General features: G+C 34.3%; 4 protein-coding genes across 5 annotated transcripts; 3 read left to right on the forward strand and 1 right to left on the reverse strand.

Annotated features, from left to right (window-relative positions):
- Positions 1-32,290: 32,290 nt before the first annotated feature.
- LOC141659169 (lipase) lies at positions 32,291-36,764 on the forward strand. 2 transcript variants are annotated; one of them, XM_074465929.1, is made up of 11 exons: positions 32,302-32,465; positions 32,569-32,669; positions 32,868-32,947; positions 33,038-33,103; positions 33,223-33,270; positions 33,406-33,473; positions 33,611-33,683; positions 33,774-33,935; positions 34,997-35,191; positions 35,986-36,074; positions 36,285-36,764. In XM_074465929.1, the coding sequence occupies exons 2-11, from the start codon at positions 32,603-32,605 to the stop codon at positions 36,505-36,507; spliced, it is 1,071 nt and encodes a 356-aa protein (XP_074322030.1). In that variant the 5' UTR covers positions 32,302-32,465; positions 32,569-32,602; the 3' UTR covers positions 36,508-36,764. The 2 variants fall into 2 exon arrangements, with proteins under 2 accessions (XP_074322031.1, XP_074322030.1); XM_074465930.1 differs by lacking the exon at positions 36,285-36,764 and having other exon boundaries at positions 32,291-32,465; positions 35,986-36,078.
- Positions 36,765-38,145: 1,381 nt separating this feature from the next.
- LOC141659170 (uncharacterized) lies at positions 38,146-45,535 on the forward strand. The gene is made up of 11 exons (XM_074465931.1): positions 38,146-38,350; positions 38,470-38,562; positions 38,650-38,804; positions 38,897-38,990; positions 39,446-39,516; positions 39,595-39,701; positions 42,430-42,551; positions 42,688-42,776; positions 43,640-43,699; positions 44,071-44,175; positions 44,842-45,535. The coding sequence occupies exons 1-11, from the start codon at positions 38,191-38,193 to the stop codon at positions 44,956-44,958; spliced, it is 1,173 nt and encodes a 390-aa protein (XP_074322032.1). The 5' UTR covers positions 38,146-38,190; the 3' UTR covers positions 44,959-45,535.
- Positions 45,536-45,852: 317 nt separating this feature from the next.
- On the forward strand, positions 45,853-46,856 carry LOC141724998 (uncharacterized). The gene is made up of 3 exons (XM_074527342.1): positions 45,853-46,068; positions 46,216-46,331; positions 46,578-46,856. Exons 1-3 carry the CDS (start codon positions 45,937-45,939, stop codon positions 46,642-46,644), a joined length of 315 nt encoding a protein of 104 aa, XP_074383443.1. The 5' UTR covers positions 45,853-45,936; the 3' UTR covers positions 46,645-46,856.
- A 332-nt stretch (positions 46,857-47,188) lies between these two features.
- On the reverse strand, positions 47,189-48,442 carry LOC141659172 (CASP-like protein 1E2). Its single transcript, XM_074465932.1, has 2 exons — positions 48,084-48,442; positions 47,189-47,646 (listed from the first exon to the last, which is right to left on the reverse strand). The coding sequence occupies exons 1-2, from the start codon at positions 48,329-48,331 to the stop codon at positions 47,316-47,318; spliced, it is 579 nt and encodes a 192-aa protein (XP_074322033.1). The 5' UTR covers positions 48,332-48,442; the 3' UTR covers positions 47,189-47,315.
- Positions 48,443-72,089: the final 23,647 nt, after the last annotated feature.

The following is a 72,089-nucleotide window of genomic DNA, read 5'->3' on the forward strand; positions in this document are numbered from 1 at the left end:
CAACATGGGCAGATATGAAGCCAACAGAGTTCCAATCCTGAAAGTAAATGAATACCCTATCTGGAAAGTTAAGATGGCTATGTGTCTGGAAGTTATAGATCCTAAATATCTGAACATGATTTATGATGGTCCACACAGGCTCAAGAAACTTGTTGTTGCAGTTGTTGGTGGAGGTGAAAAGATGATTGACAAGGAAAAGAAGGATTATACTCCTGAATACCTAGCATCAATTATGAAAGATGCAAAGGTCAAACATCTCTTGCATAGCAGTTTGGATAGTGTTATGTCCAATAGGGTAATTGGATGTAAAACTTCTAATGAGATATGGGACACTTTAGAGGTTAACTGTCAAGGTACCGCTGCTATTAAGAAGAATAGGAGAACAATACTCACCCATTAGTATGAACACTTTGAATCAAAAGCTGATGAGTCACTGACTGAAATCTATGATAGGTTTCAGAAGTTATTGAATGATCTGTCGCTTGTGGATAAAGAGTATGATCCAGAAGATTCAAACCCGAAGTTTCTTCTTGCAGTCCCTGAAAATGGGATTTGAAGGTCACATCCATAAGAGATAACTATGATCTTGATGATACATCTCTGGATGAGATCTATGAAATGCTCAAGACTCATTAACTGGATATGGAGCAAAGAAGCAAGAGGAAAGGGTCAAGGACTAGACAAGTTTCACTCAGGGTTGAAGAGAAGCCAAGAGAAAGGTCCGTGAGAAAGAGTCATTTAAGAGGAAAGGCAATGGTTGCAAAGTCTGATACTGAGTCATTAAATACTTATGATGACTCAAACTCTAATAACTCTACATACTCTGAAAGTGATTATTGTGATGATGAAAAAATCTTGCAAATGGTTGTTTTAATGGTTTAAAGCTTCAAGAGGATGGCTTACACGGACTTTAAAAAAGGTAAGAGATTTTTCAGAAGAGACTCTAGTTCTTTAAAATATGATAAGTAGAACTACAGAATATATGATGAAAAGGAGTCCAAATCTGGCAAGATTGATAAGTCCAAGATCAGGTGTTACAACCGTGATGGAGTTGGATATTTTGCAGCTGACTACAGGAAGCCAAAAGCTGAAAAGAAGCAAGTCTTGATCACAAAGAAAAAGAACTGGGATAATAGTTCAGAATCTAATGAGGGTGTCAACTATTCTCTCATGGCAAATGCTAATAGTGAATTTGAGGTCCCTGAGATTAAGGTAACTCAAACAACTCTAGATTTTGATACTGATGCTATAGAGATCAAACTCTTGAAAAAGCTAGGTTCAGAATTGAAAATTCTGACTTAAAGAAAAGAAATGATCACCTAGAAGCTGAGTTTATTTTCATGCTAGAAATTTAAAAAGAAAGAGATGATATTGTTTATGTTAAAGATGAATTGTTAGAAAAGCATGTTTATCTTGAGAAGAAATTAGCTAAACAAAGGGAAATTATTAAACTTTGGACTGATTAAGGAAAAATAACCCAGAGAATAATTGAAAGTGGTTGTTGGGGGTCATGATTAGGTTATCCAGATAAACTTAGTAATGAAGATGTTAAAGAAAGTGAATCCTAGGATATCAAACCAGTAAATACTGATAAAAAGGCTAAAAAGAACAAGTCTAAATTAACATCTCTTAAGTTTGACCTAAATACTGATGGACTCAAATCAGTAAATAAGAAGGGTTCAACATCAGCATCTAAATCAAGTTTAAAATCTGATACTTGTGAACGTGTTAAGGCTAAGTCAGTAAGTATTGGTTTAATGATTCAGAAGCAGCTTAAGCATAAGTTGAAAAAAATTAAAATGAAAAACATGGAAAACAACCTAGGAAAAATAAAAATGGTAAAGTAGGTGTTAATAAAGAGAACAAGTAAAAACCTATTCCTAATGCACCTACAAAGGCTTGTTTAAATTGTGGTCGTACTAATCATCTTGTTGTTGCTTGAAGGAAGAATAAGGAAATAAATATTGTTCCTCCTAAATAAGAGTTTAGGAACATATCAGCTAGATATGGACGACAACAATATTGTTTTCATTGTGGAAGTACATGGCATTCTATTTACACATGTGAAGAGTATCACAATTTGTATTATGACTATTATGAACTGAAACCATCTTTGAATAAAACTAAAATTATTTCTGCATGTGTATCTCCTGATATTAAGAATGCTAATATAAACTCTGATATGAAGACTTCTGCTGCAAATGTTAATAAACTTAATAAGGCCAAAGGATCCAAGCAAGTCTAGGTCCATAAAAATTCTAATTAATGTCATATTTGATTGCAAGGCAATAGGAAAAATATTCTAGTCGTGGATAGTGGATGTTCAGGATATATGACTGGATATAAACCCCTGCTATCAGAATTTAAGGAGAAGGCTGGCCCAAGTGTTTCTTATGGAGATGGAAACTTAGGGAAAACTTTGGGATATGGAAAAATCAAACTTGGGAATGTCATCATTGAAAATGTAGCTATTGTTGCAGGACTCAAGCATAATCTGATGAGTGTGAGTCAAATCTATGACGAGCATTGTGAAATTGTTAGTAATTCAAGTGGCAATGTTGCAATAATTGCTTACAGACATGGTAATTTATATGAAGCCGAGATTTTTACAAACAATGATGGCTCTACAATTTATCTATTAAGTAGAACAACAGTGGAAGACAGCTAGAAATGGCATAGAAGACTTTCTCACTTAAACTTCAACAACATTAATGAACTTGTGAAGAAATATCTTGTAAGAGGATTGTCCAATGCAGTTTTTACTCCTAATGGTCTGTGTGATTCATGCCAGAAGGTCAAGCTAAGAAAATCATTATTTTAGAGTAAGACTGAATCCTTAATTGTTGAACCATTTCACTTACTATATATTGATTTTTATGGTCCAGTTAATGTAATGTCAATAGCCAAGAAGAGATATGCAGTTATCATTGTTGATGAATACACTAGGTATACTTGGGTATACTTTCTGCATACAAAGGATGAGACATCATCCATTTTTCTTGATCATGTGAAGCAACTGGAAAAAGGATCAACACATACTGTAAAAATCATTAAAAAAGATAATGGAACTGAATTCAAGAACATCAGAATGAAAGAATTCTGTAAAAATAAGAGGATCAAATAGGAATTTTCTGCCCCTTGAACTCCACAGCAAAATGGAGTTGTTGAAAAAAAGAACAAAACTCTTATAGAAGCTGCAAGGACCATGCTTGAGTAAGCAAAATTACCAACCTATTAATGGGCTGAGGCTTTCTACATGCTTCACACAAAATGCAACTCTGATAAACAAGCGTGGAAAGACACCATTTGAAATGGTTAAAGGAAAGAAGCCAAATTTGAAATACTTTCACATTTTTAGCTGCAAATGTTTTGTTCTCAAAACTCATCCTGAACAGCTTACAAAGTTTGACTTAAAAGATGATGAAGGCATATTTGTTAGATATTCACTGTCATGAACAAAAGCTTTCAGAGCCTATAATTTGAGAACAAGAGTGATTATGGAATCTATTTATGTGTCTTTTGATGACAAGAAGATCATAGGTCTAGAAGATGGAGATGATCATGAGCAACTGTGATTTGAAAATAAAGTACAATTTGTTGAACGGTTAAATCCAAATATACTCTCAAACACTGATACTACAAATTTTGATATCACACTAAACTCTGATGAACCACTTGTCAGTGGTAACAATAGAAATACTTAAGTACATGTTGAGAGGGAGCAACATGATCAACATCAAGAGTCAAGTTCAAGTGATTCAAGTGAAGACACATCAGGAAATATTTCATCAGACTCTGATTCCTCAAATACTGATGAGACAAATCTTGAAAATTCTGAAAGCATTGATTCAGTGGGGGGCTTCAGGAAATAATAATGGTACAGACCAAGAAGGAAATAGAGACTTTATGGATCATGAGGGAAGATCTTCTTCAAGAAGCCAACTTCCTTCTGCAAGAAAATGGACTAAGTCACATAAACCTGACTTAATCATTGGAAATACTGATAGTGGTGTAAAAACAAGGAAAGCCACTCAAAATGAATGTCTCTATCATTCTTTTCTATCTCAGACTGCACCAAAGAAAGTGAATGAAGCTCTTTAAGATGCTGATTGGATCACATTAATGCAAGAGGAGCTCAATGAATTAGAGAGGAACAAATTCTGGACTCTAGTACTAAGGCCAAAGAACATATCAATAGTTGGTACTAAGTGGGTGTTGAGAAGCAAGACTGATAGTGAGGGCATTATTACAAGAAACAAATCAAGGTTAGTTGCAAAAGGCTAGTCTTAGCAAGAATGTATTGACTATGATGAGAGTTTTGCTCCTGTTGCAAGACTTGAAGTTATAAGAATCTTTTTGGCATATGCTGCTCACATGAAGTTTAAAGTGTTCCAAATGGATATGAAAAGTGCATTTCTAAATGGTGAATTTGTAGAGGAAGTTTATTTTGAACAGCCTCCAGGGTTCATTGATCTAAAATATCCAAATCATGTCTACATATTGGATAAATCATTCTATGGACTAAAGCAAGCTCCAAGAGCCTAGTATGAAACACTTGCACACCATTGATAAAACCCTATTATATAAAAATCATGGTAAAGGCTTGTTATTAGTTCAGATATATGTTGATGATATCATTTTTGACTCTACTAATGATAAACTCTGTGAGAGGTTTGCTAAGCTAATGCAGTCTAGATATCATATGACTATGATGGGGGAATTGAGTTATTTTCTGGATTACAAGTCAAGCAGAATGAAGAAGGGATCTTCATTAATCAATCTAAATACACCAGAAATTTTCTGAAAATGTTTGGATTGCAAGATAGCTTAATAGCTACAACTTCCATGGTCACTGCAATCAAGTTAGATTTAAATAATGGTTCATCAGTAGATATAACTAACTATAGAGGTATGATTGGCTCAGTTTTATATTTAACTGCTAGTAGGCCTGTCATGTATGCTACATGTTTCTGTGCAATGTTTCAAGCTCATCCAAGGGAACCACATCCTATAGCTATGAAAAGAATTTTCAGATCTCTTAAAGGCACCAAAAATCTTGGTTTATGGTTCCAAGGGACTCGGACTTTAAGCTAATAGGATATTTAGATGCTGATTTTACAGGATGCAAAATAGACAGGAAAAGCACTATGGAAGTTGCCAATTTCTTGGAGGCAGATTGGTTTCTTGGTTTAGCAAGAAACAAAAGTCAATTTCCACTTCCACTACAGAAGCTGAGTACACTGCTGCAGAAAGCTGTTGGGCACAGATTCTTTGGATGAAGAATTAGTTACTGGATTATGGGTTAGAGAATTCTAAAATTTCTATGTATTGTGATAATCAAAGTGCTATTGCAATGACATGATATCTAGTACAACACTCAATGACTAAGCATATTAGCATAAGGTATCACTTCATTAGGGAACATGTGATGGAGGGTATAGTGTCATTGCACTTTGTGCCTACAGATTATCAATTAGCAGATATCTTTACCAAATCATATTGTGAATCTACCTTTACAAGACTGGTGAATGAGTTGGGAATTATCTCAGGATTTTTCTCAAGTACTGATGAATAAGTTGATTTCTGTTACAGGCATAAGTAATCAGAGTTTGGTATCTATTTATAAGGATAGGTGTTTATTAGATTATGATAAGTATTCAACACTAATACCATGTATTCATGCTATTTTCTTACATAATAATTGTTTAGAGTGCTAAATTCTGATAATATACTCTTTATAGTACTTTGCATGAATAAACTCTGATAGTGGGATTAAATACTGATAAGTCAATTATATGTTGATTGTTAAACTCTGATGATTTTTGTATTTATACAAAAATGGATAAATCAGTATTTTCTTTAAATAAGTAAGATGTGCATAAATCACAAATTATTTGTAATGATTATAATTGTGTGATTAGTGGCACGTAAAAGAAAAACTGTCCGGTGCTTATCAATATTACCTTATGTAACTGTGCACGCAATTACTTCTCCTTTTAATCTGGTCCATTATTATTGGTTACACTACACGATCTTGTCATGTGTCCCCTAATTTGAACTGTTTTTCAGTAAAAGAGTGTAGAGGTATACAAAATCAATTTTTTTGATTTTGATTTTCACTTTATCTTATTCAACTCTATCTCTTCTCTTTTACTCTCTCTATTCTATTTTTTAAACTCTGAAACCCTAATCAATGATTAAGATTTTTGACAAACAGCAATCATGTCTTCTCCGGTAACAAGCAAAGCTTTTGTCTATGATGGAGCAAAGTTTGTGTCAAATAACTATGTAGCTTTTCTTGAAAAGGATGGTGTAAATCCTGATTACCACATATTTCAGGATTTACTTGCAGCAAGTAAAGTGGGGTATGCTCTTTCCAATCCCACTATTATCTCTAAAAATAATGTTTTTGCCTTGTGGAGAACAGGTGTCTTTGATGATGGAGGTCCCAATGGTGGCACTTCGAGTATTATGTTTGAGCATAATGGAGAAGCTAAAATAAACACTCCTCAGACTGTCAGAGATGCTCTCCATATTCCATCTCATGATTTATACTCTACTCTTATTGCTGATGGAGAGATGAAAAGGTTTCTAACCCAAATCAGGTATGAAAAAGACATGAAGAATTTAGGTTAATTGAAAAGGCCTGGGCTGAGAAAAAAATGAAATTTCTTCTTTGATTCTATTACAAGGGTATTCAATAACAAATACACCAATTTTGATGTTCTACCTATGATGTCACAGCAAATAGGGTACTCTCTACTTCACTCTCAAAATTATAATTTTGGTAGAGTTATTATGTGCTTTATAGGAGATAGGTTAAGAGTTGACCCAAACATTGTCTATTATGCTAGATTTTGTGAGCTTATTTTTTAATCATTATTTTGTGAGCTTATTTTTAATCATTATTTTGTGAGCTTATTTTTAAGCATTATTTTACAACAGGCACCTGTTGTAAAAAGAAAAAGGCTAGCAAAGTCTAATGTTTCTCAGGCATCAAGACTCAGGGCTTCTCAAAAATCCCCTTCAAATACTGATAAAGGACATGGTGAAAGTACGATAACAACCTCTCAATCTTCTAAACAACTTCCAGAATCCAAAAAGAGAAGGTTTGTTGTGGATGAGTCAGAATCAGATGATGAGGACAATTTTTCTTTATCATCCGAATTTCAGATATAAAAAACTGATATACCAGCTGAATAGGGCACATCAAATACTGATGATATTGTTGCTACTAGTCCTGGACCAAAGAAGAGAAAAGTGGTGAAGACCTATTTTGCCAAACAGGCTTTGAAAATCAAACAGAAATTGCTGAAGAAAGTACAACTGCAGCCACTCAAACAAGCTCTAGGAGGCATAAGGATGGAAATGTTGCAGTTGCACCAGTTTTTAGTTCTGACTCACCAGTAAAGTCTGATCCAAGGGTGAGGGAAATCTTTGCTATTTTTGAGCAAGTGCAAAGAATTATGGTTGATATTCAGCAGCAAGTAGCTCAAGAAATAGCTGTTGAAAGAGATCTGTCTACCAGAATCTTTATTGAAAGAGAGCCAAGCCCACAAGAACCTTCATCTCCTCATGGTGAAACAACTATTGATGGCTCTATCCCACAAGAACCTACATCTCAAAGTGATGTAGAAGACTTGGTAGATATCGATCCACTAACCATCCAAACTATTCAGGAAAAGCATGATGCTGAGAATGCTAAGCTGACAGATGAAGTATCAAGGGTGAAAATCTTTTACAATACCATTGAGTCTTATTACAAGAAGAATACAACCGGTGTGCATCTCAATAAAGCACGGGAAGATGACTCAGATGAAGAAGAGGGGAGTCCACAAGAACCTCGATCTCAAAGGGATTTAGCAACTCCAACACCTCAAGCCACACAAGAACCACCACCACAAACCGGTAGTGTTGGCTTATCTCCTAATGTTGTCATCCTAACTTTGGATTTGGAAGGAAGGGTGCATCACATTCAAAAATCACTGAAGTTCTTTTAGTTTTACCTTTGGATGCACTCCCTCTACAAGAAGATAACATGTCTACAGCACAAGGTATAAATACTGACTCTTCTTTATCGGTATTTAATTTGAATACTGATACTATTTTGTTAGCATTTACTTTTTACTCTTATACTGGTGGTATGATCATGGATAGTCCTCCAAATGAGGGTACCCCTATTCATGTTACCTCAGATTTCTTTTCCCAGCCACCTCTTATTTCTGTAGAACAGCAATATTTGAGCTTTCTAGTGAGTTTGAGAGAAAAAGATCCAGTAAAAAAATATAAACAAGGAGAGTTAGATGAGTGTCAGGATTTAGTTAATCCTTATGAGGAAACTTGGACTCTAAAAAGTCATGAGATGAGTGTTGTGAGAAGTAGTAAGCCTACTTTAAAAGAATATAGAGATCTGAGTGGTTTATTTTCTTCTCTTGTAGGTGCTCAAAGTTTACCAAAAATAGCTGTTGATTTACAGGCTGTAGGCCCTCAGAAATACTTGAACGCATCTAGTTCTCAAGCTGATATTTCCCCAGCAGGTATAAACTCTGATATTTTACTGCAGCCCACTCATATATACACTTCTACCACTGCTGCAATCCCTGTTACTACTGAAGCGGAAGATGCAAAATAGTCCATTCCAAAAGCTGATGTTCTAGTATTTAACCCAATTCCTGAGTCTCCTGCTCATTCTAAAGGAACCGAGGTCTTGGAGTTAGATACTGATGCTCACATTCCAATGTTCGCCATTCTTGAGAGAATTAACGTTAATTTGACTAATAGTGTCGAACTGGAAGTTTTTGAGCCTGTTGGTTCTCATATAGCTCCTCTTGAAGATCAAATCTTAAACTCCGATGCTGAGGTGAAGTAGCACAGAAGTTGTAACGTCTGAGAAATATTATGTAATTATTTTTATCAATAAATAATTATTATATGATTTTATGTGAATTTTGGTGAATTATTTGATAATTGATATTAATATTTAATGTTTATTTCTGATAAAAATTTAGATATTTTAATTTCCAATTATCCAGAATTAAATCTAGATAATTTTGGTATTTTTATGGTAATTTTTGGATTATTATATGATTTTATGAGAATTTATAGGATTAATAATGATTATTTTTACATAAATATAAAATTACTTTTTAGAATCAGAAATCATTCCACTTCAATCTTTTTGCGTTTTTACAACCCGAAACTCTTCTGAAAACTCCTTCCTAACCTAATCTGATAATTCTGAACACTTTTCATGTTTTGACTTTTTCGATCCGGGGTACGGTTTGACCTGTACGAGTCCCGGTGTGAAATTTATGATACGCAAATCATTTTATATATCGATAAGAATCCATATTCTCAAAAGGCGAGACATTATCACCTTAATTTCGTATAAAGTATTTTATAAGAATCTCTGTTTTGATAATTATCCAATTCTGATATTAAAATCATATCATCTTCTTAATTACTTAGCGGCTAAGTAACCTATTTTTGGATCTGATATGTAAATATAATTATTGAATTATTAAATAAATAAAATATGTGATTGGTCTGTTAGTTGTGTATTACCTTATTGTTAATTTTGGGTAATTGTTGGATACGAACCTTATTTATGTAATTAATTATTGAACTATATGACAATATTTTATTTTTAAAATGATTTTATTGAATATTTATTCTCATAAATGTTAAAATTGCTCCTAAAATTATTTTTGTTGTTTTATAATTTTATTTATTATTTTTAGGAGTTTATAAAATTTAGAAATCAATATTTTATTTCTTAATTATCTTTAAATGATTTTCTGACTCCATTTAATTGTAAAATCAATATTTAATTCAAGAATGCTTCAAAAATTTTGAAAATTTTATTTTATTAAGTTTGGAATATTTCGAGAATTTTAAAATTGTTTTGGAAATTTTCTGGCTTTTATCTCACCCCACGTGTATTCGTTAAATTTGTAAAATACGGGTCAAAAACGTGTTTCAAAAATGGTTTTTTTTAAGATTTTAAAATTCTTATAATAATTAGTTTTAAATATCTCAGAAATTTTTGATATGTTCGGATAATTGTTACTCGTGGATTATGTGTCTAAAACAATAATGCGACGCGAATCGAGATTATAACGGAAAAAAATAAAAAAAATAAACAAATAAAACCCCTGCAACCCCCCCTTTTTCCCCGCACAATCCTATCCCTCGGGTCTTAATCTCTCGGGTAATCTTTCCCAATTCATTTCCCCTCTCCCTTGTTTCTTTCTGAAGTCGCCATTTTTGGTAATTTCTTTTTCTCTGTTGCTTCAATTCGATTGCTTCAGTCTGTGTCAATACATATATATAGGTGTGTAGTTGTTGTGTGGGGCGTCATCTTCCTCCTTTAACTCCGTCGCCGCCGCCCACCTTTACTTTCCGGCGAGGGGGCTGTGTGGCGCGTACTGTGTGCGTTTCTGTGGGGGTGTACTATGTATCGTGTGTGTGTGTAAATCGTGTGTGTGTGTGTAAACCGTGCGTGTGTGTGCGTGAATTGGTTGGGTGTGTGCGTGGGTACAGGTATAGCGAGGCGGTTGCCGTTTTGTGTTTTCCGGCCACTTGTTGGTCCGGTTGGGTTGTCCTGTTGGTTCTGTTGACTGTATCGTTTTGTTGTTGCCTTATTCGGATATTCAGATTTAAGTTTCGTTTTATTAATTCTGCAGGAAAATACATGACGGATATTTGTGAATAAAATAAATTGATTTTTACGAGAAATCAATATTAATCGGTGGAATTTATTTGGAAACCCGAATCTTTCGGGCACCAATAAATTTTGTCGCCGTCGGCGATGAGCCTCGGTGAGCTGACGGTGGGCGATGATGATTTTTATCTGAGTCCTACATTTATTATTTAAATAAAAATTAATTGTAAAATAAATTTCGAAACAAAAATGAATAATAATAATTAATAAAGCAATTTTGTTTCGGTGAATGGGATTGATGAATTGATTTGTGAATTGCTTGGTGTTGCGTTTTTGTTGTGATTGACGTCGAATTGTTTCGACGGGTAGGCTGATAAATAAAGGAGACGCTGCCCGATTTTCGGGAAAATAATTCCGAAAATACGGGAACGTACCCTGTAATTATCGGAGATGACGAACAAGGAAATATAATTACATTACATGAACCCAAATTACGTGTCATGACAAAATATTTTATGAATAATTGATCACCCTATTTTCCAAAATGACAAATATACGTATTTTCCGAAAATAAATACCGAACCGAGCCTTGAAGATGTAAACTATATTTGCTATGTGTATTTCGATAATAACTATAAATATGAGATGGGATATGAAATCGTATGGGTAGAATGGGATAACGATTTGATGTTAAGCTTAAGCGGTTATCTGAATTAGTGTATTTCAACCCTGTAGGTTTTAGACGGAAGACCCGAGACGTGACATCGAACTAGGAATGATCTAGTGATTAGACGTCGAGATCAACGAAGTTCCAACCGAAGGGTCTGAATGTTGGGATCGTATCCAGAATAGGATAGTAGTTTGACGATAAAGCCGAACGTTCAAGTTGAACCAAAGTCAACTAGTAATAGCGGTTAAAGCTTATTGAGGCAAGTATTCCAGAACATTCTTTTAAAATACTGCAAGTATTCTTGATTTTTCTTTTAAATACTGCAAGCATTCCTGATTTTCTTTTAAATTACTGCAAATATTTAATCGTTCCTATTCTAAGTTCAGAATAGTTAAATGTTTTATATTTCGCTGCAATTACTCTGATTATGCATGTCCCTTTATTCTTGTTCCTAGAATTCGATTGCTCTCTTGAGCAAATACCCATTCTTTCGGGTTATTTGCGAACCCTGATTTGGGATGTTTTGAATTCAAAATGATTTGATATCAAAATACTCTACGGGCTGGATAGTGATACTTTGGGGATTAAGTTTTACTTAATCCTAAGGACCGAAACATAATCGGTGCCTTGAGATGGGCCGTAGTGCCTGGGGACCCGACTGGATCTATACAGGTAGGTATAGATCTGCATTGTATCCTGACTGATCAGCAGGGTATAAGTGTGAACTAGTGTCCAGTCTAATTTGTTGTTGATCGCCCTTAACGATATTCTCTCTCGAAAGGTTTTATGATTCCAAAACCGGACAAAACCCTGATTCTGGAGAAGAATTTGGGAATCGCCTGTCACTCTTGGAAGTTGAAGGCTGGTGACAGCCATCGTTTATTCGCTCACTCACTCAAATAAAGAGAATTGTTTAAAATTGTTTTAAGATTTTGTCCGGAAATTTTCCTTCGGTATTAATGCTTGAAACTCAAATTATATACTTGCTGAGCATTTTTGGCTCACTCTTGCTTTGTAAATTCTTATTTCTGCCAGAAACAGATAAGTATTAAAGTGAATAGCTTTGATATACGACAGAAGTTAGAGAAATTTCCGCTGCGAAAGGTTGAAGGTGTTAGAAGAATGTGACAAGAGCATTAGTTCAAAGGTATTTACACTTGTATTTTAGTTATTGTGAGTTGTAAAGGGTTAGATTCTTGTTTCATACCATAACCTGTAAACGATCCGGATTCAATGGGTTAATTGAATATTCTTTTGTTTTATGTAAAGATTGTTTAGTGACACCAAATCTTGATCCCGGATTTGGGTTGTTACAAGTTGGCATCAGAGCTGTAGGTTATTGGTCACTGAAATAAGTATAGGTGAGAGTAAGATAGGAATGATAGGTCATACAGGATAGGAAAGACCCTAGGCATACCCAGTTGAGTTGAGTGTGAACTAGGGTTAGCAGATCCGATATAGAGTTGGTAATATAGGATTATTGATAAAGTGTAAGGCGAATATCACAACACTATAGGTATATTGAATTCTTAGACCCTACAATAATGAGGAATCGACGGATTGACGGAGACTGGGTATGTTACCCTACTTTTCATGTGGCTTTGAAGAATATGCGATCGATTCTTGTGAGAATTTGTGTAAGAGAAGCTACGATCTAACTTAGAATTAGGTAGTAGGACGAGCTTCACGCTGGAGGCAACCAGTTGATGGAAGCTGATGAAGAACCAGCGTTGCACATTTCGAAGGCATTATCGTTGCAAGAAGATTCTTACCACATACCGGACGCTGCGCGAGGAATGATATCTACCTTCCTAGATATAGGTAAGACTAGCATAAAGATGCGACCCTATCTACAGACAGAACATCGAATCGCATGTGTGGTTGTAAGCATAACGTCAAGGACCATGACGAGAATATGAAAGACAATGGCAGGCGTTAGCATTGGGTTCGAGTTAGGAATAAAATGATATACGACGGTAAATGAAGTTTCGTCAATTAATAAGTGCGAGCAGAATCCAAGGAAAAGTGGAAGAGGTACCAAAGTGGAGAGACCCTTATATGGGCATTCTTTTAATTAGACAGTTCATGGGTAAATCATAAAAATAGCAAGTAACTTATATAGTAATGACGACCAAATATTTGATTTCCAAAACCTTAAAATGAGATGTCGGAAGAGATTTTCTTAATCAACTTTCAGAAGATTTTTGGCATGAAATGAGTTTTACAAATTGGTTGTCGAATTACTATTTATGTTCTTGTTATTACCAACAGAAAATGACCTAAAAAGATAATGGATTTAGACTCAATGTTGTTAGTCCGGGGGACCAAGTAGACCCATTGGCAGGAAGAAAGGTTTAAAGTTTTCTGTGAAAAATAAAGGTAAACGTTGTTTAATAAAATCAATAATTGAATCAACATATTAAAATATTAATTACCCAATTTATAAAATTATTAAAATTTAACAAGACTCGTGATTCAGACGGACGGAGGATGATTGAAGGAAATGGCAGAATTTTCTAGATGGTGGAAGAGGAATCATATTTTATCGACGGAATTGAGGCTTTGCGTAATCGATGGATATTTTACATGACATGGATGAAATCTGAAGTCATGATTTTAAATTTCGGAACGACGCGATTAAGACCAAATTATTGAAGCATTTGGTGTGAAGGCATTTCCAGACATCATTTTGAAGCAATGATGTGACTTAAACCATAAACCGGTATCCGAACGATCCTGAAGGCAGATATAGGCGAAGCATGGAAGGTGATCAACATTGACATTCTTTCTTCTAATACGATAGAATACGTTTTTCTTGATTCTTGAATGCGACTGGAATCAATGATTATATATTTTGTAAGGACGCGATATGATCGAATTATTAAATCTTTGAATATGGAGGCATTTCCAAAAGACATTCCAAAGTTATAACGTAACCTAAACGGTGAATCTCTCAACCGAATGGTCCCTGGAGGCATACATAAATGGAGTGTGGACGGTAACCAATGGTGATCTACAATGTTATTCTTTTACAAATACGATAGCATATGTTCTTCTCGAGTTTTGAATACGTATGAGCTTCTTCTGTTGATAAATTATATGAGGCGAAAACGAAAGAAAATTTATTGTATTCCTTTTGAACTATTTCTCTTCTCAAATTCTTGATTCCTGATTGAGACAACAGTGTTGTGATATGACGCTTGGTCGAAATGACGAAGAGTCGGGTGGGACGCAACCTAATCATGTGATGTATGCCATATAGTATGAAAGACTGGCCATCTTGAGTACGAATATGGTTGTCTCATTCTTCAATCATTTTTATTCCTTCAATTTATTAACTTACAGATTCTTCCAACTATTTGTTGCATTGTTATTTCTTATCCTTCTTTTCATTCAAAGTCCTATTCACTGAAAGGAATATGTCCTAAGTCCAATCATGTATTGGGATTTAGGAATAACTTTTATGTAATCTATTTTGATTTCATTGATATTAATAAAGACTTGTTTTGTTACGGGCTATATCTATTTAAGTGTTTAAATAAGATATACCATAGTTTAGAGTAAAGCTTTTTATGGATTATGATGAGATCATAATAGTGAGACCTAAAAAGATGATAACTCTAAACTTAAATAGTTCCTGATCATAGGATTACTAACTGGTAATTAATAATCCGCAAAGATCGGTACATACTATGCTTGCTTCATTATGAAGGATGTATGTTCTCATAGATATTTGTGTGGTGACACTATAGCTAGTATGTAGGTGCTTATTATGGAATAAGTTCACTGAACATGACTCGCACAGCTGAACAACTGATGGAGTTCACTCACGTGTCAGCAGTTGTTCACATAGTGATAGTTGTACAAGTATCCTTAGACTTGAGGTCATCATAGTCATCTTGTGTACACTGAACTATGCTTTGGTTTAGTTCTTAGTCTCCAGGGACAATTATTAGGGCTCTACTGGGTATAGGAATTTGTACACGAAGATAGTGTATGATCAATAAAGGAATCTACCCCTTCCAGTGAAGGAAGCGAATGTTCAAGGCTGATCCACTTATGCTAGTTCAGGAATCTCTGGCCAGAGTAAATGAAATTAGAAAGGAGTTTCTGATTTGCATAGAACTACGCATAGTAAATGGTAAGCAAGTGATTGAATTAGATAGGCTTGACACGAGATCCATGCCTTGTATTTAATCGGGACATTGTAGGGTAGAAGGAGTTTATTGTACGGTAACTATTCACTGACAGGTTCTTGGTATTCTAAGCAGTGAATTCATATTATCCGGATAGTCGCGATATGTTGAGAAGCATCACTCACGATGTAGAATAAATGTGATTAATTAATTAATCATATTTAATAAATTAGAGAATTTATATAAATAATGATAAAATAGTTTTATTATTATTTATTTCTACTACCGGCTTAATATTGAACCTACAGGGTCACACCATAAAAGGAGAATGATTTAATGGTGGAGGAATTAATTAATAATGGCTAATAATTATTTATTTATGAAATAAATAATTAATTGGCAAATTTAATAATTGATTAAATGAGATTTAATTGATTATAAATTAATTAAGAAAAGTTCTTAATATTATTAATTAAGGATTTAATTTTTGGAAATTAAATCAAGAGAGAGAATTATTTCTAAAGTGTTTAGAAAAAGGATTAATGATTAAAAGGTGTTTAATTATTAATGAGAATAATAAATGAGATAATAATAATAATATTTATGGGAAAATTTCAGCAGAAAATTTTGCCTATAAATACACTATTATAGACCCTATTTTTATTCCAACCCTAGAAACCCAAAAATTTTAGAAAACCAAATTCTCTCCACCTCCTCCTCCTCCTAAAAGTCATTTTCTTGGTGGATATCGGTGGAGTGCTTCACACTTGAGGAGCAACTGCTAAGGATCTCTGATCGTTGTCTCCGAATTATTTTAAAAGGTTAGATTCGATCCCTCGAATTTTTATTCATGATTTATATGCTTTTATTTGGATTTTGTATGTGTAACAGTGTTTTGCCATGCCCGCTGCGTTAAAAAATCCAACAATGGTGTCAGAGCATAGGTTGTATGCATATAGATCTGTGATAAAAATTTCAGAATTTTATGTGCTTGTATGAATTAATTATGATTTTTACAAGTTATATTATGGATTAATTTTGTCTGATGAGAAATCGTTTCTCATAATAATTTTGATTGTTGATATGGGTTCTACAAGTGTTGTAGATCGTCTGGGTATTTTTTTCATAATTTTAGGATGTATAGATTTTTTATTATGAATTTTTGAAGTTCTTATAATTAAAATTCGTAATTAAATAATTATATATATATATGAATTGTATGTATATATATATATATTGCATCTGCATATATTCTGCATCTCTGTTGCTGTCTGTGCTGCTGTGCACGAAAAGAAAGAAAAACGTACGGCTGTCAGGCGAGGTCAGCGGCACAAAATCCGAGGAAAAAGCGGCGACAGTTCACGCACAGGGGTGGAACGCGCGTCGACCACGCGCGCGTGGGGTTCACGCGCTGGCGTGCCATGTGCGGCGTGTGGAAGACACGCGCTAGTGACGTCAGCATCAGGGTTCGGGCGCGTGGAGCGCGTGAGCGCGTGGGTGCGCGTGGTGGAAAGTCAGACACGCGCTGTCAGGCGCGTGTGCGCGTGGCCGCGCGTGGGAAAGTTTGTTTAGGCGCGTGTGGGCGCGTGCCAGCTCAGAAATGGGCGATTTTGGTGTCGTTGGATTCGTCTTTTCGAGACGCTTCTAATGGTATATTATATGATATTTTATGAAATTGTTTCGAACTGTTTATAGCTAACAGAAGTGTTTTAAAGCTGTTTTTTGACTGTTTTAATTGCTTTTAAATGCTTCATGTGATACATAGAGTTGTATAATGCTTAGACTAATGTGCTAGATGATGTAACATGCCTACCTTGATGTTTATTCATGTTTATATATGTGATATATGCTTAGTTTATCAAGCGATGATAGATTTAGGTGAACTTAAATAAACATAAGGCGTTTGTTAGACAACCTAGTATAGTGAAATTGTTTCATAACCTTAAAAACAATATTATGAATACAATCATGAGATTCTTGTGTTTGTGAAACACATAATTGAATATGAATTTTCGATATGAGAGAAAGGATGATTCTGTCAACAACAGATTTTTATCTGTAAGAAAGGGTTATTAAGTGACGCCTCTTGACAATGCTCCACCCGATTTGGGAATCGTCTGATTATTGATTATTAATTTGAAATATTTAATTTAAAAGGAAGAATCTCTTTATAATATGATTATGATTGTAACATAATATAATCCCTCTAAAATTAAATAATATCAAGTAGTAATTGGCCAATGACACAACGGGCTTGTGTCGGTCATAGCCTTCCAACATGATAGAAAGTAGTTCTTATTTTTGAATCATTGTCGTTTCGTGCCACAGCCGAGGGCTTTGATTTCGAAATAAGAAATATTTGTCTATTACATAGAGATGTGTACATTGAATAAGAATCTAAAGGTCGTTACGTGCCACAGCCGTGGGCCTTTGGGGACTGATTCATTTGTACGGAATGTTGGGTTTGACTTGACTTAGAATATTGAGTTTGTCGTGCCACAGCCGTGACTCAATTATTCAAGAGGCTAAAATTTGATTAGGGAATAACATAAGATGTAATTGACAAGAGTTGTCTGCCTATTGAACATTACATGGCGTTTCGTGCCACAGCCGGGGTTGTGTAATGGAATGTAGGATCCCTATTCCCACTAGCATTATGAATGCTTAATTTTTCACGTAGAGGGTTGAATAAATTAGATAAACTAATGGGAGCCACTTATGAATAAAGACCCGATTCATATAGTGTTTTGAAATGAAATCGAATATTTGCTAAGTGTTGTTATGTGTTTATCATTTACAGATTTACTTTGTACGTTATGTCTTCTGCACTATCACTCAGGAGCATACTAGATGCTCACAAATTGACTGGTCCTAATTATGCTGACTGGCTTCGAAACTTGAGAATTGTTCTCAGGATTGAGAAGCTGGAATACGTGATTGACTCACCTAAGCCTACTGAACCTGCTAGTGATGCACATAATGATGAACATGTTGTGTATTGTAAGTGGATAGATGATGCAAATGTTGCTCAATGCATCATGCTAGCTTCCATGAACATTGAGCTACAGAAGCAACATGAGCATATGGATGCTCACACTATCCTCATGCATCTACAAGAGTTATATGATGTGGCGGGGAGGACAGCTCGATATGAGATATCGAAGGAGTTGTTCGGTTGTAGGATGTCTGAGGGATCATCTGTGAATGACCATGTACTTAAGATGATCAATTTGATTGAACGTCTTGGACAACTTGGTTTTGCCATGGATGGGGAGTTGAGCCAAGACTTGGTCTTGCAATCGCTTCCGAGTTCGTTCTCACAGTTTGTTATGAACTTTCACATGAATAAGTTGGATGTCAGCCTGCCTGAACTCCACAACATGTTAAAGACTGCGGAATCGAATTTTCCCCCTAAGAAGAGTTCTGTTCTTCTAATTGGTGAAGGTTCCAATCCTAATAAAAGGAAGAGGAACTCTTCCAAGAAGAAGAAAGTAGGTGAGAAAATGCCGGTTCCACCAAAACCTGAAGACCCCAAGAGCAAAGTTGTTTGCTTTCACTGTAACAAGGTGGGGCACTGGAAGAGGAACTGCAAGGTTTACCTTGCAAAATTGAAGAAGAAGAAGGGTAGTGAGACTACCGCTTCTGATTCAGGTATGTTCATGATAGAAGTGAATATGTCATTAAATCAAATTTCTACTTGGGTATTAGATACCGCCTGTGGTTCTCATATCTGCAATTGTTGCAGGGACCAAGGAGAAGTAGGACTCTTGAGGAAGAGGAGGTAATTCTACTGATGGAAATGGAGCAAGAGTTGCTGCTGTAGATGTAGAATCGTTTCATTTGATAGGCCTAAGGGCAAGACTATTGTTTGAAATAATTGTTATTTTGTTCCCTCGATTGTGAGGAATATTATTCCCATGTTAGACTTGGGTGGATTTTTCATTTATTATTGAGAATAATGAATGTTCTATTCTTAGAGATAATATTCTTTATGGACGTGGTGCTTTAAATAATGGTCTGTATGTATGTGACATAATTTACTTCAGATTGAACAAACTAATAAAAGAAAAGGGATGATGAAAATCTCACTTCATAGTGGCACTGCAGTCTCCATTTAGTAGACATGGAGAGATGACTGCAAATTTGCTAGGAATGGTACACACAGATGTATGTGGACCAATGTCTAAGCAAGCCATGGGTGGATTTTCATACTTCATTACTTTCATAGATGATAGATCTAGATTCGGATATGTGTTTCATCAAACACAAGTCTGAGGCCTTTGAAAAGTTCAAAGAATATAAGTATGAAGTGGAGAAATAAACCAAACATAGTATTATAATTCTTCGATAAGATCGAGGTAGTGAATACTTTAATGGAGTGTTTCTAGATTATCTCAAAGTAAATGGTATAGTCTCCCAGTGGACTCCTCCAGATTGGTATCTGAAAGGAGAAATCGAACTTTGTTAGACATAGTTCGGTCCATGATGAGCTATGCAAATCTTCCAGTATTCCTATGGGGTTATGCATTGGAAACCTCAGCATATTTACTGAACAAGGTGCCTTCCAAATCTGTTCCTCAAACTCCGTATGAGATATGGAAAGAAAGGAAACCGAGTCTTAAACACGTTAAGATTTGGGGATGTCCAGCTTATGTCAAGTAAGTTGACCCAGATAAGCTGGAATATCGATCCGTAAAATGTAGTTTTGTGGGATATCCTAAAGAGACTTTAGGGTATTACTTTTACACCGATCATCGGGTGTTTGTCTCCAGACATGCTACCTTCTTGGAAAAGGAGTTTATCCTTGAAGGAAACAGTGGGAGCAAAATTGAACTTGATGAAGTTCAAGAAGCACAAACTACTACGGATCAAGTGAAAACACCTGTTCTGACTGAACAACCTTTTGTGGAACAGCCCATTCATAGATCAGGGAGAGTGTCTCGCCAACCTGAGAGGTAATATGGCCTTGTCATTGAGAATGACAATGAGTTGTCGATCATTGATGATGACGACCCTGTGACCTATAATGAGGCTATGAGTAGTGTTGACTCAGAGAAATGGCATAGTGCCATGAAATCCAGAATGAAATCTATGTATACGGTATACAAAAGATAGATTATAGCAGATGGCCAGGTGGAGACCTTTAAGGCCAGGCTTTTGGAAAAAGGATTCAAACAAAGGCAATGGATTGACTTCGATGAAACGTTTTTCCTGTAGCCCTGTTAAAATCAGTTCAGATTTTGCTTGCGATTGCTGCTTACTACGACTATGAGATCTGGCAATTAGCCAGGTGGTTTTATTTCCAAGAGAAATGAAAACCTAGTGTGTAAGCTATTGCGACCCATATGTGGTTTAAAGCAAGCTTCTCGTAAATGGAACATTCGTTTTGATGAGACAATCAAAGAGTTTGATTTTATCAAAAACGTAGATGAACCATGCGTCTACAAAAGGGTTAGTGGGAGCGCGATAACATTTCTTATATTGTATTGAAATAGAGTTGACACACATAACAACATAGCAGACCCACTCACAAAGCTACTTTTTGAAAGTCACTTTGATCGTCATAAAGATGAGATGGGTATTAGATACCAGAGTGATTGGCTTTAGTACAAGTGGGAGATTGAAAGGAATATGTCCTAAGTCCAATCATGTATTAGGATTTAGGAATAACTTTTATGTAATCTGTTTTGATTTCACTGATATTAATAAAGACTTGTTTTGTTACGGGCTATATCTATTTAAGTGTTTAAATAAGATATACCATAGTTTAGAGTAAAGCTTTTTATGGATTATGATGAGATCATAATAATGAGACCTAAAAAGATGATAACTCTAAACTTAAATAGTTCCTGATCATAGGATTACTAACTGGTAATTAATAATTCGCAAAGATTGGTACATACTATGCTTGCTTCATTATGAAGGATGTCTGTTCTCATAGACATTTGTGTGGTGACACTATAGCTAGTATGTAGGTGCTTATTATGGAATAAGTTCACTGAACATGACTCGCACATCTGAACAACTGATGGAGTTCACTCACGTGTCAGCAGTTGTTCACATAGTGATAGTTGTACAAGTATCCTTAGACTTGAGGTCATCATAGTCATCTTGTGTACACTAAACTATGCTTTGGTTTAGTTCTTAGTCTCCAGGGACAATTATTAGGGCTCTACTGGGTATAGGAATTTGTACACGAAGATAGTGTATGATCAATAAAGGATCTACCCCTTCCAGTGAAGGAAGCGAATGTTCAAGGCTGATCCACTTATGCTAGTTCAGGAATCTCTGGCCAGAGTAAATGAAATTAGAAAGGAGTTTCTGATTTGCATAGAACTACGCATAGTAAATGGTAAGCAAGTGATTGAATTAGATAGGCTTGACACGAGATCCATGCCTTGTATTTAATCGGGACATTGTAGGGTAGAAGGAGTTTATTGTACGGTAACTATTCACTGACAGGTTCTTGGTATTCTAAGCAGTGAATTCATATTATCCGGATAGTCGCGATATGTTGAGAAGCATCACTCACGATGTAGAATAAATGTGATTAATTAATTAATCATATTTAATAAATTAGAGAATTTATATAAATAATGATAAAATAGTTTTATTATTATTTATTTCTACTACCGGCTTAATATTGAACCTACAGGGTCACACCATAAAAGGAGAATGATTTAATGGTGGAGGAATTAATTAATAATGGCTAATAATTATTTATTTATGAAATAAATAATTAATTGGCAAATTTAATAATTGATTAAATGAGATTTAATTGATTATAAATTAATTAAGAAAAGTTCTTAATATTATTAATTAAGGATTTAATTTTTGGAAATTAAATCAAGAGAGAGAATTATTTCTAAAGTGTTTAGAAAAAGGATTAATGATTAAAAGGTGTTTTAATTATTAATGAGAATAATAAATGGGATAATAATAATAATATTTATGGGAAAATTTCAGCAGAAAATTTTGCCTATAAATACACTATTATAGACCCTATTTTTATTCCAACCCCAGAAACCCAAAAATTTTAGAAAACCAAATTCTCTCCACCTCCTCCTCCTCCTAAAAGTCGTTTTCTTGGTGGATACCGGTGGAGTGCTTCACACTTGAGGAGCAACTGCTAAGGATCTCTGATCGTTGTTTCCGAATTATTTTAAAAGGTTAGATTCGATCCCTCGAATTTTTATTCACGATTTATATGCTTTTATTTGGATTTTGTATGTGTAAAAGTGTTTTGCCATGCCCCGCTGCGTTAAAAAATCCAACATTCACAAACTCTCCTTTTGCGTACAGTCTGTTCTTTGACAATTACAAAAGAAATAGGATAGTTCCGTGCGACAAGTAGAATTACCTGTCAAAGGAGAATGTGATTTCAAGTCGATAAATGATGGACATTTGCGAGCAAGGAAGAATGGATACACCGACAACGTGGTCATGGCAAGGATATCAAATCAGACAGTTGTTCGTGTTACGAGGATCTCATCAGTATGGTAGATTGCGTTAACGTGATGCACTTCAAATCAGAGGATTTCGACGTGAAATGAATGGTTAGCGAATCGTACATTAATTACAAAAATAAGGAAGTAAAGTTGTGTGCGTCGGACGGAGCAAACGAGTATCGGGACGACAATCAAAGATCAAGGAAATTCTGAACAATGATTCAGACATGCAATTACTATGTGAAGCATCCCTTCGTCGCGGGAAGATATTTGCCGTGAAGATTCAAGATGGAAGAAATCTTAAATGTAATCAAACTTCGAACATGTTCTTCAAGAAATTGTGAAGTTCTTTAACTGGAGTAAATAAGCTATGGTGGATTTAATACTCATAACCAGACCAGTGACGAAAGTTCAATACGGAAACATAAGTGGAGATGAAGAAATGGTGACTCGACTGTGAAACCTTTTAAGAAATAACGATATAACGATTAAGTTTCCACCAGATTGCGATGATAGTAATGAAAATCGTGCGTGGTTATCAAAAGATAAACAGATTAGTTAATGAAATTAAATGTGTATCGTCCAAGATAGATGATTGTTGTGATTGGTGGAATAATGCGGCATAATTCTTAAAAGTAACTATACACAATTGGTAATGCAAGAAATAGGTTGAAAGAATCGCGAAATAAATCCTTGAAAAACAACAAGATAAATTCATTAATGACAATTCGTAATATTCTGAAAGAATTAAGAAATGTATGGTTATATTAAGCATTGTGGGTTTCAGACCCAATCCCAATTAAAAAGATATATGTTATGCCAGTCGGATGTTGATCAAAGGTGAATTATGGGAATTGATTATTTTGGTTGATGGAAGTGGGTGGATATGATTGTGGATGATTTGGTTGATTGATGGTGTCGGCTTGAGTCTAACTGGTAGTCAATGATGTAGGGGAGGTGCTGCCCAAATTTTCAGAAAAATTCCTACGTTCAAGAATGAAGAAGTATATGATCATTTTCATCGGTACTCCAAATGATTGCGATCTCGGTTCTTGAGAAAGAATGTTATGACCAAATCAACTTTATATAATTGGTCTTTGATTCTAGTTAGCTAATCAGCACTGGGTTTAAGTGGTCATTTAAAAGAGTTAATTGATCAACTTTACCAACTAATGATCGGTTAAATGGAAATCAATTCCAATTAGATTAAGTCAAATTCTGACATGATTTTCATATCCGAAAGCAAAGCAATTAGCAATTTGGAGGAAGTAATGACATTAACAGAAATTGGAAATTGAGTAAAAGTAGTGTGATGTTACTACAAACATGTACGAGGTTTTACCCAGAAGGGTACGCCCTTTTCAATAAATAAGAGGAATAGAAAGTTATTGGTACAAGCGAATGAGAAGAATATTTCTAAAGGTGTAGGACAAAATGGAGAGATGTTATCATCCATAATGATGTTCCAGGAAGGATTGGAAGGTATACTCATTTCGAATGACGATTGAATGAAAGTTGTTGTAAAATAATGGGAAACTTGAAAATTCAAGTATCCGATGTAAGATAGAGACTGACGAAGTCCGCAGGTAAATTCAGGAAAAAGAGATGTTAATCAATTGGGAAAAGCCAAATATGCGATCAATGATGAATTATGCGATATTGAGAAAACAGCTACCGATGAATTTTGATAATTCTGTTAGTGATAATTTAAATATGATAAATAAAGCCTTCATTTTAGTGTGAACTCCAGAAATGACCTATCCAATAATAAACAGATTAATATTACTAAGAAAAAGAAATTCGTTATGTTTAAAAGAGATAATAAATAATGAGAATGGAGAAATAATGAAGAAAAGAAGTGGAATCAAAAGGATGATAAAGAAATTTTATAAAATAATCCAGGAAATATGCAAGTTGGGAGCGTCGGTTGTGCCAGAACTGATAGGAGAATGAGGTAAAACACCGATAATTGGAGATAGGAATTCGTTCCAAAAATGCATGTAAACAGGAAAGATTAAACAAAGGTACTAGTGGCGAACGATTGAAGAAGAACGTTATAATGAATCTCAAGATGGAATTCTTTAGAATTAAAGTGAAGTCCCAAAGATTATAACAAATGAATTATCAAGGTTACCTCGGGGAATGAAGTAACAATTTCTCATTGGTTATTGCACAGAGTCGAGCTGGTGTCAAAAGCTCTGTATCGTATAACTCAATAGGGATGAAATGAGTGAAGGAAAACTTCAGAAATATGGAATGAAAGAATAATATACTAAAGAGTATTTTGCGCTGTGCACAAAAGCAGTCATGGTAACAAGAGAATGGAGGTATGAAGTTACGCGTCAATTATTAGAAATGGTAAGTTTGAAGATGAAGTGAACATAATGTACCAGAAGTATTTGAATAGTGTGATTGTATTTATTGATAACATCCTCGCTAATTCAAGGACTAAGGAAGACCAAGTTGAACGCCTGAAGATATGCCCGCGAAGAAATGAAAAATAGCAATTGCATTCTCAGCTTCAAAGGTATGCATTCTGGTTATAATTGATTATGAGCTCCAGTGTGTGGTTAAATACCAAACAGGAAAGGTCCATTTAGGAACAAATGCTTCAAATAGAAAGAAAAGAGTGAATACCATTAAGATTGTGGGGAAACGGTTAAAAGAATTGAAAAAGTTGGAAATTGAAGAATAGGTTTTGATCCGTCTTCTGGGTTATGCTGATACTTACTTTGTTGTTAGATATCAAAGGTGGTATAACGTTTGAGAAATATTATGTAATTATTTTTATCAATAAATAATTATTATATAATTTTATGTGAATTTTGGTGAATTATTTGATAATTGATATTAATATTTAATGTTTATTTCTGATAAAAAACTAGATATTTTAATTTCTAATTATCCAGAACTAAATCTAGATAATTTTGGTATTTTTCTGGTAATTTTTGGATTATTATATGATTTTATGAGAATTTATAGGATTAATAATGATTATTTTTACATAAATATAAAATTACTTTTTAGAATCAGAAATCATTCTACTTCAATCGTTTTTGCGTTTTTACAACCCGAAACTCTTCCGAAAACTCCTTCCTAACCTAATCTGATAATCCTGAACACTTTTCATGTTTTGACTTTTTCGATCTGGTTCGGTTGTGAACATACTAGAACCGGAAGAACTGAACCGAACCGTATATAAGTGAATAAATACAAAAATATATGTATATACATTATGCATTATGTTTTCTTATTTATAATATTATAATAAATTTTTTAAAAATATGATTTTTATTTTATTACTCGTTTCCTTAAATATATATGGAGTTTCGAATATTTTTTATAAATATTTTTCTTCTTAAATATTAGAAAGTAATCAAATTCAAAATGATCGGTCAATAATAAAAATCTTCTTTTACTAATTTACCCTTGATAAATAATCAAAACTAGTCAAAATTTAAAAAGTTATAATATAAAATAATATGCAAAATAAATAAATATGAAATAAAATATAAATTCAGTTTTTTCGGTTCGGAACCAAACCGAAATTTACGGTTCGGTTCCGGTTCGGTTCTTAAATATAAACGGTTCCGGTTCGATTCTTGAAATATTCCTATTTCGGTTTTCGGTTCTTTCGGTTCTGGTTCGGTTCAGTCCAGTTCTGACCCGTTGCTCATCCCTATAAGCTATCAGAGATTTCCATCAGTATCTGTGATATCAGAGTTTGACAAAGGATGACATCATCAGCATTTGTCATCACTATCTGATGATCAGTGTTTGTCATCAACATATATTCATATTAGTATTTGTCAAGCTGGAAATCAGGAGATGTCACAAAAAGATATATTTGCAGAGATATGTCAGTGTAGGACTTTACTTAATTGTAGCAATCAATAATTGGATATATATTAGGTTTTCTTATTCATATATATCATATCAACTAGATTGATTGTGTAACTGTACAATATATAAGCACAGATTATGTTAACACTATAAATGTCGATTTATTGATTTATTCTTATGTGTAACCTAACAGCTCTCAAAGATATATGTTCATCCTTTAAGAGAGTTTTGTAAACATTTTTTATCCATTAATATAAAGACTTTTCTTCATCTTTGAGTTTCAATTTGAATTGATTATTAAATACTGCATTCAACCCCCCTCTACAGTATTACTTAAGGCATAACATATGTGTGTGTATATATATAGTTGAAACTGATGTTTTTTTATAAAGTTGATATTTCGGATTCGATAATTTGGTGATTTTGTGCAAAATTAAAATTTTGTAAAATCGTCAATTTTAACTATGAAAATCACTAGTTCTCATAGTTCTTAATTTAAGAAGTTATTATTTAAGCAAAGCCTATATATCTCTCCTCGAGCATCAATCTCTTTTCCAATATATAAATGACATGTTCATTTAACAAAAAACATCAACACATATAAATCTAACACTCACAAGTGTCTTTAAGATTGCTCATACTTCATTCATACCTAACTAAATATTTTTCTAGTCCAATATTATTTTTGAACATTATAGATTGTATTGCGAATTTAGATTCATGAAAGGCATTTAAAATATTTAGTAATAGTTCATGTTACATGCCTCATGCAATCAAAATACTATTAATAAGTTGCTAAAAATGAGGAGTTTTATGGCTTTAGCCACACTCATAGTATTGACTAATGTAACATGACTGAAATTTATTTGTTTACCAGCGATGCATTGCGTGTTTATCCAAAAACTAATCATTGAAATATTATAGTTCAAATACTTTTTTTAGTGTTATTATATATGCAATGAAGATTCCAGAGAGGTCAATTGTTCACTCCACTTGAAAATTTTCATGGAGGTCAATTGTCCACTCCACTTGAAAAATTTTGCCACACTGAATGATCACATATATGCAGGTACAAGGACTTGCCTTAAACCATCACTTTCTTATATAGATACTTAATTGTTGATTTCTTAATTTTATCATTTACTCTTCGTATCAAGAGAAGGCTAAAATTTACTTTGCTAGAGATATAGTTATATTTTATTGACATTTTAGAAGGGGAAACAAGAACCAATGAAATAAATCAGAAGTCTAAGTTCGTATCATAATCACATATGGGGTTGCGCTGTCATACAAATGTCTCATACAAAATATATTACTTCACATATCACAGACTTTATAGAGGAATGTAATTACGATGAACCTACAATAAATAATTAGTAATGTGAAATATGTCCAACAAAACAACCATTTTGACCATTAAAAGTTGCAAATAGGCTACAAAAATATCCAAAATAAATATTTGTTCAATACATATCTATGCAAATTATCAGAATTAAAAAAAGTTGTTACTACTTAGATCCAATATAATTCATTTAACGACTTTCCTTATTCACGTTTATCATGTGTCAAACTTCGAGAGAAAACACTGCACGGATCTTAAACCTTTTGATAAGAACTTATCCCTATAAGTAAAAACCACTTTGAGAATGTAAAAAAACTTCAAAAGAAAATATTGGCATATGTAAATATGAAGAATCATATAAGAAAATTCGAGACAAGAATAGACAATGCTGATATTTTAATTGTGATGACAAATATTTTCATACCATATGTTATACATGATGCAAACAATAAAGTGTGTAAGAAGATATATTTAACATAAAATATTTCATGTTGCACATTTGTGTAGAAAAATAACTGAACCTACATTAAAATAGTGTCACAAATTATTCTTTAGTTGTTTGGAACCTTGTCCGGAAGGAGTTTTATATTTGACATATTATGAATATCAAAGACTTATTTCCTAAGTATTTCATAGTAACACTATGTAGATTTGACATAGAAGAGGGAACATAGTTTAAATTTTGAGAATACATAATTTTCATGCATGCACAATATATATGTACTATAAATTAGATTGCTAATCTTTTATAACTCGAAAATATTTTCGACATTCTTGAGCCATCTTGGTTCCAATCTTATATTTGAATCATGTTTGTAGATTTTAGAATAATGATTAATAAATGGATGATTAAGCCAATTCGATATGTTATAATGTAAAATCACACAAAAATTATCATATTGGTTTAAGCAAACTACAATATCCATAAAAAGAGCTTACTAGTTATATAACGTTCAGAACCTCTAAATTAGGCATGATGTAATAGTAGATATATACGTAAAATTTTAACTTATCCACGTGTTACATATAAAATTTATTATATTTCACTAATCAACACATGGCATTAATATCCATAAATGTTAGATGTAAAATGGACAATGGTACGAATATGCATGCCTAACTAAAAAAATTAGTCTTTAAAAAATTTGAAATAAAATCCACCATAAAGAAACTTCCTCATAGGAGAGTAAAAAAAATACAAAAAAGTTTGATTACGAGACTTTCATAAAAAAATGCGGATTATATATTACATAATGTCAAAATTTTAGGAACTCATAACATATTTTCAAAAAAAATCACATGTAATTTTTAGGTATTTGCTGTTATTTTTTTATTATCCTAATATTGTTGTATTTCTTTCTTTGGAATTTAAAGAAACTCAAAAAAAATAAAAAATGGCATATGGACCTTCAAAACCTTGGACAACCCTTGAATATGGGCATAGTTGGCACCTCAAGTGAGATATATTATAACATTGGTATGTGGCTCCTTATCAAGTTAAATGGGTGATGGGAACATGATACCTTCTCCTGCATTAACTGAATTCATTTCAGTTGCGAAGACTCTAGGCCAAGCTGCACAACTAACTCGCTTATTAGCAAACTTCCCACTAGCAGCTACAACTCTGGAAATTTTGGACCAACCGATATTAAAAAACTGAGGTGTTTACTAATTTTAAGAATTATATCCACTCCTTATATTTTTCCTTTTTTCTATGTGCATTCTCTTACTTCTCTTTATTATTGATTCCATATATATATACATATTAATTACTTAATTTTTAGATTATTTTAATTGCATGATTAATCTATGACATAGTGGTTATTGTTTAAAACTTTCAAGTGTTATTCAACGTCTATCTGGCTGAAGAGTAAAAACACAAGTGTTAGAACTTAAAACTTCTCCAAGTAAATTTTCTTCATTTTTAAAGGTAAACTTCTTTTTTTGATTAAATAAAAGTATGTACGCACTTGCATTTCGTTGTGCATCAGTGTGTGCATTCCGCATATTTTCTTTAATTGTTATCTTTAGACATACTATACACCCCCCCCCACACACATATTTGGACACCTGAAATATAAACACTTTGTCCCTCTTTATTTAGTTCAACCCCGCCGCCTTTTGAAGTGGGCAGAAAATGCGTCTTAATAAGTCTCTGCAATTCCTTTAATACTTCTGGCTCTCGGGAGCCATTCGTTCTCCCATCCATGCGGTGCCTGTGGAAGTAAGTTTGGGGGGTGTAAACACACTTGCGCGTTGAATATGCTCCTTTATCTGGACTTGTAACTTTCGTTTGTCGAAAAGAAAACAAGAAAGGCATACGGTCTTATAGATATAGTAGATATTCTAACCACCCTGAATGAAGAGTGGGCGAACAAAATGCAGAACATATCAGAAATGTTTAATTATAAGAAAGAGGGGGAGGGGGAACAAACTCTTCGAAACGGATATCTATATCTTTGAATCAAACCTTTACAGGATGCTCACTTCCATTTAGTGCCATGTTTAGTTACCTGACCACTGTTCTTCTGACCTCAGAGGAAAAGAAGCATACTTGAAGGGCCCATAGAGAATAGCAGTGCCCTAACTGATTCGTCTGTTCAGTTAGGAGCTATAGACTGAGCTTCTACTTCTTCGCGTCAATCTTGTTCGCCTGCTTGAGAATAGGTCTTGCAGAGCTTTTTGTGTACGTGTTCAGCCGCCCAATTAGCATTTCCACCTCTCTAACTCTAGAAAGCTATATCTCAACATAACCCACTATCAAACTCATTCGCTTGTACATTCTTGGTGTCATACTCACTCGTAAATTTTTGATGTCATAATTTTTCTATTTTCAGGTGTGATCAGTCTAATCAAGTCTCGCTTCAGATTCTTTTATATCATTGTTTTTTAATTTGATTTGATGTTGATTAATTGCAAACATCCCTTGGTACTTGTGACATGTCAAAACATTCGGTTGAAAATGGATCAAGTACGTGATGTTTTCAACTGTAATTTTGGGCAAGCATTTCGTAGTTGTTCAAGAAATGATACAAGTGAAAACCTATGAAACCTCAAAATTTTTGACCAAAACTATATTTCTATTACATTTATTTTCTCGTCTTCCTCTATATATAGAACACTCCGGATGTTTTTAGTATGCTACAATTTTTTTTATTACATGTTAACATTCTTTCATCTTAAAAACATTGTTAGTAATGATATTGTAGCATTCTAATGCTGAAATACTATGCACTCTTCTATTCTTTCATCTTTCAAATATTCATATTTAAATTTGAGACATCGATTATTTAACTTTATTCAACGCATATATGTGTGTCTTCGATGTCATGTGGTTAACCCATAAATTGATGTTATCAGGTGTAATATTCACTAATCAGTATCGGTCTATAACAAAGATAAAGTAAAAATATATCATTTAGTACTAAATCTCGTGCCTTGCACGGGCTCACATGCCAGTATAAAACTATATAGCATACACTAAAGTCATTAAAATTGAACAATTACGCGTAGAAATGATAAAATTTGAATTTTATTCGCTCAATCTATGATCATTTATCAAATCTTTAATTGTGATACATAATTCGCTCATATTACTGATATATGCGGTCTTTTTGAAAATATAATATGTTATAATGGTGAAAATCATATGCACGTGACTTGTCAATACGTTTTCAAACAAACAACAATAATTTTATTTTCATACGATTCAAATCAATGAATCAAAAAATTTAGCAAATTTATGATCTTGAATACTGAAACAAACTTAAATCATGAAGGAGATATAACAAAATCCTATATATAGGATTAAAAAACCCACCAACAGATATCAAATTCTAAAAATAAAATAAAAAAGGGATTTATCATCAACCAAAAAGTTGATGACAATCCAAAAATATAGAATTTTTTATGCGGATGAGAGGCGTGATCATGAAAAAGGGTAAAAATACAGGTGTTCATCATGCTTTTAAGTATTTTCATGTACATATTACAACAAAAAATTTAACTATAAATTAATTAAGTTTTAAGTACTAACTCGAATTATATGTTGATTTATTCTCCTCCCAATATATCTTAACAAAATATTTTTGTTAATCCGAATATCACACAGAATATGCTACAGAAACATAACAGGTTCGGAATCTCAAAAATACCCCACAATCGATTCACTTCCGCAACCAGACCCAGGGCTACTCTGGACAATTGCTCTTTTAAAAAACTCAATAACAAAACAATTCTATACTCTGTCTTGTTTTATGTAAATTATTATCATCTCAATTATCTTCTCGCCGTAATTGACCGGTAAATTATACGGTCACCGGAAAATTATCACTCCGATCCTCAATTCACTTTTATTAATCTGGTAAATACTTTTTTTTTTTCGAAAAAAACTAGTACAGATTATTTACAGTTGATTTTGATTTTGATTTTGATTTTACCCTAATTATGTTTATTTATATATTTAGGTTTATGAGCTGTTAATTAGCAGCTCAATTAATTATGGAAAGAAGACGATTGTTGACTATTGTGATTATATTGAGCTTGTTTGTATTGTCTGCTTCCAGAGGTATATTTATATATGTTGTCCAATTACTATATTGACTGTTAAGTGATGTTGAATTGTTATTGATTACATTGTTGATAGAATTGCGATAAAGTTTGCTTGCTTGTTTTCGACTTTTAACCTGTTAAAGGATAGTGATTATGTGATTAGAATTTGAATTTGTTTCGAGGTGTTGTTAGTTAATTTTTTACTTGGATGCAGAGCTTAAGGTGCATAGCAAGTATCATTTGCCGGGATACAATCACACTCTTGCTAAGATACTTGTGGAGTATTCGTCAGCGGTTAGTTATATACTGGACTTTTAATGTTTGAGGATTTATATTTGAATTTTAAGTGTTTTGTAGGGTTTAAAAAATTGTTATATCTTGCAGGTGTACATATCTGATTTAACGGAACTGTTTACCTGGACGTGCTCGAGATGTAATGGTCTTACCAAGGTATTAACCATGTTCATTTCTCTAAAGAACTCTAAGAATCTTCCATTAGCCTTGAAAAGATTCTTTCTTTTCCTGGAATTAGTTTTTTTATTGTGACTTTTTCCTTTGTGGTGTGACAGGGATTTGAAATGATAGAATTGATTGTTGATGTTGAACATTGCCTCCAGGTGCATCTTTATATCTTTATATGTTATCTTTACGAAAAAAAGGATATTGATTGACCTCCAAGTGATATCAATCACCACCTTTAATGCAGGTCTGGTTAATACTGGAACCTTACATTTTTTATTTATTTTGTGCAGGCATTTGTTGGGGTAGCGAAGGATCTAAATGCAATAGTGATTGCATTTAGAGGAACTCAGGAGCACAGGTATAGGACAATCTTCGTAATACTTAGGAAAGAAAGATGTGTTGTATATATTACTAATCTTCCATGACACATTTGGACTTGATGTCGGTTTATGCACGAACTGTATTTCTATTTGTTTGATAAATTTTATTTTGCAGTATTCAGAACTGGATTGCAGACCTTTACTGGAAGCAGCTTGATTGTAATTATCCTGGCATCTCTGATGCAATGGTTCGTGATACGATAAACATAGTCTATGTGTATGCATTTTTTCAGTTGCAAGTGTAATTCTCGATGTCATACTTTTTTTCTTGGTTTCAGGTGCATCATGGTTTCTATTCTGCTTACCACAACACAACATTACGCCCTGGAATCATAAATGCTGTCAAAAGTGCGAAAGAGTTATATGGAGACCTTCAAATTATGGTGACGGGGCATTCAATGGGAGGGGCCATGGCTTCGTTTTGTGGAATGGACCTCACGGTAATTTAAATATCTGAGACACATGATTTCTTGCAAGACATACCGGGTTTGAGCTTTGGCCTTTGAGGTTTTTAATACTCTATTAGTTGTTAGTTTCAAAACAAATTTTCCCCCTACTTCCTTCTTTCTCGTTATACTATGAATAGAAACCATATTTATACAGCAGCATAGTTTCTGCAATGCTAATTGCTAGACTAGATTTTAGTCTTAGATATCTTCTTGTTTGATGTCTACCGGCTTGCCTCTTAAGAGGAGAGTAAACATGATTATTTGTGGCATGGTTTTAGATTGCTAAATATTTCATGTGATTAAATATTGTGCAACTGCTTTCAACTATTTCATGCATTAGTGTAATATGTAGATATTTGATGTATGCGGGTGCATGTGGTACACAGAGTCTTCTAAAGTCAAACCACATCAAATGCAGATGTCATTTAACCCATATTATGGCATCAGCACTCTATGTTACTCGGACTCGGATAGAAGTGTCCGACATGGACACGTGTCCAAGTATCGGACTCGGCAACTTTTTGAAAAATATACATGTTTTTGGCTTAAAATAAGTGTCGAAGTCCGAGTGTCGAGTGTCCGACACGGGTACTCGAAGGTAAATTGAAGAGTCCGAGTAACATTGTCGGCACTTGCATTCTCCAATGCAGCCTTATATAATACAAGTACTTGACACTATCTCAATGCCCTTCTGTTGGCAATTTTGACCTTACAGCTTTCACTCATCTTATAACAGTATGGAAGTGATAGTAATTTTAAAAGGCAGCATAATACGCGACTATGTGTGCTCCATTTTGAGTTCAATGAGTATTTCGCTAAAATGCTATACTATCACGATAACCCGCATATTTACTGCACAGTTCCATATGTCTCCTACTTCTAGTTATGGGCCTTCAGCGGTTTAGACTTTGTGTCTCTAATTCAATAATAAGTGACGACCTTCTTGACTGAAATTTTAATTGGAGCTTATTTATCCCATTGCTCAAGTATCTGCCAATTATGTTCCTTTGTTGATGCTGTATTATTGATTATTATTTATTGGGTATTATCAGGTCAATTTTGGAATGCAAAATGTTCAAGTTATGACATTTGGACAACCTCGCATTGGCAATGCAGCCTTTTCATCTTACTTCAGCCAAATTGTGCCTAATACAATACGCGTAACAAATGAGCACGACATGGTTCCTCATCTTCCTCCGTATTATTTTCATTTCCCACAGAAGACTTACCACCACTTCCCAAGAGAGGTAATATTCAAAAACATCTTTGATCTTTCTTTTGTATATGGTAAGTAGAATTTTCATGCTAAATTTCCTTGTCCTAATTTGAAGTGAATGAAGATCTCTAAGCTATAGCCTATAGTCGTGCTCACCAACAGGACCTGTGTATAAACTAAAACACAGTTGGTACAGTAATCATTGAAATTGAATTGCGCTCAAGTCTTCGTGTCGTGCTTTGTTTACACCTAATGTTTAAGGTTTATTCATAAATTCACCCCTGCCAGAGTTCATAGTTTGAGTGGTTAGCTCTCTAGTCAAGCTCGATTACGTGAACTTGCATGGTCATATCACACTAAAAAAATTAAAATCCATGAACTTATTTCTGGAACAGTGGCAGTTGGATTAACATACTAAAATATGGTCCCTTTGTTTTGTTTGTTATTTTTGTGTGTGAAAATGCCGAGATGTATGTAAGATTTTGTTTATTAAGATGCAACTTAGTTGAGCTTGCACAGGATTAGCCTTATAGTTTACTTTAACGAGGCTAATTGATTCCTGAAGCTGTGCTGAGAATTGAATAGTTTTTGCCCAACCCAACTTGTTTAAGTTCCTAGTTTGCCTGCATGAACCTAGAACATACAAAATGAGGTCAAGTTGAGCCGGATTTTTGCATTTATTTGAGGAAATTAAATTGTCTTGAGTTATAATTACGCATGAGCCTTGATTATAAGATCATTGCACTTTCTTGTACATTCTGTTGGAGTTTTGGCATGCTTCCTTTGAAATGTTATGGACAATGCTATCTGTTGTATATGTTGTAGGTGTGGCTGTATCATATTGGATTTGGAAGTCTGGTTTACACAGTAGAGAAAGTTTGCGATGGTTCAGGGGAAGACCCCACTTGTAGCAGGTAGAGGACTATGTACAGTTTTGGCTCATAATTTTGTTATCATGTTTGGAAAATTTTGTGGACTTGCAAAAGACTACCATGTTGTCCTTGTCCAGATTATGGTCTATCCAGAAGTTTAGGATAAGATTTAGATGTCTCGTGAACTCTGCTTTATTAATAAATTTTATTGATTCCCTCGTTTTGAAAAAAAAATATTCCTAAAAATTGCAGGTCTGTGTCGGGGAACAGCATTTCGGACCATCTAGTGTACTTCGGAGTACAAATGGGCTGTGATGATGTGGTCACCTGCAAAATTTTAATGGACCCGCGACTGGCAGCATACAGCACACAAGATCAAAGCGGAAACTTCATCATGTCGATGAGCCATTCCAACTCAATCATAAAAACAAACGTAGAAACTTCAGAATTAGGTTCTCGAAGTAATGTCATATAGAACACTGATAGTACTAGAGCTTAAGTTGCCTTGGCCTCAGCTGACAGATGAACCTGCTGGAATCGGATTAGATTGTGTATATACATAACAGGGTTTTAACGTGCAAATTTGTACAAAATATATTTGCACATTACATTTTCTGTATAGCCGTTTGTTAAAATTACATAGTTCCTTAATGGAAGTATTTGTCTGTCCAAATTGTAAATTTACCTATAACAATTTGTATATACTTTCATTTATCAAATTTTTATACTGCATTTGTATGTTTTTTTTACATTTATCTTTTAATATTCATTTGAGTTTTGGACCAAGCTAGCATATGTACTAAGCACCTGGAGTACTTTCGTTTTCGAACTATTTTTCCTGATTTTTTTGAAATAGTATTTTAATATGAGAAAAATGCCCCTAAGTACGTAGAGCCCCTAAGTACGCAGGGGCTTACCTAAATATATGATGTATTTTTAATGGCAAAATTATAATTTTTTTAAATAAGTTTTGTAGTTATAGTTAAAATTCTTTAAAGTAATATGGTTGGTACCAAGAAAAAAAAATATTATTTTAGCGAGTTTATTACTTCAAAAGAAAGAAATAAAAGAAATAGCAAAAAAAAATGTACATTTTGTCTATTATGTTGGGATCTGAGAAAAATATTATTTTAGCGAGATTATTACTTTATTAATTATTATTTTATCGAGGTTCAATTGCACAATAATACCTCTCATTTTTTTCGGCTTCCAATTTTGATTAAAATTTCTTTACTTGCATAATTTTTTTTAATGAATCTATCTACTGCTAACCCAAATGGATTTATTTTTTTTATCGTAAGTAACCCGCAGCCGCTACCCTTCGGATGCGTACTGGGTAAACCCAAATCACGTGAACCAAGATAAACCGCATTTAAATGACATGCTCTCACTCATGAGCCATAATCATAAATTCTCCTCCCGTGAGATTCGAACATGTGACCAAGAGGACTTTAACCAACTGAGTCAAACCCTTGCGGACCCCGATTGAAATTTTATAGACCGTAGTTATTGTTTCCTCGTTCAATTGTTTATGATTAGATAGATTTTCGATTCTCTTTTTTCAAAGAAATTTAAATATTTGTTGGTTTAGTTTTGTTTTTAAATCTCATTATTTAAATCTAACTGAGGACTAGGACCGTAGACGACAAACTGTTAACCACTTGAGTTATCCACCGTACTCCATTAGTTTTGTTATTAGTTATCTTGTATAGAATGTATTTTTACAGGACACTTTTTTGCTTATTGAGTTTTTTCCTAGCGGAATTTTACTCGCTTAAGACTTTAACGAGCCCCTTTTGTGTGGCTTATTTTTTTAGATATTAAAACGATATTATCTAAATTTTCAGGAACACTTTCTTACTTTTCAGGTAGATGATATATTTTTATGAATGGAAGAAACTCTGTACTTTCGGATTGTATTTTTTATTTGATCAATAGAAATTTTTCCTTGCGACAAAAAATATATTATCACAATGATTTTTTTTAAAAATCGATCGAAAATCAACCATCTAGGGTTTGAAAATTTGGAAATCATATATAGAGATATGTAAATTGACCCGACCCGACTGACCCGGACCCAGTGTGCTTAAAACCATTTCTCAAACTTAAAACCCTGAGCTCTACTCTAGTGTGTTAATTTTCTCACTCTTCAACAGAAATGCTAAAAACAGCAGCTTCAAATGTTGGGCGACTCTCTAGGGTTTTCAAACACTCCTCGCCGGCGCTCCTTTTTTCCGATCGATTTCATCTCACCGCCGGTGATCTCGCCGGCAGCTCCGATTCTCCATGTCTCTCCCAGCGCCGTCACCTCTCTTCAGGCACGTTTCTCACATATAATTAAACAACACATTAAGCTAATCGAGTTATTATACTATCATTACGATTCTACACCCGTTTATATGTGATGTTGAATGTATGATTATGATGTACTTAATAGGTGTGAAGATCGATTTTACGCCATGGAATTTGATGCCCAGGGCTTCGTTCTCTTCTGAAGCAGCTGCTGAGACAAAAATCGAAGAAACTACGGGTGACATTTCGTGATGAATATGTGTTCAATAATTGTTTTGGTGTTATCAAATTTTTGTAAATTGTTTATGTGCGTGGTTGAGTGCAGAGACTGTTAAGGAGTTGTATGATAAGATACTTAAATCGGTGAATGTTCAGAGGACTGCGCCTCCTAATGCGTGGTTATGGTCACTAATTGACCATTGTGCTAATGTTGAGGATATTAAGCTTCTTTTCGACGTTTTGCAGAATCTTCGGAGATTTGTTAGTATTGCTTGCTTTGTGGTTTTTTGCTTGCGTAGATTATTGTGTAATCACTTTATTGTATCTGATTCCGTTTTTGGGTTTGGTTGCAGCGATTGTCTAATCTTCGCATTCATGAAAACTTCAATGAGAACCTTTGCCGAGCAGTAGCGAAAGCTTGTGTACGTGTAGGGGCTATTGACTTTGGTATGCCGATGTTTCCAAGCTCTGATTATAAGTCTTAAATATATATAGTGATCTATGTACTTGTGGATAATGTTGTATTTGAAAAGTGAAAACACTGCAAGGTAATTAAATTGATCAACCAGTCTGACCTTTGTATTTTATTCGTACACTGTTAAAGTAGACAATGGTTAACACAACTGGAACAAATTTTATGATCCTTAACTGTGCACTTACGTCAATGCGATTTGGTGATCTGGTACACACTCAAGAGACAATACTTCTTTCTTTTTTTACTCTTTCTTTTTGTTGTTTTACTTCTCATCACAAAAAGTACCCTTCCCAAGATTCGTAGAGTGATTCTCTATCTTTCTTGATTGCATATTTCCATACCCGTATCCATAACTTGCATTCTTATTTCGATTTTCGGTCTAATTTTGTTTTAACAATTCGATGATTTGGTTGTGCTGCCTGAACAGGTAAGAAGACATTGTGGAAGCACAATGTATACGGAATAACTCCTACTGTTGGATCTGCGCACCATTTATTGGTATATCACTTGTGATTCTTTTGAAGGTTGTATGATATCTATGTTATCATATATATTAGTATACTTTGTTGCCTGCAGATGTACGCAAAACAGAATAATGATGCCAATCTCATGGTCGAAGTGATGAAACTTTTGAAAACAAATGATGTCCAATTACAAGCCGGCACAGCTGATTTGGTTTTCAGGTAATGGTGCCATGATACTCATATCTTCTATATTTCTTCATCGTGACAGTCATAGTTTAAAAAAAGAAAAAATTGTATGGGAAAAAATGATATACGAGGGATCGGATCGGCTATAATACATTAAGTCGATGACTTAATGTTTTGTAAATGTTTGGAAAACCATTTTCTAAAGAAAAAGTGTATATAGGGATTGGCGGCCACCAGCAAACCTGAGTTTGTCAATAAGTTTAGGTAGCATGCGTTTTTTGTATTAATGAAATTATCTAATGTTATATATTTTTCTATTACAATTTTATATGTTATCATATCTTCATAATATGCACAAATGGAACTAAAATTTTCTGTATAATCGCATATTTGGATATAGAAATTCAAATATTTTTGTAGATTTTTTTTTATATATAATTTAGGTAGGTTCAAGCATATATAATTTCTTTGCATAAAATTTACAGTTTCTTAAATTATTTACATTTTTATTATTCTAAAGCCCCCTGTGTCACTGCCTATAAAGATTCGTTTGAAAGTCTTGATCTGTGCAGCCGCTTTCATTATAACCACACACGTGTGTGGATACCGATCATGTTGTATTTACTGTATTAACAGAAAAGGCTGTACTATGCTAACATGATTTCTGAGGTAGGGATATAATAAATAAACCATTGTTTCTAAAAGACAAGTAATGCTTTCTCAAAGCTTGTATCCAACTTTTGCTTGACAAATAATGAGTCCACTTAGCATATGCAGTTTTGTATATAAGTCTTTGATATCCTAGTAAAGCTTCTTAAACGCACCCTATGATTTAGCCAAAAAAAAGAAAAGAAAGTACCTAGTGATATGGGTTTTACATTTCTACTGCCACCCTACTCGGTCTGGCATGCTATATGTGTTTTTTGTCAAGTAAATATTAAATACCTAGGGATGGTGATAAAGTTTAAGGAGCTTTTTTCTGAGCTAAGCGAGAGAATGATCTGACCTCAGTGTTCTGATTAGATACTAGATGACTAGCTAAACACAAGAATAACCTTGTGTGATAATTTAGAATGACTATAAACTAAAAACACTCATACAACCAACAAAAATTACTTGAGTGCAGAAGAAGAATCTTTCAGTATGGCCTTCTGAAATCGATCATGCAGTTTTTCCCTATGCTTCTTTTAATCAGCCAAGCTAGATCGATCAGCCTGTCTTTAGTAAGTAACCTTCCCATTCACAGCCAGCCATGTGCAAAAATAAAAGCTTTAGAACAGTGTCTTACGGATTTCCAAAATATATAGATTTTGACCTTGCTGTCCAAACATCTTCCCAAATAAACATCATGAGGTCCCATAAATATTGCAGAAATTAAGTACGTAATTCAATAGCTATATAGTAGTTGGTGCAAGCGAATGCCAATCACTGTTGGCTATTTGTAGAAAAAACTGGAGCAAAGTGGTTGGTGCAAAGTTAGAGATGAAGTCTCTACCCTGAGTAATTAATAAAGGCCGACGATCGACTCAAAGATCATGCCACAATACGAAACTACTGCCGCTCAGCCTTACAAAAGCGTCACTTTGCAAATTGCCTGGACTTCAAAACTTGTCGAACACACCAGGCACAAGATTTGGAATTTGCATTGTACATAAGGATTTCCTATGTGACAACTTCTTTCTTAAACTAAGTGACCCAGTTTTTAACAAAGCTATAGTTGAAACATGGTAGCACCCATGTTTAATGCTACCAAATTCCACAGCACAGTCTTGTATATATATATATATATATATATATATATATGAAATCCGAACCAGTACGACCTGTTGCCACTTGCCATCACTAACGACTTTGGCAAGACGAAAAATTGTGCGCAGTACCCTTGAACTGCCAAATGACTGGACTTCACAAGTTGAAGCAGCCCTTCCAAAGATGATATTCTTGAAGTCTGGGAGTTTATACGTTATAAACTCTTGAGATGTCAGATATCTATATTATATTATAATGATGCATAAGAAAGGATTGTATTGTATCCATACCGAGATAGTTCCACCTTGACTATATAAAATGATTAGTGTTTAATACTAAAAAACTAACAAAGGATCAACAAAACAGGGAAAAGTACAGTTTCGTGGACATTGAGTTTAAGAATTTGAAGCCATCCAAGCTGTGGATGATGAACAATTAGCAGATTTAAGTTATTGGAAAGATTAGAGTTTCTTACTAAACTGTGCTAGGGTCTTAATACTATTTTTGGCAGGAGGCAAATTTGTGAGCAGGATCAGAGAGCTTTTTAGTAGGCCATGCTAGAGGTTTATTTTTTAATATTTGTGGGAGGAAGCAAATTTGAGTAGCAGATGCAGGCGCCCCCATTAGGTCGAATGCTTTTGAGGTCAGATAGTTTCGTTGCTCTAAATGGCTTCCCCGAGTATATTCTTTCCTTGATGGATCAAGAAAGAGTTAGAGTCTCCCGGGTAGTAAAAAGGCACTTGTCTAACTAAATAATAATTTATTGATTTGGGTTTCTGTATAATTGTAAAACTCCTGTGATGCATATCATCAGCATATGTATAAGCTAATTTTAAATTTATTACACCCTGGACGTTGTGTGGATTAAGAAATTTCAGGGAAGAAAAATTAGAAGTTTGACTAGCAATTAAGGATTGTGGACATCATCTAAAGTTGTTCATTTTCTTTATGTACTGTGTTTGCTTTTGTGATTGGTACATGCTTTATCATGCCCATTCTTATTCGTTTGCAGCATATGTTTCAACACGGATAAATGGGACTTAATTTCCAAGTATTCAAAACGATTTATAAGGGAAGGGGTAAAACTACGGGAGACTTCCTTTGATGCGTGGATGGAGTTTTCTGCCCAGAGAGGTCCTTGCAAGTTTCTTTGTCATTAAACATCTCCTGCATTGAAATTATTCCCGTGTACAATTTTATTGTGCTAATATCTAATGGGTTGGAGATTAGATGGGTTTCTTGTTTACTCAATTCGATTTACCTTTTGCAGGAGATACCAAGAGTTTGTGGTACATTGAAAATCTAAGATTAGATACGAAGAGGAGGCACAGTCTTTCAACTGGTTTTTCATGTGCAAAGGTATGCTTTTATGTCATACTTTCAGTCTCTTCTCATATTACTTGTAACAATGATGATATGATCTGGTTCGATATGCAAAAGGGTAAACGGGACATGCATATTGATCTTGTACATTACTTATAAAATTTGAAGGAAATACTTTCTATCATTGAAACTAAGACTAGTATGATAATATAGTGAGCTATTCCTCAGGATAAATTAAAAGGTTACGTTTTTTTGATCACAAATTGTAAATTCATAAACCAGAGATTACTTTTGTAGGTATCAGTTTATAGGAATAGGGTTTACTATTTCGCATATAACATAGATTCCAGGACCTTGGTACAAAATGGTAAAGCTGATTTTGAACACTTTTCTAGCTTGTTGAGTTGTATTTGAGATATTATTCTGAATAAGTTAGGCATGTAAAGTCCGAGAGCTATGTTTGTTAACGATTAATCCTTGATTATTTAGAATTCGCACACGTTTTGTCATACTTGAGGCTGTAAAATAAACCTTATAACTATATTTGATCACATTATGGTTTATTTTTGGGGAGCATTAATCGCACTCTCCAGTTTCTCTGCGGGCACCATTAGTTCCATGGAAATGAACCAAAAAGTCCATAGCATAACTGAAGGGCCAACAATGGTGCTAGTTTAGAACAAATAGGCTAATAATGTGGGGACAATAATCCCAAGAAACAAACATATAAGGAGTTTGCAAACAAGATAAATCCGCTAGTTATCTATGTAACTTAACAAAAACTTACGAAGTATACTTTTTTTATCCGACCAGTTCTCATTGTTATGTCTTTTGTGTATCAGTGGCTGGTGGTTTTGCTTAATATTGTATAAAATGATATGTATTTATTATTAATGCAGGCTTTTCTACTAGAACGCAAGCCTGGAGAAGCTGCTTTAATCATTTTTGCTCTCAGTCAGGTATCTGGTTATGCTTGTTCCCTTTATGGTTTATGCTGGCAGTAGATAAGTCCTGTGCCATACATCATTTGAGCATCCGTTACGATAAGCAAGTTAGACTGCTTAACATAATTAGTTATTGTATCTATGCAGATGCTTAGATGTTTTGACCCTTGCTGAATCCCTGTGAAATACTAATTTATCTATATAATAGTATAGTAGTAATAGACTGATAGTTTCAATTTATCCAAGTTAAATAATGTAATTGCTGATTCATATTACATATTTGTCTGTGTTGACTGCCCTGGCCCATGGAGATGTTGATAAAGAAGTGCCTTGTTGTGTCCTCTTATTGGGAAAACTTTAACATTCTGTTCATCTGTTACTGCCAGATGTTATCTGAAGCAAAGAAGCCTGGGATCTTAATTGAGCTTCAGAAGCTGGTTAATGACTGGACTGTAAAGGTTATAAAGTGTCGAAAGGAGGAAGATAGAAAGGTACTCTATTGGATTTGAATTATATGTTAGATTTTGTGATAATAAAATATCGAGACCTACTCATTGGGCTCTTTATATTAAAAGGGGTAACCATTTTTGTAGCAAAGCATGATTAGTATCAAATTAGGTTGTGTTTTTGAGCTTGAAGTTTCAATGTATACCTAGTTTCTGCATATCTCCTTTTACACATATGACATGCCAGTATGAGCCGCTTTTCTTTACAGCAGATTATATATCTGTTTGTATTCTTCTACTGTGTACTTGATTAGTTCAATCCTACAACTTGTCAGAACTATTGCAAGGTTCATGTTGGTTCTAGAAATTGTTTGTCAAATTAGATCAGCAATCCAATTGTATTTTTTGTATTTACCTGGTATACTTTTCTTTTGTCTATAATTTGAACCGAGTTGTTTTTATTAGTTGATCTACTGTTCGTGTTTTTTATTGGCTTGTGTTTTTGGAGTGCCGACATGATAAATTTTGTTCCTCCTTGCTCCTGGTTACAACTTACACATGACCTATTTTTTTTAAAGAGAATTGTTGAGCACACTTAGTGGAGTATATGTAAAGTTTGACTCTAATGATAATCCCTTGTTTTATGACATTCATGTATAAATATAGCTGATGTTGCTTATGAGAAACATATTTTTGCTATATCTTGCCCAGGACTTGGCTGCTGCGTTAAAGGATGATATTCCTGCTATGATAATTGAACTAGTGGAACTTGGTATGGAGGTTAATGTCAATATTGAAGACCTGTTGACAAAAGATCCTTTATGCTGAACTGGTGACTAAAGTTCGACAACCTAGAGGCGAGTTCACTCTTTCCTTCTGGAACAGAAGAGGCAACTCTAATTCAATTCTTAAGCGAAGTGTTCTGTTATGAGTACAGATGTTTAGCAAATACACCAAGTCAGACAGTCTTTAGCGCCTCCTGTTATGTCTAATATCAAGCATGGTCTGTCTGTCAGGTTGCAGTTTTTGGTTCGCTCAACTATGTATAATATATGCAGAAAATGTATGCTTGTTGCCCAGTGAAAAGTACATTAGCAGCAAAATGTCATTCTGCATTTCTGCTATATATATTTAAACTCACTGCTGATGCTCATGTTTAATGCACTGCTAATGCTGTGTTTAATGTCTTCAAATGTAATAATTAGTTCCAAGGACAGATGTTGCAACATTTTGCACAAATTAGTCCCTGCACCCAACTATTCATTTTTGGGTTGTGCGTTGGAGAGCACTGACTAAATAGAGTTGTACCTACCGACTGAACTGTCAACAAGTAAACCGCCGAATCTGGAATGCAATGCTGGGCTTGAAATTTGGTCATGTGACTTGTAATTCAGTTTTGTTTTGGACTTGGTTCTAGATTGAAGTTGATTTTTCGAACAACTTTGATGTCATTTCTCCTACTTTTAATTATTATTTTTAAGTTTGGTTTGTTAAGCAAGTTTTTATTGAGCTTTAACTTGCCACAAATTTTGAGATGACAAAATTAGTTGAGAGTTGTGTGTTGCAAGGACAATATAATTTTCAATATGATTGAACTACAAATATAAGTTTGGAATAAATAAAGATTTAAGTGTTTTTTTCCTAGTCTGTTAAAATTCAGCTTTTATTGTTTTGCTCAAGTTCAATAGATGGATTAAGGTTAACATATTTACTGGTACATAATATAGTATACGTTAAGAAAAAATGAAAATAAATTAGTCATATATCCTACCCCAGTGTCTAGAAATTTGTTTTTACGTATTAAACATGGCGTCTCTTACTAGTGTTGCACCAGCAGAGTACGAAAAATCGCTCGGATCACTAGGCAGCTGTGGTAGTGATGGTTACCAGCAAACAAAAGGGGTTGAGTTGGGTAACATTTATCGATACAGCGAAATGGTGAGTCTTTCTTTATCCTCAAACTTAATTTATAATTATGTACATATTGCGCGGATCAAAACTGTACTATAGTTTATAAATCTAAAATATTCCATGACAAAAGGCATATTGTTTTCAAATTAAGTAATTTGGGTAAATGGAATGCAGATAATGTTGGCAATTGTAGCAGCAGCATCAGGAACTGCCGGAGGAGTTGCCATTGTAGTTTCGATGTTAGCTGCCATTGTCCTCATACTGTTGATTCTGCACTCTGGTTTCACCATGTATGACAAAATTCCCAACTACTATCTGTCCAGTGTCCAATATTACATGACTTTTTAATTGTGCTTGGGTGGGTTTGTACTTGGTGTCGATGTTTACACAAATGATTGCTGTTAACAACAGTCTTTGATGTTTACATTGTTTGTCTTGTGGGTATATTATGAGTTTTTACAATTATTATGTTACATTACTTCATGTCTAGCATCCAGAATTAATAGTGAAATTCTTTTTCCGTTTCGCTGGATCAGGAGATTGTATCTGGCCGTAAGAAGAATGCTTGGTATAAATAACTCACTTTTAGGGCGTTATGCATAAGCAAGAATTTCAAGGAATGGAAAAGTTACTCTCTTCTAAAGGAAAAGTTAGCTAAGGGAAAGCAAATGTTAAGCTTCATCCTAAAATCCTGATATATTGATATTGAGGTGGGGTGGATTGATTTCAGTACCAGACTTGTTGGATCAGAACTCATTTGCTTCTTAAGTGAGGGGTTGATTCCCTAACATTTCGTATCATTTAGAATACAAGTATTTGGGGCATTTATAAGGACAAGTGTGCGATTATTGTATACCAAATTGCTAGTTTTTTTTTTTTTTAATTTAGCTGTGATGCGTTGTTGAATACCGTATGCATTCGGTTAATTACCTCATTCATCAGTGCTATTGTTTGCATACTCGTAACGGGGTCATCTATTTTAGCAGTGGCAGCCGTGGTCAACAAAGATCCAGTCATCCAACAGTAACCCTATCTATATATTTGATCAACCTGATTTGCTACCCTTGATGACCACTTTGAACAATCTTATCAGCCTAATGTTAGTTTCACAATATTGATCTGTTGACACTTGACCACACATATATAATTACTGAGGAAGACCAAACTTACAAACTTAACATAAAACTGAAATAAAAACCATCACAATTTTATTTTTCATCGAATGGCAAAAAAACAGAGAAGTTAAGAGGCCAGAAACTACAAGCTTGATGATGCTAGTGGCTCTTAACAACAGCAAGCATAACCAAGAAGATGAAGAACAATGATCCCAGCAGCGAAAACCCGACGGAGGCCATAACCAGGTTACAGAATCTCCCAAACACATTGCAGACTTTGTTCCAGTGAACATGGTCATTGCCTTCATGGCCAAGATACCCCACGGCCGCAGCAGCCCCGTTTGCTGAAGCTAGGACAGCTACCATTATTATGTCAAATATGGCAATTAAATTTGTCAAGCCTCTTTTATTGCTCCCTCTATTTGCCAATGCTAGGATCAATGACACAGCTCCATATGAGCATGCTATACCATTTGCCACCACAAAATATCTGAATATATATTACAAAAGTTTATTACTAAGCAGATATGTGAGTCTTCTAAAATTTGACAAACTCGATCTTATAATTTGGAATCACTAAAAATATATTCTTCTTTTTTTTGTATGAAGTACTCTTTAGCTCCTTTTGTGCTCCTAGCAACATGAAAAAGGTTGTTAAAACTGTCTTTTACCGAACTCATGGGTTCGGAGTGACGGATCTACGTAGCGGCTAGTGAAGTCTATAATCCCGTCAAAGCTGAAAAAATATAAATGTACAATATTGAACTTTCACATGGAGTTACTGCTCGTTTGGGATATCAGATAAGTAACTTATAAATTATATATAAGCCGGTGCCAAAGAAACACTTATTTATAAATTTGTTAGTATAACATTACCAAAAGAAAGCATCTAAAATATGAAATGGAAGGGAGATGTTGAAAACGTACGTGAAGGCAGAGAGATCATGAAACTTGGCGGTGACGGGAACGTAGAGGGGAGGGAGAGTGGAAACAAGGGTTATGGGGACGATCTTGGTCTGTTTATCAACTCCAAGAATGATAGCAGCTGCGAGTGATAGCGTCAAAGCCATAAACCTTATAAACAAGCCTGTGCAACTCACTCTTCTTCTCCCTCCCACTCCTACATCTTTCTTCTCTTCATCTACCCCTACTTTGTTTATTCTTTCCGTCTCCATTTTAGCAACACAAACTCCAGAGAGAGAGATGGGGGAGATATGAGAGGATGGAGAGATTTATATAGTGGGCATATTTCTATGCAAGAGATTTAATACATTTGTGTGAAAAGGAAGCTCTGTTGGCTGTATATGTACATGTGCTTGTGTGGTCAGTGTGTGAGTTACTGAATGAGCACCAATTTGATTGTCTTTTTGCTATGGATAATTAGTTGAACTATTTAAGGACCAGCGATATGGATGCAATAGTTTTCTGTATATAGATTATAGATTATAGATTACACAAGATTAGTTTGTTCATACTTTTCACCAAATGAAAAGGTATTTCTAGAAAAAAATATATTAGTTTGTTGCACACTTGCACTTCAACAATCACACATGCATATTTGTTCTTAGTTATAGACATTACATTAATTCGACTAAAAAGATCAATACGTAATAAGTGATATACTTCAAGAATTGAGTATTCAATATTACTCTTCAAAAATGATTATCTTAATTTGACTAACTACATGAAATATTATGTCGCTAGTTTGTTATGCTAGTTTCTCCGGAATTAGTTAAAACACGCATTAGTTAATCTGAATACCGGCTGTACACAAATAATATAAGTAGTAATTTTTATTTGAGAAAACGAATGAGTCGACATTATTGGGAGTATAAATCAGTCAAACCGTTGATAAGGTAATTGAGGTGGACTTGACTGAGTTGCATCATTTAGCTATTTCACTTATTTTTTTTGCAACTTCATTATTTATGAGAATGGGAACGGAAAGTATGGAGTCCAGAAACGTACATACATTTAGTGAGCATAGCTGTTTGAGAGGGATGCGAAGAGGAAATTAATGGATCAAGACTTGACAAGCATGCAACGTAAACCGCCGATTTAACAAACTGCTAGATTTGGTGTTTTTTGAAAAATATAGGAACATATAAATGGATGCAGGGGTCATGGGGTTTACTAAGTTGACTTGCCTCTCATCAATTATTTTGTCTTCGTTTCACCATTTCTTACGTACTTGCTCTTATTTTTCCGTTGGTTCACATTTCATGCACATTTAGATTTAGCTAGTTAATATATTGAGAGCACCACTTCAAGACCTTCATAAATCCAACTCATAAATTAAAATTTAGAGAGGATATAATGAAAATTAACTCCAAAATTTTTTTAAATTATTCTCAAATTTTTAGGAACCAAGATTTCCTCCTCAAACTTAGGATTTTCTCCGTCTCCTTACCTTATTTTTTATTAATATATGTATTCTCTTAATTTTTATGTCAACATCATTTTTCTTTAACCAAATTTTGAAAATTAATAAAGATTTATAATAAAAAAATATTTATGAGGAAAAGAATTAAAAAGTTTATGTAGACAAAAAATTTGATAATATCTTACATAGTTTTTTTATCAAAATAATATCTTATATAGTTAAAATTCAATATTTTATATTATTTTAAAAAACGTAATTAGATTATTTAACTTTCTCTTACAACATTGAAAACATACGAGAAAAGCTAGTAGTAGTGTTTAGTAGTGTTCAATTATAAATAACATATGCAACATATTGGTTACATATTTATGTTCAAAATATAGATACAAAATATAGATAAAAAATGGTTGAAGATTAATTTGAGGAGGATTGTTTGAGCAAGAAGATAAATTTCTATCTTTTAATTCACCAGGAACTTATTTAATAATAATTTTTTTAGGAGATCGAGGAGCAAGGAACTCTCGGAGTTGCTCTTAGAAAGTAAACTTTACGAGTACTTGGCATTTCGTAGCCTATTTTTTTAAACATTTTTTCAATTCGATTCTATATTATGTGTTTTTGCAAGTTGCACCTTTAAGTAAATTTTGGTTCATTTTGCAACGGCCAGAACAAAATTATGTTAAAATTGTTAGTTTGGTCAGGGATAAAATGCAAAAAAATTATTAACTTTTAGGTTATAATAGAATGCAACTCATAACTTCGAATTCAAAATATCAAAAAATATTTTTTAATGTGTTATTGAGCTAAAATCTCAAGTTCTATTAACTAAATTGAAACTCTCATCAAATTCTAAAAGTTTCTAACCTTAAAATCACTAAAAGAGGTAAAAAAAAAACTCAATTCTAGGGTTCTTACTTAGAATTGGGGTTTTGAGTTTCACGCATTTCACAAAATTTAATATTATAAATAATTTTCGCTTGTCATTTGCATTTCGATTCATATATTTAATTTTTAATTTAGACTGAAAATTCGAAGAATACGGAGAGCTGTTTTTGAAAATCAGAATTTTCCAATTTTATTCCTGATGTAACAATTACCGGCTATACGGGGTGTAAATCGAAGCAACTTTTAATGTTAAAGGTGAACTTGCAAGAAGACATGATAAAGAGCCGTATCGAAAAAACACCTAAAAATGAGTTAAATAGTCTCAATTACTCAAATTTTACTAAAGTACTTTTTAAGATTAATGATTTTAAGTAATTTTCAAATATTTACCAAGACTGATGAGATATCTCATGTGTTAAAAACTTATCTTTTGTCGTCTCAATATTTTGGATTCGATTATCACTCGTACCGAGATTTGTTAGAATAAATACGTATGACATAAGACATATAGATCTAATTATTCAAAAAATTAAAAGATTTAGAAAAAAATAAGGAATTTTTTTGTAGAATTGAATAAATGAATCAGGTTACATGTTCCAAAATAAAAAGAAAGAGATATTAACCATAACTGTGATGTTGGTACTCATTTGAGCAGGAGGCACTGACGAGCTGTTTGGACTAAACAAATCGTGTTACTTCAGCAGCCACAATTTGGAGGTCTATCTTCCCAACTGCAACAATCATTTGTCAATTCATGACTACACTCTCCTCATCTCTCTTCATTTACTACTCTAAATCTCAAAACTTAAAAAAAAGTGACCAATATGGCGTAGTATACAGTTTACATACTTACTGGTTGCACATTATGCTATCTGTCTATGTCTCTGCAGTGTCGATATAATTTTACTCTGACCTGATAATCTTATTATAATGCAAAGAACTACTTCAAGATGTAATTTTTGTCATTTCTATTCAGTAAATTATTAGTTTTTATTTACTTCCATATACATTAGCAGGGGGCATTTAATTATGCTTTATTTTTTAAATATGTGTTGTGAGAGAAAAATGGTAATACTTTTTGGAGGAAATCGCTGAAATAACGGGAAGTATGTCGGGTTTTAGGCCTGATCGTTGGCCTATTCGCGATATCTGTATACGCCCGACTCGCCGGAACCGGTGGCGAGCAAGGTTGTGTTTGGACTGAATTTGCAAGGTTTCCGAGATATAGTGACTGAATAATTCCTACTCAATCGTATATGTACTCGGGAGATCTCACAGAATGCTTCTACTCGATTATTAGTAGACAAAACGTGTGTGTAACCCCGCAAATGGCCTACATATCCTATATTTATAGGAATCAAGTCCGCATGTAGTTCTATTTGCCGTAGGACTCCTTTCCAGATGAGCTAACCACGTTTTTGCCCAAGCCCCGGGCTGTTCTTGATCCTTATCCAACTAGGTTTAGGTTAGAATAAGAGAGTCCTACTCCTAATACACTTCTAACCCTTATTTATCCTTTATCACTGTATTTATCCATTAAATACATGCGTGTTCTATACTTATATTGTACAAATCTGTCTACATGTAGTTGCAATACGTTAGGAGTCGTATTCATCCGGCTATCTCATTGTGGAGTTCGTGTTTAACTGAAACACTGCTTCTACAGGCCTCTTACCATTGTCTGCATAGCCCAGCTAAGTGCCCTTCTCCGAATACCCTAGTATCTTGGCATATTTCAGAGACCCTGGGGTATTAGGTTACCACCAAGTATGCTCCTAGCTCCCTCTTGCTAATACCCCTTCGGACAGGTAATCCTCATCTTTCCTATACTCCCACGATAATAATCCATTCGGGTCCAATACCCCCTGTTTTGCCATCCACAAAGCCCAATTCTCTCTATGGGCCATAAATCCGGCCCATGGCTGATTTTAGGCAAACAACTACCCCCGGTTCCCTATAGTCATTGTATGCTTGGGGAACCTAAATACTTCTCATTGCTTAGCCCTATTTTTCATAAGACCCTGTGGGATTTACCGTATGCAACCCCTCATGGGACCTTCCTCACGAGCCCATGACCATATCCCTGATAAAAAACGTAAATTAGCCCTACTTAACCTTTTTACAATTAGCTATCATGCTGTAGGCTCTAGGGTATTCTACGTATAACTCTATACACCTTGGGCTAGGAGGCTTTGGGATAATCCCCCCTTATTTCCATGCCCTAGATTTCTTGCCAATCACATAACATAGTCCCGACAATTCCACGTTGTTCCCTTGATTTTACTACAAAATTTAAATTTGTATCCTTATTAATCTATAATCCCTTTCAATTTAGAGTCCTTGCGATGCATAAATCCTTGATTTTTTAAAATTCAAAAACACTTTAAATCACTCATAATTCCACTCTTTTCCCTAGGAAATAGCTATATTAAAAGTTTAAAATCCCGTTTAGATTCACGCATCCATTAATCACCTTTATTCAATTATCCTTCCTTAACCCTCCAACTTCTCATATACATACACACATATAAACCACACCTCTCCTTTCTTTATTTTTTATCAAATCCCAGCACACAATTTAGGAGAAAAAGGAGAGAACAATTCGGGAAGAGAGGAGAGCTCTTATTCGACTTCCAGCCCGGAGAAACCAAAGAAGAAGTTGATCCCCGTCCAAGTTCCAAGCCCGCAACCAAGCTTTTCTCTCCCTCGTCCGAAAGGTAAAACACATCATCTCCTTATCTCTGTGTTTCTCTAGTTCGTACTCATGGATATTCGCACACATACACCTATACATATATTCATGTATGCACATATACGGGTGAATGTTTAGACCTTTTTGCATGCTCAGTGTTGATTTTGTTCCTTACCGGTCACCGAAACGATATGCATGCTTGAACGTTTGATTGTTTTTTGTTCGTGTTAGTGTTTATTTTCGCGTAGTGAATATTGGCCAGAATCGGCCCTATATTTCGGTGATTGTTCACCTTCCTCCGCCTCTCTCTTTTTCCATATATGCATGAATAAATCAACTGTTGATTGTGTTTGTGGTCTCGTATTTATTTATTTCATACCCTGTAGATCCGAAATTGTAAGTAATTTCGACTGATCTTCATACCCTAGATTGATGTTTGGCATGTAGATCTCTAGGTCCTTTGCTCATGGCGTAATTAGGGGTATGCCCTTCCTAGGGTTAAACCAAGGTCTTCAATACCCCTTAATTCAGGTGTATTCGCATATCTTTTAGACCCCTAGGACCCTGTATTCTATATCCCTTATGCATGCCTGCCTTTTTGGATCCTTACCAAACTAGATACCCCTACATCCTTCTCTCACTAGTCATACGGAAGCCCCCTCTTAACGTCGTGTAAGAAATCTTGGAGTAGATAACTTACTCTACTTTTTCTTTCGCAGATGTCTACCTCTGGGGCTTCTAGCAACTCTAAGGATTCCTTTATGAGTGGTGTATTCTCTTCATCTGAAAACACAACTAGCGATGCCCTTGTCCCCGTCAACTTATCCCAAGCCTTCCTATTTTCAGCCTCTACTGTAGGTGGCCAAACTCGCTCTAAGGTGAAGGTACTAAACCCTCTAAAAGCCCAGATATCCTTAAGAACGGCCTCTTCTTCCAAAGGTAATAGTCCTGTCGACCTGGCTTCCTCTGATGATGAAGTAGATTCCCGTAACCAGAATACCCCCGTAGATAGGACAAAACTCTTTACTGAGGAGACTGAGTCCCTGATTCCCGATGAACCCCTTGACAATGAGGTTGCTTTAGATGCTGGCTATTTCCCACGGGGATGATGCCGATTCCCATATAGCCCCAAAACCATATGATTGCCTAAAACCTTCTATGACCCTGGACAACCTTTCAGACAAAATAGTCCCTGGATGCAATCTAGTGGGGTACACCAACGCCACGAAAGGTGCTAGAATTTTGATAACCTTCAGTCATGCCAGTCTATTCCAAAAACATTGATATCAACCCAGTTCTTCAAATAGGGCTTCTCTCTCCCCTTACACCCGTTTCTCCTTGAAGTTCTAAACTTATATGGGTTAGCCCCTCACCAGTTAACACCCAATTCATACGCACAACTGCGAGTGTGTACATTCTTTATCATCAGGAGTATTCTGAAGCGTTGACATCAATGATTCCCCCTATATGCCTGTTGAATCTCCCCTGGAAGGCGAAGAACTAGCTAGGGCCCAGGGTATTCTAGAAAAGTATAAGGGCTTAAAGGACGACTCTGGTGTTTTTACCCCAGAAAATTTGTGTGAGTTAAAATTTGGTTTACCCAAGGAGCATGCGACTCCTGCTCCATGTATCATTCTTGCTAAAGAGACCCTCTTTCAAGGGACTCTACCCTTTTCCTATACAGTCCTTTCTTTGCTTAATTTCTGATGCTTATTGAGAGATATATGTTCTTATACCCCATCCACGTGCATGTCTAACATTTCTAGTCTCTAGTCCCGAGAAACCTATTAAATAAAAAGCTAAATTGCTAACAAACTAATCTAACTACCGTTCATACTAGAAAAGAAAAACAAATCAACTGGTCAACCTAAAAGCATACTAAGCAAAAATATCATCATCAGATTATGATTTCTCTGCTCCAATAGTACTCGTTGGATATGTATAAGCTTCTAATAAATGCGGATTATGATTTTGACGTGGTGCCTCATTACGTTATAACCGATTATGTATAGTTGGCACACCCGGCTCAAAGTAAATTGAGCAAAAATTTACAAGCTCCTCTTCGACATAGCGTTCCGCCATTGAGCCCTCCACACGGGCTTTGTTTTTTATTGTTAGTTTCAACTTACCCAAGTATCTTTCGAAGGGATACATCCACCGATATTGGACCGGGCCACCGAGCTTACACTCTATTGCTAAGTGAACAGGTAAATGTTCCATTGTATCAAAGAAACCAGGAGTAAAGATCAAATCAAGTTTACATAAGATCTTTACGATATCCTTTTCCATCTTTTCAAGATCCCGTTTCTTCAACAATGTAGAGCATAAATCTTTGAAAAAATTGCACAACTCAATAAGAGCTTCACCAACTGACTTAGGAAGAAGGTCACGAGCAACAATAGGCAAAAGTTTTTGTATAAATACATGACCATCATGAGATTTCATACCTTTAAATTTTCCTTATTTTCTCCTTGCTACACTGAACTATGTTCGAGCTACAACCACCTGAAAGTTCTAAATCTTTGAGCCATTTACATTATTTATCGACTTTTTCCTTTGTAAGAGCATATTCTGCATGTGGCTTTGTACCATCATCTCGAATCCATAATTCCTTTCGTATATTTAAATGCTTGTAATCCTTTCTTGATTTAAGGTTTTCCTTTGATTTATCACCATTGTCCAAAATTGTATATAATATGTTGTCAAATACATTTTTTTCAGTGTGCATGACATCTAGACAATGGCGAAGACGAAGTACCTCCCAGTAAGGAAGCTCCCAGAACATAGACAGGTGAGTACAATTATGGTTTACCCCAAAACCAACAAGTTTGCGCCAAGCTTTTTTCCCGTGTGGAAAGAATTTAACAAATTGACAAAGTATTTTCATCTCCTGACCGGAGTAACGAATTTTAACTGATCTCGTTTCTCTTGCACCATATTTATTATTCTTTCTCAAAGGATCACCAGGCTTTAAAAATATTCTAGACGTGCCAAAATAACTAGGCTTTCCTCCGTACTTCAGTTGAAACCCTTTTACATCCCCAACACAGACTGGGCATGGCATCTTTCCATGTGTTGACCACCCACTAACCATGCCATATGCAGGAAAATCACTAATACCATAATAGCGTAACCTTTATTACAAAATTAGAGTGTGATGCTTTATCGAATACTGTTACCCCGTGTTCCACAACATTTTTAATTCGTCAATTAATGGTCGGAGATAAACATTAAGATCCTTTGTCGAATCCTTGTCCCCAGGAATGATAAGAGACATAAATATAAATGGATCTTTCATGCACATAGATAGCGGAAGGTTGTACACAACAACAAAAACAAGCCAAACACTGTACTTTTTTGAGTGTTTATTGTGAAATGGTTCAAATCCGTCAGTTGCAAATCCCAATATGACATTACGAACCTCGTTTGCAAATAAAGGAAATGCTATATCAAACTGTTTCCATTCATCTCCATCAGCAGGATGTGTTAGCTGCCCCTCAACGACATCTCTATTTTTATGCCACCTCATATATTGTGCCGTGTGTTTTGACATGTACAATCGCGTAAGTCTTGGAGTAGGAAAAAAATACCGTAGGATCTTTTTTGCAATTGGCTTCTTTTTTTCATCTTTCATCTTTTTATATCTGTCTGCCCCACAAATATCAGACTTCAACTTGTCTTGGAGTCGAACACTGCGAGCGCGGCTTGAATTCAGTTAAAATTGTTCAGACTCGAGACTCGAGCTTGAGCTAGAGTTTGACCGAGCCTTAATTTTTTAGCTCGCAACTCGGAACTTAAAAAATTTGATAGGCTCAAGTTCGACTAGAAAGGTCAATTCCATTTCACCAAATATTCACAAAAACTCCATATATAACTGGTTTAGCTGGAGTTCGATTCGATTAAATATATAAAATATTAATAGAAAAAATTATTATATTAAAATATATTTATATTAAAAAAATTGAATATATTAAATTCTTGATAAGGCTCGCGAATAAAGCTGGAGCTCAGTTTGTTAAAGAATTCAAATAATTTAAGCTTGAGCTCAGTTCAAATAATCAGGAACAATTTGACTTATTTACGCTCCAAAATTTACCAGTCATTCTCATTTACTCTAGTCACCTAAGCAATAAAAACGAAACCAGATTTCAACGAGAAAACTCAACCGGCATTGCGTATTTGTAGCTGTGTTAGGAGTAATTAATTAGCAGTCAATTTTTCATTTATTTCACTCCATCTACTTTTATTTTTGTTGAATGGACCATAATCCATAACTCATAACTCCTACTGTAACTGTTTTTTTTTCAGTTTTCCAAATCTTAACAATTGTCATAATTGGATTTGTTATACATCTTCTTCTTTGATACAGTTTAGTTAGGTGGTTAAAGCAAAATTAATTATTGTTAGCTGGCGCCTGGCGGGACGTTTACAAAATTGTAGAGGCGTCCTCTATCAAATAAAACTACTGCTTTGTACGCTTCACAATACATTTTCAGTTTTCACGGCCGAAACAAAACATTGTAATAAATTTATTGTCCATTTTAATTTTTAATTTAAACTTATATCTACAAAATCAACTCTATATTACATATTTCTGATTTATAATTTTCAGATTAATCATATTCCACATTTTAATAATATGGTGAAATATCAGGTAGATAAATGAACTACGTCCAAAAAAAAGTTGGTTACTAATTGCAAATTTGACATGACCAAATCGTTAATTAACTTAACTAGCATAAATCCCGTGCGATACACGGTTTCCAATTAATATTTTAAATTTTTATTTATCCAGTTATATTATATTTTTAAAATATTTATATAAATATATAATGATTATAAAATTTATAATAAAAATAATAGAATAACATGTGGTCATAATTTAGTAGAAAATAAATAGACTATTTCTAGTAATTTAACAATTTAGTAGTTTACCAGATATATAACACTATTATTTATATCTTTTAACAATAGGATAAGTTATATTCGTAGTTTAGTAGGATAAGTATACTATATTTAGTAGTAGTTTAATAATTTAGTAGTTTATTAGATATATAACACTATTCATATATTTTTGTAATAATCAAAATTAGGGAATTATCGTTGAACCAAACCGTTGAACCAAATTATCTCTATTCCGGCTATTATAGTATAGTATAGATTTGATCAATATGTTAAAGTTAAAAAAATGAAATTACCCTAACTTACTTTTGGCTCATAAAATTATGATAAAATTTGAATTTAATTATCCCTATTTTGTTATTTTTGAGGTTTCGAAATATTAAAACCTGATTTTATCATGATTTCAAATAGTAAGTTTTAGTAATAATATTGAAAATTCATGAATTTTGGCATCCTATGTTACCATTTTTTAATTTTGGGTCATTTTAGTTTTCAACTTAAAAAAAGATGATCAAATAAATGAAAGATTAATTTAGAGATACATTGACTTGCAGGAGTAATTTTTAGCTATTTACTTAGATAAATTAGTTATAAAAAAAGTAATCCGGTGGAATCTGGCAATCTGCAATACAAATTCCTGTTCAGCTTTGCAGAAACCTCATGGGTCTTGTCGAAACTTACTAGAAAGTAAACATTGCTGTATACAAATAAAGGTCCATAAAGAAGATACAAGGCCAGTTTTAGTGAACGCCGTAACCGAAAGCTGTTTACTAAACTTGGCTGATCCAGAATACTTGTGTTTGGGGTGTTTGTGTTTGGAGTGTTACTTGGTCCATCCTTCTAAAATTTTAGCCCGCCTTGCTAAAATATGAGTCCAATGACATTATTGGACCTGCGACTTATGACTTATAAATCCGAAATATCTTATCGTGACTGTTTCTCGACCTAACTTATAAGTTGAATTTACAACTTATGAGCTAATAAGTTAAATGTTAGTAACGACGTACTTTTTCTTAACTTATTTTTATTTTTTACTTTTTTATTAAGTGTAATTTTAAAATATATGTTTTTAAATATTTTTCTAATTTAAAATTCAGGAATTAAGATAAATTTATTTAAAATTTATTTAAATTTGTTTATTTAAGTTTTTTTTGACTTATAAGTAAAATTATCCCAACACTTGTATAACTTATAATGTTATAAAATACTAGCCATAATAACAATAAAAGAACTGCTAAAAGAACTAATATATTTGATCCGAGAGAGAGCAAGATTAGTAGGAGAGAGAGAGCATAAAAAGAATACTCGGTGTAATTTTCATTCACTGATTCAAGCTATATTTATAGCAAGTGAAAGGGGACATGTAATTAATTCACATGGTAACAATTCTACATCTAAAACTTAGCCTTACTATTACAATTTTTGACCATGTGACAAATCAATTCACAACACTCCCTTTTGATTGTCATTGTGGTATGGATCATAGACTGCCTCGTTAAAACCTTGTCAAAGAAAAATCCAGTGGGATAAAACTTTGACGAAGGAAAAAGAGTACAATCTCCCCTTGAAAATACTAATCATTCTCTGAATTTTATTGAAACAAATTCTTGAGTCGACGCATTCCAATGTTCTGTCGTAATTTCCTAAATGTTAAATTTGGTAATGATTTCGTGAATAAATCAGCAAGGTTGTCACATGACCGAATTTGTTGCAAATCAATTTCACCATTCTTTTGAAGCTCATGAGTGTAGAAGATTTTTGGTGAAATATCCTTCGTCCTATCTCCTTGGATATATCCTTCCTTGAGTTGATCAATGCATGCAGTATTATCCTCAAACATAATGGTAGGACTTCTAGTGATGTATGGTAATCCATATGATTCCCGAATACTTGATGATAGATCGCAACCAAACACATTATCTACTGGCTTCATGAATTGCAATGAGTTCTGAGTGATTTGTTGAGGTTTCTACTGTAGGTTTCCAACCGCAATATGTAAACATATATTTAGTTTGTGATTTACCAAAATGAGGATCTGACAAATATCCAGCGTCTACATATCCAGTCAATTGAGATGTCGAGTTTTCGGGAAGAATAATCCAAAGTCTGTTGTTCCACGAAGATAACGGAATATATGTTTGATCCAATTATAATGTCTGTCCATCGGAGCAGAGCTAAATCTAGCCAATAAATTCACAACAAATACAATATCTGACCTTGTATTATTTGCAAGATACATAAGTGCACCAAATGCACCTAAATATGGGATTTCAGGACCAACAACCCCTTCATTATCTTCTCGTGGTCAAAATGGATCTTTATCAGGATCTAAAGATCTTAACCACCATTGGAGCAGTCAATGGATGAGATTTATCCAAGTAAAATCTGTTCAAAACCTTTTCTGTATATGTAGATCGGTGGAGGAAAATTCACGATGACAAGTGCTCGACTTGTATACCAAGGCAATATTTTGTCCTTCCAAGATCTTTCATTTCAAACTTTGTCTTTAGATATATGACAGCTTCATCAACCTCTGTAACTGTTTCTACAAGGTTTAAATCATCCACATATACAACAATAATCACAAAACCAGATTGTGATTTTTTGATAAAAACATATGGATAAATTTGATTACTAATATATCCATTCTTTTATAAATAATGACTAAATCTGTTATACCACATACGACCAGATTATTTCAGCCCATACAATGATCGTTGAAGTTTAATGGAGTATATATGACGAGGTTTCTTGAACTCATCCATTTTTAACCCTTCTGGGATTTTCATAAAATTTTCACTATCAAGTGAACCATACATATATGCAGTAACGACGTCCATAAGACGTGTTTCAAGTTTTTCTTTAGATGTTATACCTAATATAAAATGAAAAGTAATTACATCCATCACTGGCGAGTATTGTTAGAAAATGAATAACACACAGGGGGTGAATTTGTTTTACTGTTTTTGAGCTTTTCTTGAATGTTTATGATTGAACAAAGTAAATTGATTCTTGTAATGAAATGTGTTCATGCAGAATTTAAACTTGCAGAAAAATAAAGAACACAAATCTTCAAAACTCACTTAATTTTATATTAAAATTAAGACTGTTTGCTACAAAAATTTTAGGCTCTTTGTTGATAAAGAGCTTAGCTTCTCCTTGAGAGTGTTACAAGAAATTTGATCTAAATTGTTACAACTGAATAAAAGACCAGTGTTAACTCTATAACTTAGTTAACTGTTGGTTTACACAGTGGATAATAAAACATGCTATTAGCTTTTCTAAACTGTCATTTGTCATTTCTATTTATAGAAAAGCAGATCTTCCATTTCTGGCTTAGCATATCTTTAGCATCCCGTGTTCACTTCAATCTTCCTCTATCAGTTAATCTTTGCCATTGATCTTGCACATTCTTCAAGCTGCTTTTTGTAGACTTGTCAATCCAGCTTTTAGATTATTTGTTGATTGTTTATCTTGGATATTGAACTTATCTGCAATTTTGTACTTTGAGATTGTACCTCGAGATCTCCAGTTTAGGTTTATAAAACACTTGACATCTCGATAAGTATATTGACTTATCGAGCTCTCCAGTATACTATGTTTAGTTTGGCTTGTAGAGGTCTTCAGTTCTCTATAAGAGATTTTAGGCTTGTCGAGATCTCTAGTCTTCACATCTTCACTTTGACTTATCGATAACTCTTAGTTCTCTAGTGGCTTCTTGACTTGTCGATATCTTAGAGTTCTTTAGTCAAATTTACCTTGTCGATATCTCAGAGTTCTCTAGTGAATTTTGACTTATCGATATTTCTGAGTTCTCTAGTTGAACTTGACTTATCGATAACTCAGATTTCTCTACTGAATGTAGACTTGTCGATAACTCTGAGTTCTCTAGTGAAGGAATGACTTGTCGATATCTCCAATCTTCATTTCTTCAATTTGGCTTGTCGATATCTTCCTGAGTTCTCTAGTAGCTATCTTGACTTCTCGATAAGCCATTCTGAAGTTCTCGAATGACTTCTCTATAACATTAAATCTGTGACTTGTAGAGATCTTGACTTAGAGTATTTTTCTTCAAACAGATTTATTCAACTCCAAGCTTCTTCAAAATTCTTCTGAGGCATGATCTTCTTGATCTTCTTCCAGATAGAATCCTTAGGCTTGATACTATTTCAGGAAAAAGACTCCAGTCTGCTCCTTTGCATTTTTACAGACTTTAAGTGTTACAAGTATAAAATGCAGACTAAGATAACAACACAACTTACTTAGGGTTGACAATATGTCTTAGTCTTGTTAAAGTACATGCATACCTTTTACAACAAGTATGTCTCATGATAATCAATGCCAGGCCTTTGAGAAAACCCATGTGCTACAAGTCGGGCTTTATATCTTAGAATTTTATTCTTTTCATTTCGTTTTCTTATGAATATCCATTTATTCCCAACAGGGTTCATACCAATTGGTGTTTGGACAACAGGTCCAAATAATTCTCTTTTACGCAATGAATTTAATTATTTTGGATTGCGTCTTTCCATTTTGGCCAGTCTCTTCTTCGACGGCATTCATCCACACTTTGTGGTTCAAGATCAAAATTTATGTCTACATCCAATGCTACGGAATACACAAATGCATCATCGATTATGGCTTTACTTCGATCCCATAATTTCATATCATGCACATAATTTATTAAAATTTCATGATTGTTTAATCCGTATCTTTAGGGACTGGAGTCTCTTCAGCAGATAATACCACTTTAGGGGTATTTGCTTCTTCTTGAGCATGTGCCACTTCAGGGGCAATTTTCTTTATTTTTTTCGTGGTACAACATCTTTTGCACCGACTGGTCTATCACGCTTCAGTAGTGGCTTTGGTTCTGTAACCAATTCTTTTGTATCTGATTTTTGAATTGGTATATCTATTCTAGCTGGAGTATTTACTGCAGGTATATGAGATTTAGTTATATTTCTGGAATCGTTAAATATGGAAAGCATTTGGTTTGCGATATTTTGCATATAAATAATTCTTTTAACTTCAAGTTCACATTGACCGATACGTGGATCTAGAAAATAGAATCCTGATGCATTTCATGTTATTTCAAGATTAACTTTATTTGAATGTTTATCTCCCCCTAAGGGAGGAAACATAGACTCGTCAAAATGACAATCTGCATATCTTGCGGTAAATAAGTCTCCGGTTAGAGGCTCTAGATATCTAATTATAGATATGGAATCAAAACCAATGTAGATACATATTCTTCTTTAAGCTCTCATCTTCGATCTTTGTGGTGGAGCAATCAGTACATATACAGCACTTCCGAAAATTTTGAAGTGAGAAATATTAGAAACTTGACCAAGTACCAGTTGTAGTGGAGAATGTTGGTTGTAGGAAGTTGGTCTAATCCTAATAAGAGCAACATGGAGTATTGCGTGATCCCGGATAGATGTAGGTAATTTTGCTTTCAACAACAACGTTCTTGCAATAAGTTGGAGTCTTTTGATAAAGGACTCGGCTAACCCATTTTGTGTATGTACACGAGGAACTGGGTGTTCAACTGAGATTCCTACAGACATACAATAGTCGACAAAAGTTGCAGATGTGAATTCTCCGACATTATGTAAAGGAATTGACTTAATGCAATGATCTCTGAATTGAGCTCGTAATTTGATTATTTGAGCAAGTAATTTTGCAAAAACATCATTACGATTTGAGAGAAGACAAACATGAGACCATCTAGTTGAGGCATCGATTAATACCATGAAATACCTAAATGGGCCAGATGATGGGTGTATAGGTCCACATATATCGCCTTGGATCCTTCTAGAAAAATTGGTCTTTCAAGCAGAACTTTAGTAGGGGATGGTCGTGTAATCAATTTTCCTAAAGAACATGTTGAACATGGAAGGTCGTTGTTGGAAAGAACTTTAAAATCTTTAAGAGGATGACCCGTATAATTCTCTATAATACGACACATCATATAGATGCCAGGATTACCTAATCTTTCATGCAAAAGTGTAAAAGATGTTGGATCTATGAGTTTGGAAGCAATGATATTGTGTGACTCAATAGTTCTAATTTTCATCATATATAATCCTGAGAAAAGTGAATGAAACTTCTCTAAAATTTTCTTGTTGCTAGGATTAGCGGAAATAATAAGAAGATATTCTCTATCAGCCTCAGAGGTAGTGTGAAAATTGTTGAGTCAGATATCTTTAAAACTAAGAAAATTTCTTGTAGACTTACTAGAATATAATGCATTTGGAATGTGTACGTGGGTACCATTAGGTAGGAAGAAACTAGCTTTTCCAAAACCTTCGATTATATTAGATACGCCGAAAATCGTTCTGAATTGAGCTTCAGTTTTGGTTATTTGGGTAAAATGTTTTCGGTTCTATAGAATCGTATGAGTTGTACCACAATCAGCAATGCTTATATCTTCAAAATCCATTCTGTATATAATTAAGAAACATAATTTATTTGATAAGAACATAACACACTACATAGTTCAAACAAAATAAAGCACACAATACACACTACTAAATTATATGATAATCATTAGCCTCCCAAATGAGAGTTTCGCTAGGTTCATTCGGACCATCAATGTTTATTCCTCTAGTTGTGGTTCTCGGGAAATCATCTTTGTTATTGTTGGCAAAAAATTTTCCTACTATTTTCTTTTTTGATTTTTGAGAAAATTGGCATAGCTTAACAAGATGATATGGGGCATGATAATTACGTGTCCAGTTCCCATCCATGCCGCACCTATAGCAAACATTTTCAGTTTTTCCTCCTTGCGGTGCCTTTCTTTTACTCTGTGATTCAGATTGCCACTTCCGGTAACTAGAGTTGTTATATGGACTAAAATGCCCTTGGCTCCGACCTCGTCATTAGTACCGACCTTGGCCCCTTCCACCTCTATACCATTTTCCACGTACATTCTGCCAGGATGACATGTTATTTACTTCAGGTAATGGGGCAGATTGGATGGGATTGATGATTCTTAATTATCAATTCATGATTTTGTTCAACAATGAGGAGAGTTGATAGAAGATCCCCAAAATTAGTAAATTTGCGCTCCCTGTACATCTATGCTAAGTTGATATTATTGGGATGAAAAGTTGACAGTGTTTTATCGATTTTTCTTTTTTCGTAACTTTCTTATCACACATAATAAGCCTAGAACTTATGTTGAACAAATTTGCTCGAACACTCTTAAAATCCTGAAATCTTAAATTAGCCCAATCATTTTCAGCTGTAGGTAGATAAACTAGTTTCTGGTGATCGAACTTATTCTTTATATTTTCCCATAAAATAAAGGGATCCTCGACTTCTAAGTACTCAGATTTTAAATCTTCATGCATGTGATATCGGAGAAAAATTATAGAGGTAAAATTTCCTTCAGCCGTGGATTTATTTTCTGCCTTTATTATATCTCTTAATTTCTTTGAACCCAAGTGCAACTTTACATCTTGTACCATGATAAATAATTATCGCCAGAAATGTCCATGGAAACAAATGACACGCTTGTAATATTTGTCATATTAAATCTGAATTAACACAAAAAATATTAAATTTTAATTCATCAATGTATATATTACATAAAATCCTAGTTAATCGGATGCGTTAACAAGTACGCAATAATCAATGTATATATCATTATTATCTGTGATATTATAAACAGATCTATATATAAAATGACAAATGGATTTTCACCCGCCATACCGACGTCTGCGTATGCAGGTTATCTCCGACCAATAATAAATTAAAGTGGAAAATCCTGCATAAGTTAGTTAGGGGCAAAAGTTATTATACGATAAGTATGTAATTTACAAATTAAGGTTCCCACAATACTTCAGTATTACCCAAAATTAAATGGTACTGTAAAATAATTTTAATAGGCGGTGTTCCGACCATATATATTTAAATTATTAGTAGAAGGTGTAACCACGTCTACTCCGGTCATATATATATTTAAATTATATGTAGAGGGTGTAACCACGTCTACTTATATATATGTATATTTAAATTATACCTTCTCAGTTTCGGCAGGGTTTCATGCTGATAACGTGTTATAAAATACTAGCTATAGTAACAATAAAAAAGTTGCTATAAGAATTACAATATTTGATCGGAGAGAGAACAAGATGAGTAGGAGAAAGAGCAGAGAAAGAATGCTCGGTGCAATTTTCATTCACAGATTCAAGCTATATTTATAGCAAGTGAAAGGGGACCGTTAGGGCAAGAACACACGCTAATATTCAAGCAAGTATACGCGATCACAAGTAATATAGAATTAATTCTAGTTCGTTCCCACAGAGACTGGTTTAGGTTAATTTTAATCAGTGTACTTATGCAATAATGTTATGGTTATTATTCAATGCTAAGACAATTAACAAAGTGAGATTGTTTATAACTACGATTAACTAAGAGATTATACTAAAGAATATTAACTAAGAGAATTAAAAGAGTTGAATACTATATGACACAAACATGGGATTCTAACTTCATTAAATACTTAATTCAATAGCCTTTTCGTTCTTAACCTTAACATATAATGGTGATGACACTAATCAGATAACACGAAACTGATAAACGCCAACTTTCGTTGTACGAATACCATACTACCAGACATCCACAAAAGAGATAGAAGATGAACATGAAGGGTTTTTAGCACATAAACGCAGCGAAAACGTAAATTTAATCTTAAAAAAAAACTGAAACCCTCCGCAGGATCCATGCGAAAAATAATATTTAATTCGTAGTTCAATATGTTTACCTTAAGAAGCTTTACGTTAATGGAAGATGGAGTTCTTTAATAGCGATCCAAGAACGATGAACGGAGATCCTTAGCAGCTGTTCCTCAAGTGTGAAGCACTCCACCGGTATCCACCAAGAAAATGATGTAATGAAGGAGGAGGAGATGGAGAGAATTAGGGGTTTTGTAAATCTTTTTGGTTGAGGCAAAAATAGGGTTTATAATAGTATATTTATAGGCAAAATTTTCAGATGAAAATTTTCCCATAAAATATTATTATTATTAACCCTTTATTATTCTCACTAATAATTAAAACACCTTTTAATTATTAATCCTTTTTCTAAACTCTTTAGAAATAATTCTCTCACTTGATTTAATTTCCAAAAATTAAATTCTTAATTACTAATATTAAGAACCTTTTCTTAATTAATTTATAATCAATTAAATATCATTTAATCAATTATTAAATTTGCCAATTAATTATTTATTTCATAAATAAATAATTATCAGCCATTATTAATTAATTCCTCCACCATTAAATCATTCTCTTTTATGGCGTGACCCTGTAGGTTCAATATTAAGCCGGTAGTAGAAATAAATAATAATAAAACTATTTTATCATTATTTATATAAATTCTCTAATTCATTAAATATGATTAATTAATTAATCATATTTATTCTACATCGTGAGGGATACTTCTCAGCATATCGCGACTATCCGGATAATACGAATTCACTGCTTAGAATACCAAGAACCTATTCAGTGAATAGTTACCGTACAATTAATTCCTTCTACCCAGCAATGTCACGATTAAATACAAGGCATGGAACTTGTGTCAAGCCTATCTTATTTAATCAATTGCTTTCCCATTCACTATGCTTAGTTCTATTTAATGTAAATTAGAAACTCCTTTCTAATTTCATTCACTCTGGCCAGAGATTCCTGAACTAACATAAGTGGATCAGCATTGAACATTCTCTTCCTACACTGGAAGGGGTAGATCCTTTATTGATCATACACTATCTTCGTGTACAAATTCCTATACCCAGTAGAGCCCTTATAATTGTCCCTTGAGACTAAGAACTAAATCAAAGCATAGTTCAGTGTACACAAGATGACTATGATGACCTCAAGTCTAAGGATACTTGTACAACTATCACTATGTGAACAACTGCTGACACGTGAGTGAACTCCATCAGTTGTTCAGCTGTGTGAGTCATGTTCAGTGAACTTATTCTATAATAAGCACCTACATACTAGCTATAATGTCACCACACAAATGTCTATGAGAACATACATCCTTCATAATGAAGCAAGCATAGTATGTACTGATCTTTGCGGATTATTAATTACCAGTTAGTAATCCTACGACTAGGAACTATTTAAGTTTAGAGTTATCATCTTTTAGGTCTCATTATTATGATCTCATCACAATCCATAAAAAGCTTTAATCTAAACTGTGGCATATCTTATTTAAACATTTAAATAGATAGAGCCCGCAATAAAAACAAAACAAGCCTCTTTTATTAATATCAATAAAATCAAAATAGATTACATAAAAGTTATTCCTAAATCCTCATACATTATTGGACTTAGGACATCTCTTTCAGAATATACACCAATTATATTGAGACCCTATATGTCTATAGAATTTGACAACATAACAGTTTAATGCACAAGTCATCTATCATGATTACATAGGGCAAGTAAGATGGTTAAAATTACCTACGAATCATGCATATCAAATATATGAAACTATGCTAGCATAACAAGTTCTAAACCCCTAAATTCACTTTCGCTTCATTAGAGATTAACAAGCTATCTTATAAGTCCGCGACGCTCATAAGACGAATAAGCACAACCAATACTAGGATATCATACAATCACCACATACTAAGGCATCAAAACAAATTAGCTAAAGAAATCTATAAATAAATCCGTTAGAACCCTACGATAACGATTAGCCCATAATCAGACTCATCATCAACGTGGGTTCCGATGAACGCATGGTATAATAAACGTAGTCTTTATACTGAATAAATATTAAACCAAGTAAGAAACAAGAGTATAGGTTCACAAGCAAGAAAACTAGCATCCAAAGTTACAACTTAAAACAAAGAATCACAAGAATAATCTATATCCTCTTTGCCTTGGTTGAATTGTGCTCTACGGTCTTCTTACGCCTTCTCCTTAAGCTTTGGTACGTCTTGTTATGAAAACGACCTTAAGTTATGTATATATAGCAGCCCATGCAGATTAGAAGTCTTCTGGATCAAAATCAGAGTAGAAACAGGATTCCTGGAATTCGACCCGGCGCGGCCGTGCGCTTCACCAGCGCGGGCGCTCTGCATCTCTGTACTGCGCGCTACTACAGCGCGGGCGCGCTGGCTCTCTGGAAAAATTTATGCTTTCTTCTTTTCTTGCTGATTTGAGTTGGTCTATTCACGAGATTTTATTCTAGACACCATCCTAATACCATATTAGCATCAAAACAATGCCAATTCACCTGTATTCCCGTTAAATGCCTGAAATGCAAAAACACTACAAAACACGTTAAAAACACCAACAACTTGAGTACAAAACACCAATTCAAAACTTTACAGAGCGTTATAAAGTGACATAAATGCCACTCAACATACCCCCAAACTTGAATCGATGCTTGTCCTCAAGCATAAATAGACTCAAAGAACAAGAAATAAAAATATACATGAATGCAACTATATGAATGCAACGATCCCCATAGAATAACCAAACCAATCAACAAGCAACATCTTAACAAATGTAGTTATTCGCACAAAGATCAATCCAACCCCACAAATCAACTTACAGGCCAGAAACGTGCATGTGTGCAAATGCTTACAGATATACCATCGCAACTAGATCAATAATCATGAATCACTACTCCCCAAGGCAATCACAAGGTTATAAATAGAATAAAAAGCTAAACTCAAAATAACTTATAACACTTCAATTCTTATATTGGAGTTTTTTATATGGATCATGCTTTATTCACAACATAAAACAATACAAATATGCTTATTTGACCATGCAATGAGTGAGGTCCACAAAAGACTTATACTAAATATCCATGTAGCGAGCGTTAGGTTAGTGGATCCCAGACTATAAAAAGCCTTAGATCACTAGGCACAAAGTCCCCTAAGAACTTAATAACTCGAGTACCAAAGAGCCCACTCGTGATCAATTATGCATAAACACAAATATATTTTTTCTCTTATTTTTTTTTCAATTTCTTTTTTTTTTCAATTTCTGAACGAGTGTGTTTCGCTCCATCTCATTCAACCATAGACTACTCATATAAAATGAGCCAGTTACTAACCATTTGACACCTAGACACAATAACTAACAATGAAATCCAATTTTCTCCAATTTTTAAATATCCATGTTAATTTATCATTAAGAGAATATCCTAAATTCTAAATATAAACAAAAAATTACACCTCGACAAACAAACAAACCATGAGCATGACCTAGCACTCAAGCAACCTATAAGACTTAGTGAATTACAATTATCTCTAGCATGCAAATCAACTTGATAGGACTGAACTTCACTAAGCACAACATCACTACACTAGCATCAATATCACAAATCAATCGGAAAAATCATCTAAGGGATCATGTTATAATGCAAATGCATGAAACTATATGAATAAAAAACACTACAAAAATAAAAATAAAAAAACTACCACATGCCAAATATGCGACAATATGAACAAACTAGCATGAATATGCAACTATATGCGACTCACACAAAACATATAATCCTTAACTACTACCCCCAAACTTAAAATATTCACTGTCTTCAGTGAAGGTAATAGCAAGGAATCAGGCATACCTAATCAGAATCAGGGTCATCATCCTCAAGGGGTTGAGTATCAGGAGTGTCTGGAGGCGGATATATAGAATCTTCACCGAATACTGGCTAGTGGATGTCAACTCCTGTGGCTCTAAATGCAGTCCCCAATGCCTGGGTGAGGTCATGTGCAAACCTGCTATGAATGTCATGCATCACATCCATCCTCCTAGCTAAATGCCTATACTGCGTCGTACTCAAACCAGCACTGCCCTGTGCTTTCTCCTGCTGTTGTTGCTGCTGCGATCCCGAAGGACCAACCTCCTCTCCCAACTGAGCTCTCCAAGCTGCTCGACGGACCTGTGACGAACCACCAACATACGTCTGATCACCTGGCCTTCCTCCTGGCAGATGGTCATAAGAATATTCAAGCCCCTTAGGATCGGGCTTACCACCATACCACTCCTGCATGCTCAACAACGTCGAACTATCAATGGGAGTACTTAGGAGCTGTAGCTGCTCATGTGCGGGCCATTGAACACCAACCCCCACACACAACTTCGTCACAATGGACGCATAGGGTATCAAACCCGTAGTACTCCCTCTCAAAAACTTAGAATACCTTGATGAAACACCATCCCAAGATACACATAGTCTCCCTGAAGAATGTCCCACAATAAATGTGCACGTTCCACAGTAACATCATGCACGTGAGAAGATGGCATGATGTTAGCATAAATAAAAGAATTCCATGCACGCACAAACCTGTTCATGCGCGATGCAGGGAAAGTGGCATACTCATTCGTGCCCTTATTGAACCTCCAATGAGTCTTAGGCACACAAAGGGTAGCAACAATCAAATTCAAGTTAAAATCCTCAGGAGTCTTCTCGTTCCAGTTCTACTGATCTGGCCTACTCTCGAGCTGCTCAATCATCCTACGAATAGCCTCAGCACTATACTCCACCGTCATCCCCCTACCCACCATGAAACTGTTCTTCTCCGCCTTAGCATTCGCGTAGAACTCACGCACCACACTCATGGGCACCGCAGCGGGTGTCTCGCAGAAAACCACCCAACCCATCTCTAGGATCATCTCCAACAACTTACCATCTTTTCCTGATGGCAGAAAAGCACGCTCCTTGGCTATAGGCTTCGAAAGCAGCCTCATATACTCCGCCTCAGCCTCAGGAGTTGAAAACCTAGGCCTCACACCACCCACGCTAGAAGAATCAGTGGTGCTGCTGCTAACTTGGGTTCGCTGTCTTTTGGGTGCCATTGAGATTGAATAAGTTTAAGAGAATAGAAGTTTGGAAAAGAGATTTGTGTGTTTGAGAGTTTGAGAAGTGATGGAGAAGTTTGTATATAATTGTATGTATATATAGGAGTTTAGGAATAAAATTGGGTATGGAAAAGGAGAGGGAATTGATCATGGGAATAATGGGAATAATGGGTTTGATTTGAAGAGGGAAATTTGGGATGTGGGTGAGTAAAATTTGGGTGAGAATTTAT

This window comes from Apium graveolens, chromosome 5, assembly GCF_009905375.1.
Source record: "Apium graveolens cultivar Ventura chromosome 5, ASM990537v1, whole genome shotgun sequence".
NCBI classification, from domain to species: domain Eukaryota; kingdom Viridiplantae; phylum Streptophyta; class Magnoliopsida; order Apiales; family Apiaceae; genus Apium; species Apium graveolens.

Excerpts from the sequence above, each read along its gene's own strand:
- LOC141659169 (XM_074465929.1), top strand. The coding sequence starts at position 32,603 with ATGGAAAGAAGACGATTGTTGACTATTGTGATTATATTGAGCTTGTTT. Across the intron at positions 32,948-33,037 it reads TTGTGGAGTATTCGTCAGCG|GTGTACATATCTGATTTAAC; the intron begins GTTAGTTATATA and ends TATATCTTGCAG. Across the intron at positions 33,936-34,996 it reads TTTGTGGAATGGACCTCACG|GTCAATTTTGGAATGCAAAA; the intron begins GTAATTTAAATA and ends GGGTATTATCAG.
- LOC141659170 (XM_074465931.1), top strand. The coding sequence starts at position 38,191 with ATGCTAAAAACAGCAGCTTCAAATGTTGGGCGACTCTCTAGGGTTTTC. Across the intron at positions 38,351-38,469 it reads GCGCCGTCACCTCTCTTCAG|GTGTGAAGATCGATTTTACG; the intron begins GCACGTTTCTCA and ends TGTACTTAATAG. Across the intron at positions 39,517-39,594 it reads GATCTGCGCACCATTTATTG|ATGTACGCAAAACAGAATAA; the intron begins GTATATCACTTG and ends TGTTGCCTGCAG.
- LOC141724998 (XM_074527342.1), top strand. The coding sequence starts at position 45,937 with ATGGCGTCTCTTACTAGTGTTGCACCAGCAGAGTACGAAAAATCGCTC. Across the intron at positions 46,069-46,215 it reads TTTATCGATACAGCGAAATG|ATAATGTTGGCAATTGTAGC; the intron begins GTGAGTCTTTCT and ends AATGGAATGCAG. Across the intron at positions 46,332-46,577 it reads CTGCACTCTGGTTTCACCAT|GAGATTGTATCTGGCCGTAA; the intron begins GTATGACAAAAT and ends TCGCTGGATCAG.
- LOC141659172 (XM_074465932.1), bottom strand. The coding sequence starts at position 48,331 with ATGGAGACGGAAAGAATAAACAAAGTAGGGGTAGATGAAGAGAAGAAA. Across the intron at positions 47,647-48,083 it reads CATGATCTCTCTGCCTTCAC|ATATTTTGTGGTGGCAAATG; the intron begins GTACGTTTTCAA and ends ATATATATTCAG.